The following is a 69,590-nucleotide window of genomic DNA, read 5'->3' as shown; positions in this document are numbered from 1 at the left end:
GTGCAATTAGAGTCTGTTAGTCTGTTTTCCCGCTGTGTGTAAATGCATGTTACCATCAATCATCTGTCACCTACAGTAAGATCATAGCACTGTGAGGAAGACATAACCCTCCCCAAACAAACAATCCTTCAAAATCGTGTCACCTCACACTTTGCTGTCACAGGCATGTCTCCATTTTTAGAACATCCTTGTTATCAGGGATAGCATTTCATCTAAATTTGACAGCGTTCAAGATTAACAAGTGGATTAAAAAGAAAAAAAAATCTAATTACACACCCCATGCACTGCTGGATGATTTGCTATTATAGACATGCTGTAACTCTTAAAGTGTCAAAATGAGACAGATTTTATCTGCTAATTTCAAAACAGAATATTGTGAGGCCACAAAATGTCAAACAATTTGGTGGCCATCCTGGCAGATGATGTTCCAGTTGGCTCTCTGCTGCGGTTCAGCTCACATTACTGAATCTGTTTTACACTATCTGAGCAGTGATTTCAGCAAAAATGCTTTGGTCAAAGAAGTGGAAGTGAGAAGCAAATTAAAAATGAATTATTAAAGTTCGGGACGGATATGAGTTTCAGATCCAGTTCTGGTGCTGCTTAGAAACTTCATGTCTGTGACTCAAACCCAAATCTTTGCTTCACTCTGGGTCACAGCTCATTGTTAGGCTTACAGCATAATGCCACTCCAGCTTGCATAAATCTTGTCAGCACAAGTGGATGAAGGGGGGCAAATAGTAAATGGCAAACTTGGGAATAGAATAAATTACCTGTGGCTGCCTCTCCAGCGAGTCACCTTTCCGAGACCCTGCGTGCAAGGGACTCATCCATAAATCAACAGGGCTGCGCATCAGGAATGTAATTGTGTTCACTCCATATGTAATAACTCAGTAAAAGCACTTTCTCTGTCTGCGTGTGATTTACCGTGTAGCCACGACTTCCTGAAGCACTTAGACTCAGCTAACTTAAATCAGATCCAATAAGACCAAGGTGGCATTTCAAGTATTACAAACTCATGAGCAACTTTACATTTGCTGAGTTGCAGGATCTGTCTGTTCGCTTTCTCCACTGGTTGCTCTCTGTTTCACAGCTGTTAGGAAGCATCTTTTCTCCTCACGCTGTAATGACTTTGGTGGCTGTACAACACTTTAGCTGCACAGTCTGCTGTGCACAGTAATCTATATGGAAATCACTCACTGACTCCATCATGCAACTGCAGTGTACTTATTGTCCACTGGACAACAGAAAATGTCCTACAGGACTGCCGAATAATGCCAAAACATATTGAAACTAAATAGATTTTGGATTGGGACTTCTCTTCAGCATTTGTCAAGTATTTCCATCCCCACATGTCCTCATGAATTTTCTCCACTCAAGACTGTAGATAAGTTTCACTTGCTGCCTTAAATATTCTGAGCACATGCATGCTTTAGCTTAATGCCAAACATTACCAAATGTTCATGTGGCTAAAGAATTTTAATAACAAAATCTATTCATACATTTTCTAGTAGTCTGGAGATTTTGACTTAGAGTGAAACTTAACACATCTTAATGTAAAGCACATGCTGAATAGAAGTCTGTGTACCTGCATGCTGTGTTGTTTGTTTTTCATATATATGTTTTTATTTGTGGCCGTCTGCTATAACTTGATGGCAATATCAAATGCTGAAGGACCTAAAATATATATGAAAAAAATCTTTTGTTAGTTTGTTTTTGCTGTGACCCACAAGCAGAAGTCATTTAGGTTTGAAAAGAAATGATGAAAGTCCAGTCCATTCTTTGCTCATTGAGGATAAGAACTATACTGGATCATCCTTATGAAAGAAGAGGAGACAATGCCATCTCACATTTCTTTGCAGCTAACATTCAAACTAAACAGATTATTTTTGTACAACTTATACTGTTTGCATCAGGATCAAGGTAAAGTGTGAACAAAAGAAAATATGAGACTCCTTTTATTCCATTTCATTTTCCTGGGTCGTTCGTGTGATGAAGCTACATTTATATAAATATAAATGTCCCACCTGGAATTAGCCTTGATCGGAAACTGCGGTGCAGTTATACAAGTCCTTACTCGTCAAGGTAGTGTTGTTGTAAACAACTGCTAACAAGCATTGCTTCTGTATTGATAAACTAACATACAAATACAGCTCAGAAATGACCATGAAGTTTAACCAACATTCATTAATATTACAACCTTGCTGATTGTGGGATTTATGGCAGAGCTGTTCTTTTCTCAGTTATGTACTAAATGACAAATCACTGATTGAGTCCATATATTCACTTTCCAATTTAATTCAAACAAACAAGTTGATTTGTTGAAGAAAAAAAAAATCAGAAAGCTTCTCAACACTTTCACTGTTCTCTGTTGCAATTAAAGCTGTATTGAAGAATTAACTGTCATTAAAAAAAACGTACTTCTTTTCCAATAAATCTATATTAGCAAGTATTTGTTTTTTGTTTCAGTAAAATCAGTGCAACACCTTTGTTTGGTCGGTTTTTAAATTAAAAATTTCAGAAAAACAACAAATGTGTCTGAATTTGACGTTCATCAGAAAATTTGTTTGAGCTTGTTTAAGTCAGAAATGACACTTTTAGCTTAAATTTAATTTATTTAAACAAAAAAAGGTGGTTACATTATTATCAGCTTAAACATAAATAGGAAATTAGGAAATGTTTATGTTTTCAGGCAACAGAGCTTTAACTTAGCAGTAAGTGGTGCTAATGGCTGAGAAATAAATGTAAAAAGCATTTTTTTTTTTTTTTACACATTTTTAGTGTTTTGTTAGAAGAATTACTTAGCTCTAAAATACCTGTGACAAGATAACTCATTTTACTTGCATTTGGTCAGCAATTGTCAAAAAAGACACTTAAAAGGAAAATTCTGTAAATACAGCTCACAGCAGATTCCATGACTTATTCAGCAATCATGTTATTTTTATTACCATCACAGCTGAGAATAAACTACAGGTGGGACACTTCCCATGTCCACTTTCAATGGAAGAAACCAATTAGGGTTCCTTTCAGATGGAAGTACGTGTGTAAAAATCAGACTTTAAACCAAAAAAAAAGCGATAAAACCCCATGTTTTTTAATGCCAAGCAAAATTCTAAACAAGAAACAGTAAATGTGGAGTAAATATTTTCTGCAAGCATCCAAACATCTTGATCACACATGACATTTTTGCCTGTAATCCCGATCCCCCTGAAAGCAGCTGCTTCACTGCCACTAGATGAAGTTAACCGGTGGTTGATATGCAGATCGAGCATTAAGCAGCTGAAGAGTTGGTCACCACCCTGGGGGGGTCGATGGAGGTCAAAACAAAGTGAAAAGGGTTATGGACATTTAGGTTTTTGTCAGGTTGCCAGACATACTGCTATAAATGAATGCTAATGTTGCGCAAAAGCCGCTTCTGTATTTAACATGGTGATCATTGTCAGCGCTACATCACTGGTTCCCACTGAGAGGAGGATAACATTAAAAAAAAGTAGTTTAAATGACAGCTGTATTTACTCTACAGTTCAAAAAGACAAACACGAGATGCATTGTGTGTGTGACAAACAACTTTCCAAAGTTAAATGAATAACTAAAGTGGAAAATAAATTTTAAAAAAAAGCTTATTTAGATACAGAATAAACACAGACATCCAAAACAACCAAGTGCCAACAGACAAATTAATGATGAGTGAAAAATAAATATATAAAACTCTCTTGGTGGTGAAGCAAATTAATTGAATTCTCACAACACACACACACACACACACACAAACACACGCGCACACACAAAAAGCAGAACAGAGAAGTGACTTCCTATTTGATCATTTTCAAAGTTTAACAAAACATAATTTGCCAACAGAGGAGGAAGTATTCCATTATTATTTAATGAATTATGCCTGTGGCTTTTACTGCAAACAGAGCAAGATCCGCGTCAGCTTCACAACAGCAAGTTTAAATTCAATTTGATTTTATGTGTGAATCCTTGGACTCTTTCCAATACTAATGTGTTTTCGCCATGATGGATGTCTGAGAACAAGCCTTACAAAAAGCCCACAACAGAATGATCTATCACACTCTACACATCTTAACTCCGACAAGATCAGATGAGACAGACCTTATCCTCCAAACAGAACTTCACCTTTGAGTTTCTGCCCCTAAATTATAAATAACATATCGTTGATCAAAAAAGCTCAATGCACAACTCGCTAGTCTTGAGATGGTCTTATCACAATTATCACTCTTCATTACACGATGCCTGATTCACCAGGGATGACTATTTAATATTCATACAAACACAGATAAGAAGGTATTGTTTCCTTCATGGACTGTGCACTATGTACGAGTTGGATTAATCACTGATCCACAATGCACGGGGGGAATCAAGCACGGTAGCTGTCATAAACAGATAAGAATAAATGAAAGCAGAACGAGTGTCATAATAGAAGGTCCTTTGCTTTGTGGCAAGATAAATAAATAAAGGTCTTCAAAGTTTGTAGCATAATTTCAATGTTTCAAAAAGCTAGTGTCTGCAGGGTACAGCACTGATAATGTCACTGTCCTCATTATCATTCATTTAACTTTAATTTTATGTACTTATGAAGTTTGCAGATGATTAAGATACCAGGGAAAGGTTATATGATGGTAATGGAATGCCACAGCAATGCCTAACTTCAGGCTCGGGGATGGGCTTTAAATAGACACAGCCTATTTTAAAGGTTTTGGGTGTTCAAGCAGGAAAACGGGTGAGTCAAGGCTTCTGAAAGAGGAAATGACATTATTCAACTTCTAAAGTATCCCCTGACCACTGGAGGGTTCTTTACACTTTTTCATTTTTGTGATAAGCAGATGACCGAGATCTTGTGTCACCAGCTTGACAAACAGGAGCAGGCTACTGCAACATTAGTGTAAATAACTGTCTTGTCAGTTTTCATGTGGAGATATGTTTATTTTAGCTCAAGTTCACCACCTACATCCCAAGCATTCCCCTAATGTCATGTCTAAAAATGTTCGCTAACCTGTGCACACTTGTTTGTTCTCAATTCGACTCTTACCCTCCCTTTCTTTGTTGTCCTTTTTTCTTCTGTCTCCTCTGAGAGTGGATGGAAGCCCAAAAAAACTTCCCTTTTCATCATTATGACACAAATTGTGCCACGTTCATGCCATCATTTGTGATGTTCTAATACAACATATAAAACTGCTCACAGTGAGGTCTCTCTCTTAGTCAATCTGTTACTGACAAATTATTTTTCAGCAACATATGTTCTTTTATCCCCCCACTCTTTCAAGCTCTAAAAACCTGTATTTTCTTTGATTGTTCTCAATTTAAGGCAGAGATTTCCAAAAGGAAGCCAAAGCTATCTGCATGGCTACTAAATAGCACAGAACTAGCATAACTTATAAGGAAATTTTGGGTCAATAAGCTCTTTAAAATAAAATCTGCAAAACCAGAACTGCACAGAAGAATCCATAGTAGCTGAAAACTGGTGGGCGACTCGCAACACTTCATGCTCAGGGACTGCAGCAAGCAGTAGCAACCCAGTTTGCTCACCATCCATCACTGCAGCACAGCAATTTACCCAAACAGCCAAGTGTTGTCAAAAATACTGGCAAGGCACAAACAAGGAAAGAAAATGTCCCCAAACTATCTAACTGTGGAGGCGTTGGGTGAACAGATGAACAACTTTTCAAAGCAGGATTATGCTACTGTATACGTCAAGGCCAGGATGCGTGGGCCTAGTCTTCTTAACGTGGCACAACAAATAGTGGAGCTAAGCCTACGTTCACAGGAGAGACACTCAGCAGCCACCCAAACGGGCTTGTTAGGGGGCAGAAAGGGAACTCATCAGTGCACGAGATCACTGCTGAGAGAGAAGCTTGTTATCTGCAGGACGGTAGCCAAAAGGGTGGCTCATTAGGGAGAAGCACCAGCACCCTTCATGAGCTGTGCTGGTCTTACCAGATGGCTGCCTTTCTGCTCACTGAAGGATAGAAATATCCATTATTTACCAATTATGTGCTGCATATTTTTTTGCAGTTGAAATCATTTGGAAAGTGTTCATTCTTATAACAGTGACTTTGTCGCATTTTTGTATTTTATCGCAGAGTGGCATAGTTTTGTCTTTTGGGTAAAGGAGCTCCATTCCCAGTTCATTTGAAGCTGGAACAAAACTTGTTGGCAACACTGACAATTATTCCTGTTGCAACATTGCCCCCTACTGGTCGCCTAGGCATGTAACCCCCCCCCCCCCCCCCACACACACACACACACACACACACCGATTGAGTCCAGTCAAAGCAAGAATTTCCTCATCACTCACTCCTCAATCGACTCTCCATGTGCGACCAGCCATCACCGCAAATGGAAAAATGTTTGCAATCACACTCTTTAAAAGCGCAGCGTCTTTTCAGCTTGATTATCACACAAGACAAGTTCCCAGTGAGTACCAATAAATCATTACTCATTAGCTCAAGGAGAAATGCACGCTGCTCCAACAGAATCTAGATTGTAAGCGGGACTCGTTCATTTATATATTCAGTGCAGGGATGCTTCACCCAAAGAGCAGATGATTTATTCACTATCTTACACATTTTCCAAAATGAAAAAGTATTGTTGCATGGGATAACTTCAGACACGGCCTAAATGTGAATCTATACAACACTGATGTGATTGGAAGGCACTGGAACTTAATTAAAAATTTGCAGTGAGGAAAAGCATGGCCAGCAGAATGAAAAAAAACAAAAAACAGAATGCAATCAAGCCGGAGAGAAATAGCCAGAATACATTAAAAAGGGATTTTTATTCTTTTTAGGGCAGATCAACTTTTTTCCCTGTGAAAACAACTTTAGTCACTGCTGATGCAACATTGTAGCCGTAAGGAATACATAAGACTCATTAAAAGCACCTTGAAGGTACGAGGTGGGGGGTATTTCACTAATAAAGATTCATTACATATCTTTGACTTCTTATATCTAAACTCTGAATCATCTTGCTTTTAGGTAAAAGGAAAATACTTTGTCAGCAAGTGTAAAGCTGTCCTCCAGTGTTTGCATAATTAAGTCTTACATTAAGAATTGAAGTAGATTACAGAAATAAATCTGTATAGGTGGAGATTTACAACATTGGAAATCATTTCTGAAGTGATTTGCCTTCTTGAGACTCAACTCGATAGAAAAAAAAGCTTAGACAAATCGATTGATCCTGCTGATGTTGATACAATTATCCCTGACAGTTTCATTCTGGTTCAGATCTACATTGGTGTCCCCCCTTAGCAACATCACCTAGCTGCTTTTTCATCACCTTTAAACCACCTTTAGTTATCAACATTCCCATTCTGAATAAGCAGCATTTTATTGAACAGAGTAAAATTGTTACTCACAAGTGGGAGTTCACCGTACATGTGAACTTGTGCATATGTGCCGAGCCATTTCTGAAGGACCTCACTAATGTGCTGATGAAAACCTAAAACATCACAACTTTTTGTAAGAATCTTTTGTACTGGATTGCAACAACATGTTACTTGCTGTAAGAAAAAACAAGTCCACACAACAGAGGTTTTAGTCTTAGCAATCCCCAACTGAAACCCACATACTGCATTTTGTTTTTTCACCCCTTTTCTTGAATTATTAAAAAAAAAATAATAAATTTAATCATGCAAAACTTACATTTTGCTCTGCAGATCATAATTTTTTTTTGTAGGATTTTGGGCTTCTATAGCCTTGTGCCCAAGTCCGGTCCTCAAGAGCTGCAATCCTGCAACTATCCCTTCTCCAAAACACCTGAATCAAATTTGTTTCTCATTAGAAGACCTTACCAGACCTCATTGAGATGCAGAGGAGGGAACTTGGGAACCTCTTTCCCATAGAAACATAGCCATGCCATAATTTTTGACAACAGCCGAGAATAAAGTTTTTTTTAAAAAGTTAAAAAAAAAAAAAAAAAGTCAATACTTCCTGACATGACTTCTACTGCTTTAATGGGGATGAAAACCATATAACTGCTCTGTCTTTTTCACGTTTGAATTGACACTTTACGAAGCAAACAGTGCAAACAATCCAATCAGTCCACACAATAAATATTATTCAATGTAAGAATTTGAGTCAAATGTACAGGAGTCATTTTCGCCATTTTATTTATTTTTTTTCTTCACATTATTGCTTTACAGTAAAATGCATTGGTTGGATATGTCCAGTATAGCAAGACAATACATTCATATAAGTTATACAGATGTCCTCAGTAATGTTTTATAATAACTTTACATTAAATATATTTTTAATCATTTATTATTCTTGACAAACAACTCCAACATCACATTGAGCTCACAGTGCATCAGGTCGCATTCAGTCAAAACATACCGGTCCTCTTGTGTTTACGTTCCATTTCTAATGTGTGTACGCTTGCTTACTGGATGTCCGTAGAGTGTGGACTTATGCAGAGCTACAACAAGATCATCTCAGTTCAACCATTCCTCTTCCAAAATTTAATTTAAAAAAAAAAGAAAAAAAAAAACAAAAAAAAAAAAAACTGACAATAGGCGACAACCGGCGAGGAAGTACCTGTGCATCAAAACAAGTATGAAGAGAAGGGCAGTGTTTAAACCTCTGCTGTGCGCAAACTGGGACATGACCACATAAAAAGCAACAAGAAAAAAAAAATCTTAATACTGCACATTCTGAATCAACTAAAGTACAGTACTGACATGCCTTCTTCCCAGAAAGAAAAATGACCCAAAACACAAAGAACTTAAGCTCTCTGAACAGTTTGTGGAGAATTGTCCACTCATTCATCCAGTTCTCCCTCTGCTCTTTTAGTCAGGGTTGGTGAGAAGTTAATGCCCTTGTGCAAGAGTGGAGATAGACCAAACAACTAAAAATAAATTAAATTTGTGGAAAAAAAAAAGAAAAAAAAAAAAAAAGGAATATGTGTTGAGGGAAGACAGCTTTCCCAAAGAGCTACTGCTCCAGTCATGTCCATGTTTTACGCCCAGTTTGTCGGCTGTCACACAGCTGTGAGCTCACACATTAAGTACTACTAGACAAACTGACGTCACGTCTCCACGGGATGCCCCGTCTTATATGGCAACCTTGCAGGGGCCTTTTGTTACTTAAATTCTTTACATTTAGATTGCATATACAAGGACCCTCTACCAATGAACTGGCAGGGGAATATTTTCAACACTTAACACTCCCCACACACATACACACACGCACGCACAAACACTCGCGCTGTAGTTTTAGTCTCTGCACCTCTCGTTGACTTCTCACAGGGGTTTTTGCATGATGTCAAAGTCTGGATCGCAGTGCTCTTAGCTGCCGATTTTTGTAAAGTGAGCCAGGCAGTTTCCATGGAGACACCCGGAAGCCCTCAGTGTTTTCACTGTGCTGTGGAGGGGCTGTGTTTTAAGTCCCAGCATGCACTGCAGACAGAGACGGGTGTGCTCACGTTGTCAATGAGGTTCCAGTCCGTTTTGAGAATCGAGAGGCCTGTGTAAGAAACATACTTGGGCCCAAACTGAGCACACACACACACGCACGCAGTGTTCTCTTGCACACACACACACGCACGCACGCAGTGTTCTCTTGTGCGCGCACACACACACACACACACACACACACACACACACACACACACACACACACACACACACACACACACACACACACACACACACACACACACACACACACACACACACACACACACACACACACACACACACACACACACACACACACACACACAGAAGGAAGCACTAGTTGATTCAGAATGACAGGACGGCTGTTAAAGTGCAATATCTACATGTAAATCAAAAATCAATACACCATCACCACCTCCTGGAGTTGTTCATCTCCAAGAATCCCTGATAACCGACAGTTGTGATTGCCACCTCTGCACTGGTAGAGGGGCTGCAGTAGCCCCTACTGGCCAGAGAGCGTTACAACAGACAGTGTCAAGAACCATCTAGTTTCTTTGCATTTGCTCAACTACCTTCATACTGCTGCCATCTTTAAATGAGAATACGTCATCTGATGATGGTAACTTGCATCCGACAGATGTGGAGCCAGTTTTCCTTTTCTTTTTTTTTTTTTTTCTGTCTGAACTTGTGCAGAGGAAAAAGAGGAACAACCCAATGCTGAATGAAAAATCATGCCAGAGAGGAGTCGTTACCATCTCCAGCCACAGACCTCCGAGAGGCTAAAATCTCACAATGAAGCAAGAAAAGCATTTCCATGTGCAATTTGTTTCAGTGAAAAACAAGCAATGTCCGATATTTGCAACAAGCTCTCCATTTTTCAAACTAGACAAAACTTTGTTTTGAAAAAAAATAAATACAAAAGAAAAAAAAAAAAAAAAAAGTGTTTACAAATTTACATTGTGCACTGGTGCAGATGCATAACACCCTCGCAGTCAGCTGACCTGGACTGCGATACATCTTGACACAAAGTGTCCCAGCAAAAAGGTCTAAGAAAATAAAGCAGGTTCGATCAAGCGGTTGAGGGTCGCACGGGATGATTGAAGCACGAACAGTATCTGCTCCCTGATGCCAAAGGCCATGCCAGGGGATGCAGGTCTAAGCTGGAGAAGGCGAGCTGCCAAGGACAAGACCCCCACCTACAAGGGCTTTCTTAGGACACTGTGGTAACTCAGTAAATCTTTTAGGAATGACTTTCAGGAGAGTTCTCACTACAATATGAAAGGGCTTTGATTGGAATCAGGAATTGTAGTTAGATGATTTTTTTTCCTTGATATACTGATTTGGTTTGTGGAAAGGCTTTAGAAATGGTGTGAGAATCTACAATGTGAACATTGAAAAACACACCGACAATCAACAGGGGCACTTATGATTCTGAAGGTCCCCAACATCTAAAAGGCATGCTGGATGGGTAGAAAGTTAGCAGGCGCAGAGAGAAAGAAAAAAAAATACTGCAGAAACACGCAACGCCTGCATTAATGGGCATTTTAAAAAAAACAAAAAAAAAAAAAAACAGAACTGGCACCATGTGATGTGGAGACAATTCTTTATGTGAGTCCACTCTTATAGTGCGCTGCCTCATATGGAAATTAGATTCATATTTCAAACTAGAAGATTTCAAAGAAAGAGTGCAAGCAAGGAGAAAAACAATCATCACATAGGTCCAGTATTAATGAAGGAAAATGTGAAAAAGAAGAAAAAAAAAAAAGAAAAAAAAACACTGGGCGCTACGGGAGCATTGAGGTTTTGGTATTGAAGCATGCTGCTGTGCTTTACTCCTCCATGCACATGGGCAGGTTGACAAAAGTGAAGACGTTGTATTCTATCATGATGGAGAAGCAGAGGAAAACGGCGTACAAGATGATGACGTACATGCCCAGCTTGAAATCCAGCCGCCACTTGTTCAGGTGAATCCCCAACACCTGCAAATGGGAATAAAGCCAAACATCACAAAAGGATTCTGCTGTGTATGAGATTAGACAGTGTGAGCAAAGGAAAATGACTAAATGAATACCCTACTGAACACAAGGCATATACCTCATCTGCAGATCAGCAGAAATATTAATGGGAGCAATACGTTAAAATAAAAGGTTGTGCCTTTTTCCCCCATTCAGGGCAACAACATCACAATGGAAACTTAAAACCCTCAGATATAGTCTTTTCCCATTTACTTCTTTGAGTCTAAACTTTTTTTTAAAATACAAAGCTGGAAAATTTGTTGCTCTGCACAGCTGAGGTTTCAGAGCTATTGCTATGAGTAATATGTAGCTAAGCATGACATCTAATTGATAATTCAGCAATAAACTTATTTGTTAAGATAATGTTTAAGCAGTGTTCGGTCATAATTGGTTAAATGGGGAAATTATGATTTGAAGCCTAAAAAATACAAGATACTTTTTACTTGAAACTTCCGATTGCAACAAAATACCATACAAGTTTACTGAGCAAAGGTATTATTGATCATTTTTTGGTCAAAACATGTATGGTGTTGCTCCAGCCAATCAGATCTTTGAGAGTGGTCGCGACGATACCCTCCCCATGCTTAGCTTCGTAGTGTATGCTCACCGTTAGCGCCACAGATCCCAGCAGAAGCACCACTGAGTACACCAACCCCCGACTGTTAATCATCACCTGAAACAAAATCATGAAATCAGCAACTCATTTGCAGCCCTTACCGCTTATTCTGAACAGGCAAACAAACTTACCTCTGATCCGTAGCTGACGCACATGGTCTGTATCGCCCAGGGAACTCCAAGTCCCACTAGAATATCAAATACATTGCTACCAATAGTGTTGGACACCGCCATGTCACCCAAACCTGAAACCAAAACAAACAGTGGAAAGAAAAAAAGAACATTTTGTTTTATATACACATTTCCTCTCCATATTCAGGTTAAAGTTTTTTGGGGTTTTTTTTTTCCCTCAACTAGTTTATCTTCTGAATCTTCAGAAACTCTGGAGGAACTTATTCAGCTGGGAAAGCAGCTGAATACACTGTGCACTGTAATATCTATAAACAGCTCTGCAACAGTTTCTCTTTCCTCTGTTCTCCTTTGGAATACTTTGTAAAAGTACGTTCAAACTCAGTTTGTGTCTGTGCACAGAGGAGACAGATATTTTATTCATATCGTGTGTATATATATGTATATATAAACACAAGAACTTGAACCTAAATCACAACATTGTGCATTTACTATAAGACTGAACATTAAAAGTTTTCAAACTAGCTAGAAGTGTGAATGTTCTGGTTCATTTTAAAAGTGAACCCCATCACCCTCACATATGCATTTGCTATTCTGCTCATAAATCGACACAAGTAGAATCTGAAAATGTTGAGAAAAATCAATGACAATCAAATGAAGTAAAGAATCTCAAAAGGACCTAAAGATTTTTTAATGACAAAAAAGCAGTAACAGATACTGCAGGTGGGGGGTGGTATCAGAAAATATACTAACACACCACAGAGTTGTTCCTATAGTTCCATTCAGTCTGAAATTGGGAATGCTGTACCTTGCCGAGCCACGATGAGACTAGCTATGCAGTCTGGAACGCTTGTGCCTGCTGCCAGAAATGTGATACCCATGATGACATCTGGGATTCCCAAAGTGTAGCCAATTATAGTTACCTGTAGATGTACGAGAAGAGTCAGCACAATTTCTCATAACATGCATTTAAAATGGCCCCATACTGACAGTGATGCAGATAAGCAGCTCAATTCTGCAGAGACCATTTATTCATGTGATTTACTGACATTTATGGCCCTGGTTTACATATTTTGTTGCACATGGCTCCATTTAGTTTCCCCATTAATATAAACTAAAAAGTTTGCTTCATTTATCCTTTAAGATAGTAAATGTGTTATCTTAAAGTGCCAGGATTAAGGATGTGTACATTTTCAACAATGACATTAATATATTGTTTGAAATGTGATGTTTTTGTCAAGTTCCTGTATATCACAACAATCCTTTCCTGACAAACACCACTTCTATGGCTGTTTAATATTAGCATGAGAGGGTGTGCCTGCAAGAAGGGTACAATGTCCTGCCCTCCATTTTTAAAAGTAGTCTTCATGTCTGCACAACAGTTAAGTGAAATTAAATGCAAGCATCGGAGTTGAAATAGCACTGCTCAGTAGAATTGGAGCAAAATCTAAATTAAAAAATGAAGAGAAAAAAAAAAACCATACCATCCAGACCATGAAATAGGAGAAGACAGCAATCCAAACGGTAGACAGGACAAAAGATAGCATGAAGTATTTCTCCCAACGAGGCTTGGCACAGTTTGGGATGGTCAAGTAGAGCAGCAGAAGCAGAGGCCATGAGAGCAGCCACTTAAACTTGCTGCCGATTCCCCCTGAAGGAAAAACATTAATACAGTCAGCAGTGTCAGATGTGTGTGATAGGAAAGACTGCTACCAAAGGCCATTTTCTTTGTTTGCTTTACCAACCATTAATTTACACACATTTAAGTCCTTGTACTAATTTACATTTCACAATATATATGTCCATGCAGTATGATAAAACCCCTGTAAAATATATGATTTCAGACTCAAAGTCCATAACAACACAGACAGAATACTATAAACGTAGTCCATATACGCACGATCTTCAGTGCCTCCAGAGCACAGGACTGTACTTAATGTTACTCTGCTCAGGTCTTACAGAGACCAAAATAATTTCAATTTGCGAGTTCATGAGTCTCATCAATTTATTAAAGTTTCTCATCAAAGTATTTAATGTGGGCACGTTATTCTGCACAAACATCAAGCTGGCACTGGTCTAGCGCAGGACTTTCAATAAGATTCTAAAAGCATCGTTGTGTGCAGTCTGGAGCTTACTAAATTTGGCTTGTGTTTATCTGCACCACAGGTGTCTACATGTGTGAGTGATGTACAGTAGGCTTTATACAAGGTAAACACATTCCAAATTTTCATGTGAGCATATTCACTTGCGCATTTAATTTACAATACTGCCTCTGTATGTCAGTATCAGGGTGATCACCCCTGATCATGTGACTCAGGTATTTGACTTTTTCCAAAACAGTCTCTGTTTTGTCAGGGAAGAAGCTGACTTCCACAGTTCTTAAGTTCGCACCACCATCACAGCATTCTTCCTAGGGTTAAACATGATGTCATACTGCTCCCCATGTTCTGAACAAACTCAGCAGTTGTTACAGGTCTGCAGAGTACAGGCTGATATAATGACCAGATCATCAGTGTGAAGAAGATAGTTTAATCGTCTTTTCCCCACCATGCAACCATCTTACAGTTTTTCAGTCTTTCAGTCTGAGGGGTCATCCATAAGAGCACCCGTCTCACCCACTAGAAAATAACCAGATGTTGCAGTTCCGCAACAAACCTGCAATGTTTGGCACGTATACTAAAAATGCAGGGCCCTGCATTTTACTTTTCAACCCAAACTGCTCGTCAGTGGTGACAACGTATCGCTGAGGTCTATTCAGGAGAATGATTTCATTACTCAGAAGGATATGCAAAACGTTTCGAGAGTTAATATGTTCATTTAACTATTCTTTTAAACATGGTGTAGTTTTATCTTAGCAGAAAACTGTTTCCGATTACTGCAAAAAGAAATGTTTTCCCTTTTTAAGTTATAAGGATGGTATTTGCACAGGGCTTCAGGACTCAACATCCATGATGGAGATAGTTACATTGACCAGGACTCCATGGGAGAAGAGATCTCATCTCTTAGCGGGATATATAAAAATAAAAATCTCTGAAGGTTCTCACAAGCGTTCCAACATTAATGTAGTTTTTGTTGCCATAGAAATTTGATCATCTTTAATGCCCCCCTTCCTCAGCGCCCTCTGATCACTTCCGTTCATTATTTGTTGCCTCCTAGTCTGAGTTACAGACTTCAGGATTCTTTCATTTGTTAGATGGTTTGTAGACAGAATTATCTTTTTACAGAGGTCATCCTTTTACAATCTTTACTTGTGAAAGGAACTGGCCCTTTGAGAAGCCACAAACTGCAGCTTTCTCCTTTATAATGGAGCTCGACTTCATTTGTAGCCTGATCACTACCAAACACTTAGATGAATTGCTCCATTCCATAAGAAATCAGCGCCTTTTCACATCAGCAGCCGCTGACTGATAAAAAAGACAGCCTCACTTTGAGCTGTCAAAGATGGTGATCATTAGCTGTAGATTGAGATGTCACTAATTTGAGTATGGATATCAAAAAACTGCTGAAGCAAAAACATAACTACTAAAACAATTGAAACCCTCAATCAGTCCTCTACAAGTCCTTCAAATGAGTACCTATGGGAGCATAAATAGTTTTGAAACATGACCAGTATGCCCGGTTCAGATCTTTTATTTGACTAAAATATTTCTCAATTACAAACAACACAAAAATACTTACTTGGAAGACGAAACGGTGAGATGGTGTCATTTTCCTCCGCCTCAGTGGGTTTGTCTTCTGGTACGTTTCCATTCTCAATTTCAACTTTCCCATCAATAACTTGTGTCTCCACACCATTGGCCGCTTGCACCAACTTCTGGCGCTTTCAGAAAAAAGAAACTAAGTCAAAGAGCACACAAGCCACCACTTTGCCACTACATAAGAAAATCCCTCTTGGTTTTTCAACGCTTTACAGAAACCAAATAACTAGATAATTTCTGCTAACAAACTAATGACTGCAGCAACAGCCTGCTGTACCTCTGTAATGATGAGGCGACTAGCCATGCGCAGACGGGTTTTGGGTCCAAAGTGGCTGGTAACCATCACACGGAGGCCTGCCTCTGGAAACCTGAACTTTGACGGGCTTTCGTTCATCATCTCATCCACCATCACCACTGAGCCGCGGCTGTAAGGTTTGCTTGGCTTGACTGAAGAAAGTTGAGGGTCATATTTAAGATACAAAATTCAAACAAGCTGAACATTAGACCCTCCACAGAGTTATTCATTGATCTTTGTAGATTGGTCTGTGGTAACAAAGACTACTGGGCTGTATTAAAAACCAATCTACACCATTTTGTGGTCTTTGGCGTTACAGTTTACACCAGAAGGAGGGATATCTGTGCAACATTACTGGTGCATGTACAACCAAGGGACAGAAAGTAGCACTCATTTCAGCTGATGACAAAGCAATAAGTTAATGTCAATCGTTTACAAAGATGGATAGAAAAACATTAAAAATTCCAAGAAGGATCAAAGCCCTTTAGTAAGAGCAGAAGATTGTGGATCCAGACCACTAAAGACTAAAGTTGAGGACTAACTGGTCCCGTGAGTCAAAGACAAAGTCTCTGTAGTTCCGTTTAAACGCACAACTCTGATCCCGTGTCATAAGTCTTATCTCTTAAAACTTCATAAAAAACCTAAATGCATGCATCGAACAGTCGCCTGTATGTATATGTCACGTAAAAACACAGATGTGCATCAGGCTGTGCAGTTACTCAGAAATGTGACAGCAGCTTAGCGTGGGCCATTAGCTGGAAATTCTGGATTTCCTTATTTTGAACTATGAATGAAAATCTGTCACAGACTGTGAAACAGTTTCTACAACGTTTCTCTGCTTGCTACATTACAAAAACTAACCTTTAAAATGTACTCAGGAATCACAAGATCCTGGCACGCCTGACTATTTTCCAGCTTCTGTTGTAGTGGTTGTCGTCTGTTAAATGGTGCAGGTTTACATTGGATTGCATTTTGAACCCAGTAAACTAACTAGAGTCACGCTGGCATTGTCGGGTAAGGAAAGTAGAAGCTAAGCTTTGATAAACCTACATCAAAACTGAGCTATAAAATATTAAGTCAAGAATGTACAAATAAAAAACTCAAAGTACATTTAAGAAATCCTATAAAGTGCCAATTACAGTTTTGTCCCCTGGATGGTAACAAACCCAGTAATGTTACACAGAAGAAACCAGTCTTAAGATCTACTAATGCAAATGATTATCTTTATCTATATGTAATCATTGTCTATATTCCAGCTGTACCAGGCAATAGTTTTGTGTGAACATATCTTTAACGCCATCCATTCATCCAGTTTCTTAACTGCTTAGTCCTATTGAGGGTCAAAAGGACCCTGGAGCCAATCCCAGCAATAATTAGGCAAGTGTCTCAAATTAGTGTTCAGTTAAATTTACTTCATGTGAACACAGAGAGCCATTCATTCATTCATTCATTTTCCGAACCGCTTATTCCAATTCAGGGTCGCGGGGAAGCTGGAGCCTATCCCAGCCGGCTTTGGGGGACAGGCAGGGTACACCCTGGACAGCTCGCCAGTCCATCGCAGACAGAGAGCCGTGAAAACCTTAAAAATCATATCTGATCACTTTAAAAATGTTTAGGCTTTTGAACTACGTTCAGTTTGGAACTTAGCCCGAATAAATGCAGAACACAAAAACACCATCTTGGATCAGTCTCGCTAAGGAAAATTTCTCCAGTACATACATGAAAAGTATTTAATATTAAAATTATTGCATGCTAAGTAGTTATGATTTAATTATATTGATACATGTGCCTCTGTGTACTTGTTGACAGTCTCTTAGCATCGATCATGTTATTGCTTTATGTGGTGCATTATGAACAGTTAAGCTTTGTGGACTACAGTAACAGGAAAGGATTAGTGCACCTACATCTATAAAAGAAAGCTCTCATTTTTGCCAACACATTAATCACAATATCATAGCATGGTTAAAATACCCCACTTGTTCTATCATATAGACTCTACATTCAAGTGGGAGCAGAGTCCAGATGGAAATGAGTAAAAACATTTGACTTCTGATGTATTCCTCCCATCGTCCCTTCAGTGAGGAGGACACTGCATGCAGTACCAGCTAGGTTTCTTAAGCATGTGTTTTGCAAAGTTCATTTGATTTCTGGGAACTGAAATTCAAATGGCTTTCTCAAATTGCCTGGTGCAGCTTTGAAGTTTACTTACCAGTTGTGAATATTTATGCGCTGGCTAAGATTGATTTCAAAATCTATGACTAAAGATTTACCTTCAGCCAGTTCAAAAAGTGCCCGACAATAACAAATGGTCAGTCTTTAGTCAGATAAAAAAATGCTTTATCGGCAGCCTGTAATGCCACCTTTGCCTTTTCTGGGAATTAGCTTTGAGATGTAGTGTATAGGGAATAAAACAAGTTCTACAGTACACTTATTAGTTTAACTCGGCCTTAATTTGGCTTATTATGCATGCACCAATGCACATAAATTAGCTGTGTAAACAGAGCCAACACAAACATTTCCTCTTGTGAAATTCATTACCACTTCAGGAGTGAGAAGGTCTATGCTCCAGAGACTGGCAGAAGAAAAGTAGGATGCAAGCAGCAAATAAACTGGCACACAGCAGCAGAACACAGACTATGAGCAAGAATAAGTTTAGTAAGGCTAAACAGACAGGCATGTTAGCACTAATGCAGCCAAAGTGGAAAGAGTTCAATCTTTCAGAAGGGTTAAATGTCATTGATTAGAAATATTTAAGCAGGATGAAGATGGGAAAAGAAGAAATGGTGGACTGTGGCTCAGAATTCAACTAACAGAACATAAAAGGTATTTTAAAAGACTCCTGCACAGTATAGTTTAAACTTTTAACATCTGAAATATACATTTATAGTAGTTTTCCTATTTCAAGCAATGTACTTTCTAGTGCTAAGAGAACTACAGCTTTTGAAGAAGAAAAAAAACTGCAGCATTAAAAAAAAAAGAAAAAAATAAGTTTGACATTATTGTAAATGTCATTTTGCTTGCAGCCAGTTAGCATAGTTACTTCTGACTAGCTGGGAACTTGTTTACAATTTGCCATACTCAGGCTGCAACAAAAAGCAGCACAAACAGTAAGGAACTTCATGGTTAGTTGGTCATTTCTCTCCTTTAATAATGCATATTTGTTTTGAATTACAGCTACATTGTTGAAAAGCCTGATTACTCACCATTAGAGCAAGATATAACTTGTAAGAATTGTGCTTATGTTGAATGAGTAAACACTACTACATGTGTAGGTAGTGTCTCTACAAAAATGTGCCAAAAGAAACAGGCCTTCTTGAAAAAAAAGCACAGCGGTGCATGTTGATCTGGTTTTCCTGTCGAGGCAGATGGCTGCCCTCCCTGAGACAGGTTCAGCTGGAGGTTTTGCCTTCCTGTTAAAAGAAAGTTTTCCTTCCCACTGTCGCCTCATGCATGCTCAGGATAGGGGATTGGATCAAAGTTAAGTTTCAGTGCAATCAGGTGGTTTCTATTAGCTAGGCTATTATGAATTGGCTTGAACTGATGTGTCTGTAAAGTGCCCCGAGATTATGACGTGAAGTCAGGAGGGAAAAGAAAGAAAAAAAAAAAAAAAAAAGATCACCTGCAATATTCTACTGTTTGTATTTACTTTTGTCTTGAGATTTAGATTTGCCGTGAGTGTGTGTGTGCGATTCTGGTCTATGACTGGCAGCTAACAGAGTTTCTGGAGCCAGTGTCAATCTTATGCTCCAGGATTAAGGATCTAACTCCCTCTTTAAAGGATGAACATACTTCTCACAAAGCCAGGGTCAAATCAAAGGATGTCCAGAATCTTGGAAAATAATAGAATGACCCCCCCCCCACCCACATAGGTACAGACCTCAACCCAACAGAATCATTCAGCTTGAGGATGCAGTTTGTGCCATTGTGAGCAATTCAACCACAGTGGCTGACTTATCAGGCTTTCCAACTATGTCTAATAGAATATTATTTGGAATTATTAAAGGGGGAAAAATAATCAGCCACACAGAATTCACCTACATGGTGTGTCAACTTCATTTTGTCTGGAGACAAATGACAGTAGCACTGATCTCCATCAACAAGGAAGTATGATTAACTGTTAAAACACTGAACTCTCTTAGCCAACTTTCCAGAAGAATACAGTATTAGCTGAAGCAGTTCAAGTTAGGTCGGCAGAGAGGAGCAGAGATTGAAGCCACAGACCCTGCAACAGAGGTAATGTCCTCAATCGTCCAGAGATTCAGACTCAAATCAGCCATTTCATGGATGCCCAGCCTGTCTGATTAACCTTACCTGCTGTGAGTAAAGGCAATGACGGGTCGTCATCCCAAACATAGTCATAACAAGTATTACCGTCCTCCATCTCACTGCTGCCTGCCGCATTACCGTTGGCCACATTTTTGTTAGCCTTCCCTGTGAAAAACTTCTGCATGCTGGAGTTGAATCTAAGAAACAAACAACATTATCACCAAATTAGAGATAATGGAACAGCTCCTGAAGGGAACAATTTTAAAACATGATTACTAAATCACCATTTTGAGTTGAATTTTCAAGTGGTCCACCTAATAGAAATAGCATCAGTGTTACACAATACACAATAGACATGTTCAGCACTGAAGTAGAGGAAAGTGTTCCTACTGTGCAAGTGCAAGATTTTCATAAGCAACAACTTCAGTGAGACCATTCAGGTACCGTTTAGCTGGATAAAAGCAGAAAGAACAGTGCTCCCTCTGAACAATGAGCAGAATAGACAAAAGAAATTACCCTCACAGGAGCTGTTCCTGTCCCAAAAATGCTCAGATTATATGTGAACTTTGATCAATAATAGGATTCAGCACTGTTAGTTTGTTATATACACTAAATTATGGAGCCGAAATCAATGCCATTTTTTTTTTCCAAACCCTGAAAGAGAATTTCATTGCATTGTTTTTCTGACTACTGCTGGTTTACAAATATCCTTTATTTCTTTCAACACATGAGCACATGTCCACTTCAGTTATATGCTGCTGGTAAGAGAAATGCAGGCTAGTGGCTCTTTAATTTTTGGACTCTAGTTGTCGTTGGTATAATAGACATACTACTGTACCATGGAACCTGCAGGGCTTTGCTAATGGATGTGTTGCTGTAATGGCAACTTCAGTGTAATGCACAGCCAGCAAAACTGCTGCACGCATGCAAAACTGCTACATATCTGCCTTATAAGCATTAAAAACTGTTTCAGGACAACTGGCGCATAACCATTTCCACATCTTCAGTGACAGTTATGTCATTCCTCAGCTGCAATAACAAATCAGAAACATTAGTGGAGTGGTCAGTGGAAACTGGTCATGGAAGTTTCTTATTTTTATAAAAGCTCTGGGGCACTGAGTCAGCACAGCTACAGCTGTACAGGCAATGTGGTCTCCACTGTAACACACGTCAGGTTTTCTCCTTTGGTGAGGGGAAAGAAAAACAACATTGTTGGGCAATATGAAAGTAGTCATTGAAAATGCTTTACTGACATTTTGAGGGGAATCCATGTTTGAGTTGGCAACTTATAACAAAAAAAGTGTACAAGCTACAAGGTTGTGCACATAATTTTCCACCCAGCTGGTGCCAGTCTAGTCTAAAACATGCTTACGATGGTTAAAACTACCCATCAAAACAATTTTTACATGCAGTTTTTGCATTTTCAGGTGTGGCCACACACATATCTAGAACCTGCAGACTCCTGTAGAGCCTCCGCCCTGCAGGTTTCAGATCAAAGTGTGAGGTGAGATCCAAGGTGAAACTAAATAGTTTGCACAAGAGAAGCTTACTGAATGGAGGTATGAAAATACTGGAGATTTTATTTTGCTTCATAATGATGTCAAAAAGTTCAAGTATTAGTTCTGGGGCGGATATCACTAAACAACAATGTTGTTTAGTGATATCTGGATCAGTTATTTTGTCTCATTTGTTGGGCTGTTCAGAACTGCAGGTACATTTTATGTCTCAGACAAAAAGCTTTAGTGTTGCATAAAAAGAAAGTTTAAGCCCCCACCACAACCATGGGGCTGCACTGCAGGACCCCCAGAGTCATCCGGACAGGGCAACCCTGCAGACCCAGCGTGGTGGGTCCCCATGAGGAAAACACTGGAGTTTAAAATACAAAAAAGTTCAATTCAAAATAGATTAAACTACATATCAGTTGAAAAACAACTATGTAAAACTAAATAAAATAACAAATGACTACAATTAAGATTCAGTTCAAAGCTAAATAGTCCACAGTCTTTTAGAAAAGAATCAACAGTCTCTGCAGTCTTGAGCTTTTCTGGCAGGCTGTTCCACAGATGAGGGCCTCGCTGTAGGTTTTAAACCTGACTTTAGGAACAATTAAGAGGACAGAGGACCTCAATATCTACAACAGCTCATAGTTTAAGAGAAGGTCAGTAAAATAAGAAGGCCCAAGACCATTAACAGATTTTCTAATAATTAAAAGAATCTTAGAAATCAATCCTGAAACATACGGCGAGCCTATTTTAAAGTTTGCAATTATCCTGCTTGATTGTTAGACAAGAAACATAAAAAAAAGATCAGTTTTAGAAGACAAAAACCATCTTATTTGCAATACAAACAAGTTACATGCTCATGATGTTCACAGCATGAATAATTTTTTCAACAACTTTATCCAGCAGCACAGGGAGGAGATATGTAACTTTAGCATCTGAGTCCTGAGGGGGGCGGGGGGGTCACTTTGGAGCTGTACATCGTGCACTCTTCTCCATTTTGACTAGAACAGCTCAAAATGGCCAGTAGATATTTTTGGAGAACAGAGACATGACAGCATATCCTAAAGTAAGCACTTATTCCTCCAAATGAGAAAGAAGAGGAGTGATCTGGTTAAGCCTGTGCTCTTAGCCGCTGCGGAGGGAGAAAGATTAAACTCTCACGGCAGGGAGAGAGCAGGCTGCTGCTGAGTGTAACACAGATTACCAGCTGGACAGAGACTGCAGCACACGACAGCTTGGTTGTATTATTCTTTAAAGACACAAATGTAGCCTAATGGAGTGTGCTTGCACTGCAAAATGGTATGATTTAAAAGATAAATAGAAGAGGAATGGAGGGATAGCAATCCAGGTTTTCTGTTGTCAAGCAATAATGTGTGAACAAAAGGGCTGAAATTGAGTTTGGTAAAAGCAAAGCTGACCTAAAATCACAAATAAAAGACATTGTGAAAAGCACACATATTTGCAGTTTAAGTGCGTGATCAGCAGTGTGCAAGGCTTCAAGTAGAAAAGTAATTTTCCTCGATCTGGGGAGGGGACATGAATGGGACACTCCCCTCCAGTTGGAAACCTGCCATCCTCTTGTGGCAAAACAGTTTACACTCATCAACTCAGATGTGTGTGTGTATGGGGAAGAGTGTGAAGCAGAAAATGTAAGTGAGCATGCCTGATTAAATAAGAATCATTAAAGATAAGTAGAACTCACTTCATAACAAGGATGTATCCTGCATACATGACAACCAGCACCAAACTCTCCCACCTGATGGGAAGAGAGAAGAAAAAAAAGTAAAACAAGTTTAGGTCTAATTCAGATCCGCCTCATTTTACAGTGAAAGTGAGGAGATTTCAGCTCATGTTTGTTGCAGAGCGAATTTTTTGGAGTAATGACTGAAAATAATTTGTAAACTTAAACAAAACCTGACTAAAAGAAAAAAAAAATGTTGAAATTAGTGACTCCAGCTTACAGATTTGTTTTATTTTGAGAGGAGGACTAACTCATGACAAATTATGAATAGCCAGGTTAAAATTTAGTTACATTCTAAAGCATAGCTTATCTAGTTAGTCATACTGGGATTTTCCTCCATCTCCTCTTAATTGACAATACTACTGAAAGTAATATTCTTCACTGGAAGAATTTGTCATTTGTTTTGGATGGATATGACCTGAAACTCCCAGACAGGTGTTTGGCATGATATGTCATGTTAAAATTTACACTTTTCTTATTTAAAAATCAGTGTTCAAATTTTTACAGACATTGGTACTGGGTTGAATAATCATCCTGAACTTATTAACTATATTATAGAGTAGATGTCAAAATAAATTGTTTAGATAAAAACCAGTCGAAAACATTTGCATTGAATTGCCACCCAGCAACAGAAGTTTGTCATCTTTACATGATCTGTGGATTTATATTGTGCGCCTTACACATTTACAGTCGTTTCTGTTACCCACAAATTACATAAGGAGTTAAACTGCTTGAGCTAAACGTGGGTTATATTTAGCCGGAGATTTCCAGTGCTATGTGAGCTCTACGACTCAGTCGCAACACTCAAATTCTACAGCTGAGTGGAAAAGCAGAGCGTAACAGAGTCAAGTCGGTTACAACAACATCCATTTTAAACTGGTTTTAAAGCCCTCAAATAAAAGCATTAAACAAAGCAACCGAGGAATTTTACAAAAGTTTGTTTTTTTATTTATGAACATATTTTGTCATCATCATAAGACAAAGATTAAAATAAAAAAGCCACTTACCAGACTATTTTTTCATCATAGATGAACTGAAAAAAGTGGGAGGAAAAAAGAAAAAAAAAAAAAAAAGACTTTTTAGATTTGAAGGAAAAAAATATCTACACACACTAAAATAAATTATATATATATATATATATATATATATATATATATATATATATATATATATATATATATATATATATATAAATAAATATAAAATGCCACTTACTGCAATCAAAGCCACGACAGACAGGATATAGTAGAAGGAGTCCCTGAAAACAGCCCACCAGGTCAGCATCACCACCTGAAATCAGCACACGACAATTATTTAATGTATTCTATATGCACGCCATTAGGTTCCAGAGAATTTAAGGGCCACAAAACTATTCAAAAGCATTTATTTTTTCAAAATAAGCTTGTGGGTGGAGTTATTAAGATAAGCAATTGCTTTAAAATGGTCATAATTTAAAATAGCGTAGAGGAGGTTTAAGGCAACATTGCAGCAACTAACTGAGAAACACCCCTTACACACAACACTGCCAGTGGAGCCATGACAGAGTCAATCAAGTCAAACACCTCATCACCTCAAGAATCAACAAAGCCCTGATATATTTGGGGTTTTATACCAACCGCGAGACTCAGGCCCCCCTATTAACAGGAGCTTCTCATTTCATGGTTTTGCCCCAAATTGGTTGATGTTTTCCAGAATACTCCTTTGCATTCCCGATTACTGTGAATGCCCACAGAGATCCTGTTTTTTAAAATCATATATTATTCTGTCAAAGTTTGGCACGCTACTCCTCCTGCACCGTTCATGTCACTTCAATCATTCAAATCTTAAACCCTGTAGCTCCTTCAGAGATGTGTGCTATAACTTTTGTCATTTCAAATCTTTGTAGTTTGAGATATTTAGTATTTTGTAAAGACTAAATTCAGCCTTGTGATTGGATGAAAGTCCTTCAAACCATGTTGAAAAAAATTCAGCTTGGTCGGTTTTTGCATAATAAGCTGAAAACTGCTTCAACAGGGGTTCGGAGCTCTGCACCGGTTTCATCTCCATGGTCTTTCCTGCGAAATGTTTGAAATGCTATTTCTCCTACACCTTTTGTCTCAGTTCAACCATTCAAGTATCAAACTCTTCAGCCCATTCAGGAGATATGTGCTATGACCTTTGGTCTTTGTAACATTTAAAACTTTTCAAGTTTTTGTCAATTTTTCAAATGCGTTCCTGTGTTTGGACAAAACGGAAAATGCAGCTCAGCAATTGGTCCATTTTGGGCAACGGTACACATTAGTATACAAGACAAGGGTTCAAATCCAGATTTGAACATTGTGTACCATCATGTGTCAGGTGTTGCACGCAGAGTGCTGCATACTGTTCCATCAAAGTGCTTGGCTGCAAGTTGCATGGTTGAAATGTGGGTGGTCTCCACAAACAAGATAAAATATGTGATGTCTGTCTTCAAAAGTTGCACAAATAATTTGAAGTGATTGTTTCAAGTTCAACTATAAAGTCTTTAACTGATTACACAGGCAATTTTAAATGGTGTTCTGCAATGATTAATGCAGTTTAACTACTGACTTCAGAATTTTAGTTGTTTTTACAAACTATATGAAACTATCTTTAGCTACTTACAGCAGTTCAACCTTACACATCTTTTTGCAATTCTGCTGATTACACACATACAGGTTGCAAAGGCATTCCCATCCCAATGGTCCTGCTCCTGCCCAGGTACAAGCAAGAGTTATGGTGGCATAGTGGTAAAATGAATTGCCTTTTGTTCAGAAGGTTAAGGGTTTAAACCCAACTGCTGAGTCTTGATAAATCATGTCCATAGACTGCATACGAAAGATGGACGGAGCCTCCGGCGGTAAAAAGTGAAGCCTATGTGCGGAAGTTCATAAAACTGCAGTTCCCCTAACCCGAGGAGCTGGCTCCAAAAAAAGAGCAATCCCCATAGACTCCCATGTTAAAAAGGCCAACTTCACAGCAGAAATAAACATGTTTACAGCCTGGTTCAAAAATTCATTTTTGGTTTAATAGGTCAGGTTTACCTTCATGACAACTGTGGGGAGAGTGAATTTTTTTCCTAATTCGTCCATTTAAAAGTAATTTAATCTCGAAGGTGGGCATATTTAGGGGCGTGTCCTTTTGATTGACAGGTACCAATCTCCTGCTTCAAGTCAGAAGAACGCAGAACCACCGCGATTTTTAGCAGGTTTACGTGACTTAGCTTTAGTCCACTTACCTCCGTTAGCTGGTTAGCTATGGTTATCTCTGGATTTGCTCGGTTAGTTCTGAGCTACAGAAAGCTCGAAGTTCACTTGATGTCAATCATCCACCATGACGCTCACAGCCTCCCTCTCAGCTCCATCTCTTTGCCCATATATGTATTTTCCGGGCGAGACGATGCGCATGCCCCTGCCAAGATGGCGATGGTAGGAACCGCCCACCGAGCTTCAATTCAGCTCTTCAGAAACCTATCGGTGACGTCATGGAGGCTACGTCCATCTTTTATATACAGTGCATGATCATGTCAGATACTTGTACTTCTGCTTGTGTTGAGAAAAGCAAACTAAAAAATCATTTGTGCTACTTTACCCATTTAAATTTTAAATTCTTCCGCTGATTACACACTGCTGGAAGTTTCAAAAAAAGCATTCCTATCACAATGGTAAAATAAAAAATTTTTAAATTCTGCCAGAATGCAGCTCAGAGCTGTGCTGGTGTAGTGGTTAAAGAAACAGGCTCTTATTCATATGTTCGTGGGTTCTGATGCGGTACCTTGATATTTGGAAAGTTGTACAGCTTCTCTAAATGGTTATGCAATTGCATATCAAGCATTCAGCATAAAAGGGCATTCACAGTTGTGCAAAATTTCTAGTTTTATCCTTTCAAAATCTGGTCTTTTCAACCAGCATTTGAGAAATGTTTAAAACGCTGAAGCTAAAGTTTATCTCTTGAATCAGGCTCAATTCAATTTGAATCAATTTAATATAAATAAGCTCTCCGATCAATAACAGAAAATTGGATTTTTCCTTTAGCTTTTTTTTTTTCTCCAGTCAAGATCTGGTGAAGATTTTCAGACTACATATGAGAGACATCTTATTAAAAAACAGTATGTAACCTTTAGTTGTTATATGTAGGAAGCACAGACAGATCAAGTTTTTTTTAATCAATTTACTGTGGCTAGCACATTTCTTCCTTTTACAAAAAATACTTTATAACTTTGCCTTATAATCATTGTAATTATTCATAATTAATTATATAATCAATCATTATTTTGAAGAGCCATACGCTTGCATCAGCCCAAACATTGATGTTCAAACAGAAATCCAAACTGATCTTTTGCTGAAGCTGCCAGACAGTCTGCTCCAATTGGCTGGAGTTGGTAAGCCATGCATCCCTGCAGACTAACAGGTTCAGAGAACTGTCTCCTTGTTCTGTGCTTTTTCATTATTTGTTTTCAAGGAGTTTTACCTTAATCATTCATGTTTGTTATTTTGCAACAATTTTAAGTTGCACACCTGCTCTACATTAGAAAGTACAGTAACTACTCCACACAAGTGATTCATAATTAACTATTTTCATCCTAATCACAACTCAAGTGTTGATATTTTTTCCAGCTCTTGCATCTGAAGCCATTTTGAGGTTTTTTTGTTTGTTTGAAATGTCTCTTGTTTGTGTTTATCAGCAGCTTTTATTTCCACCACCTTGGTCAAATAAAACAGATTTTGTCCTGAAGTTGCATCTCTGGGAGATAAAACTAGAGGACAAACCACAGCATCCTGAGCTGAACCAGAAAAAAGTGAACAGATGAACTTCCAGGAGATTGGACAGCATTGTAGGGATTCATTTACCAAACATCACTTCGTTTGGATACAAAAACAGTCCAACAGCACTGGACATGAATGTCACCTCAGTCAAAACAGAATCCTTTGTCGAGGACAAATCCCCTCTCCTCTGTCGCTATGGACGTTATTGGGGTCACAAAGATATTAAATCAGTCTTCATTTATTAGCTTGGGCCTACCTCTTAATACAGCCCAGAAAATCTAAACGGACTAAAGGAAAACCTGTCTTGATTCTCTTGAAAATTAAATCCCAGTGTAATTTGTGCTTCCTTTTCCTCTTTCTTATACACGTCTTCACGATACAAACTTTATTCTATTAAAATGCTTATGCTCTATATAAACTAATGGCACAAAAATTCTGTTGATGGCAACTAAACACATGTAAACATGGATAAGATCACATGGATTACTTTCAATTGTAAAATCCGTCTTATATGTTTGGTAATTTCCACTTGAAGAGGCATCTGAATGACAATATTTAGAGTTGACATTAAAACCAAAATTGTGTTTGTAGTCATTCTGGCAGACAACTAATCTAGGAAAGTGAACCAAAAGATAAATAAAATTCATGAGAAAAGGTAGACAATAGATATTAATTCAAATGTATTATTAGTCCAACTTTAAAATGTCAACTGAGTCATTTTCAACCTTGTTAGGAAATTTGTGAGACCAATCACATCAAAACTCATGTGAAGGGGATGGTTTTTTCATTTAATACACGTGTGAAATGTCCAATTCTGTCCCTCAAGGGCCACTAAGCTGCAACTTTTGGAGTTTTCTTTGCTCTGACACATCTGATACAAATAATATGATTCTCCAACATTGTTCAGGTTCTGTGCAAGCCTGTTTAGAACCCATAAATCTGAGTCAGAACCTGCAGGACACTGACCAAGAATCGACTCAGACTTTAACACAAGTTGGTCAAGCTTTTGAAGCAGCTTATATCAAGTAATATTTTACTGTCACCAAATTACTTAAATGTCACTTAAATTGTTGATACAGTAATAGTCTTTTCTGCTAATGTTCAACTGAGACTTCAGTTCTACAGAAAAAAGGAAATTCACTCAATTCCCCCCCCCCCCCCCTCTTACTTTCAGGAGCCGAATATGGTTAAAACTTTGATTTAAAAAAAAAAAAAAAAAAAAAAAAAAAAAAGTTTTACAAACTGATTTCTTGTGCAGTCAGTCCCAATAATACACTTTTTGCATTTTGCTTCCATCAGCATGTCTAGAATTTCATATCTACTGTATCTTTGTGCTATGTTCACATCTCCAGAGCTTACTTATTCATTTCATTTGACTGTTTTTTCTCACCAAAAACAGAAAAAAACACTTGTGCCACACATGTGCTGCTCTGAAGTCTATAAATAAACAAAACGATGCAGACACAGCAGTAAGTCACTCCCTCTGACTCTCACACACACGCACCTGTCCTGCAAAGATGCCACAGACACCAATGATGCATAGGATGTTGAAGACTGCTGAGCCAACAATGGTACCCACCCCCACATCACCATGGGTGATGAAGACACCTGCACACAAGGAGGCAGCCTGTGGTGACACCAACCATCTGGGAATGTTTGCATGTGCATACTGGATGTGTGCGTTATGTATGGGTGTGTTACCAATGACAGAAGCAAAAAGCTCTGGTGCAGAACTGCCAGCTGCCATGAAGGTGGCTCCCGCAACATCTTCGCTCAGATCTAATTTCTGCGGAAAAAACAAAAAAAAAGGTTTATTATAAAAGTATCAGTCACAACTCAAAAGCTGAAAGACTCAAGACTCTGCAGTACCTCACAGATTTTCTCCAGTGATGTCACAAAGTATTCATCGCATGTAATGGCAAGGGCCAGGAACATGTACAGAGCCTAAACAGAAACACAAGAGATTGTTCATAATAATTTTTTTTAAAAAAAAAGATGTTTATAGTCGCAGAGTGCTGTGCTACTAAAAAGGATGGCTGAGGGAGAAATCTTAGAAACTACCAAACCAATTAAAACTGAAGCTGCATTTAATTCAAAGGTCAATTCAGTGATGAACAGTTTTCCCTTACAAAGAGGAAAAAAACTAACAAGATCTGCGTACTGCTGCCGCTAGGAGAGGGGAGAGTGAGAGGCAGCCTATTTCAGCAGCTGAGTAGAGATCTATAAATTATAGATCAGGCGTGACATCAGTGCCAAGCAGCTCCATCAGGCATGCTCTGCTCTATGCTATCCACAGGGGGCAGTGCAGGACCGCAATTCCAGAAGTCAGCCCCCCCCCCCAAAACAACTCATACATTTTGTCCTCAACAGTGAAGCTAGAACAAATTTAAGCCATATTTCACATGGAACAAAGCTGATCAGTGAAGGACTTAGGTGGATCACAGCTCAAGTATAAACTTTGGGCAAAATTGATCAAATATTTGTTCAATCATATATTTTATTATATAATAAAACAGAATAAAATATACATCATATATAAAATGAGGTCATCATTCATATGAACATATGTATATATATATATTTTAATATACTGTTCTACACAAGATACAATATGAAAACTGTAAAAAGTTTTATCAGCCTTCAAGTGAAGGGCAAGTAGAGCACATATTAGAACATATGAGCAAATCTGGCTTAAAGTGTCCTTTTCCTCCCAGCAGGATGCAGGGAAAAAATTCTGTTTTTGTGACAAAGAATGAACTGCAGTTCTTGCATTGCTTCTAGGTGTTTTATAAGCTTATTGCATTTATGTCCCACATATTTAAGTTCAATGCTATTGCAGGACGGACCACAGCCCTGTATGTGTTAAATCCAGCGTGAAGAGTTCAGTCCCTTAACGAATAATTTCTCGTCTGTCACACCTCACTTGTGTCTTTTGAGTCAAGTCAGTGGAGCCCAGCATGTAGGGAGTTCTAATATAGAGGGAAAAAAAGCTCAAAGCCATTAAAAATTAGGTCTTCGTCATTCATATGAATCACACATTTAAACGGAGGCTAAAAATACTGTTTGACAGTGTTTATAAATCTTTAGGCTAATGGAAGATTAACAGCAAATCAGAAGGTCAACTATGATTTGTTAAGAGTACAGCAACTACACTAAAATAAATGGTTATTCTAAATACATGATTTAATTTAAGGGATTGCACATGATGATAAAACTAGAACATTACAAGTTCCAGTAAGTGTTAAACATATTGTTTATCTTTGCGCTGCGCAAGTTACAGTCATGATTTGGGGAACTGTGTGTCATAATGCCACTGGATGGATTCCGATCATTTGGAGAAGTAACTACCCAAAAGGCAAGACCAAATATCAGGTTTAATTGCCCCTAATCTTTATTTGCTAAACTGGCACTACATTAAAAGGAGATTGAAAGGAGAAAAGGTTCTATGGTGGGAATCCCTCATCCACAAAGAACAGTTTGCTGCTGACCACAAAAAAAGGAAAATTAAACCCTTATATTATAAGTAGGGAACTTTTTTTTTTTTTTTTTTTTTAAACTGACCTGAAAATGTTCACTATTATCAATCACTGTTTCAACGTCATGTTTAGAAAAGGTGAAATGGCTACAAATAGTCTTTACTGTTAGGCTGCATCTACCCTAACACTCCAGCCAAATAAGCTAACAAATGTGACAAAGTATCAGTTATGTTTCAATGCCATAATGTCACATACAAGCTTTCTAAAAATAAAAAAGGAAAACCAAATCACTGTTCACATCTTTGTTATTTTGCAACTTCAGTATTTTGTGCTACTGACCGATGTGGCCTTTCCACAATCTGGTGCAAGACTGAAACATCCCTGGGCATGTTCTCATTAGAGATGGGCTGAGATTGAATGAAAATCTATTTTGCAGATCAGATGATCATAGACATGGTCATGTCATTCATGGGAATAGACAAGAAAAAATAAAACTCTTGTGAAGAGCCAGCGTGTGAAATGATGTGAGCAGCATTGCTGTGCACAACCTGGCAAACTTGCACATTTCAGCAACACCAAACCACAGTATGCATGTGTGGCATCAGAACATTTCAGACTAAAAAACCAACTTGCCTGCAGGCCAAATCTTTAACCAAATCAAACCACAATTTAAAATGGAGCAACTAATCCTTTATATTGAGTAGCAGACATTTCAATATTAGAGCAAAATATCTCCCCAATTCCCCCCCCAAACAGGGCATTAAAAATAATTTGACAGAATACGTAATGAACTAAACTGGAAATCATACTGGCCCAAAAAATAAAAGCAATTTAAGTCATTTTTCAAGTGTAATACACTTCCCTTTTATTTAACGCATCTTTAAGGAGTGTATAACAACTTTAAATGGCCATGCATCAGCATTTGAACAAGTTCTTACCGCCACAATGTGCAGCATAATGGCTCCACTCTTCCTTTCATCACTGGTGAAAAGGTCATCGGGGAACTCGTGTATTGCTGAGAAGAGAGGAAATGTCTTAGTTAACATACAGCAGCATGACTACGAGGTATACATGTACCCTTCCCCAGCCCAAGTGTACTTCATGATGGGTATGAGTCTTAGAGGAACAGGCCTGAGGTGTCCTGGTTCAGTGAGCCTCTAATGAATAATTATGGTTGCGTTTCTTCACCTCCTCCATCTCTGCTACGTCATCTAATACAGTAAAAATGCCTGATGCACTTAAACACTGTCCACTACCGCTAGAAAGGGTCTCATGAAAACAGCTTGTGATCATTCTTCAACAATATTATCCTGGAGGCAAAGTTAAAAAAAAATAAATACAAATATTTACTTGGCACCAAATTGGTTCAAATTAAATGGTCTCATTATTTAAAAATACCCCTGAAGCTGTATATGTCACATTGCTTGGGAAAAAATACCTGTTCCAGGATATATAAAGTCATATCAGCACTCAATCACATCTCACTGATGTAAAAAGCTTCAGCTATATTAAAAGTCTTAAGTCGTACAGAATTAAAGCAAGCAGGTAGAAAATTCTCGTGCCGAGGACTCATCCATCATCTTGAGCTCCAGCTGGAACGCGGTGTGATCACGGTACGACCATACGGCTCATCTCTAAAAGCAAGGCCACTCTACGGTGCACCTGGCTGGAGACAGAAGCTGGCTGCCTCCTTGATGAGAGCTAGCATCTGTGGGGAGCGGCCTCTGTCTGACCTGTACCTGTTGGGCTCAGCTTCCCTCCTTTTGAGGCAACAATAACACCATACTCACATATGCAAAACAGTACATGAAGGCTGATACTTTCCAAATTTCCAAGTTCATTTGATGTTCTCGGGAAATGCATATTTAAAGATAATCAACTTTGCAAAAATCTACTTTTTTTCTTTTTTTTTTTTTAGAAGCAAAAATCACAGAAGACCCAAGTACACCCATATGTATATCACATTCATATCATTCAACTGGAAAATAAAGCTGGTTGGTTAATGGTGCCAATGATTAGCACCTCCACAGAAAGACGGAGAACTTGTTGCTCTATGATATAAAAATACTTTACTACTAATGGTAAAGGCAATTCACAGGAAGCGACTGCATGCTGGTACCTGCCATTTCAAACCAAATTGCCTGCGTCTCCTCTCCATGTATTCACCATATGCTATGCAAATGTGTAGCAGATAACTGCTATTCCCATTTTTGTGTCATGTTCTGCTTTTATGCACTCTTCCCAAGCATCACTTAAGTATCTCCAGATGCCAAGGGTGTGTATGAACAGGAAACTGTTGATCCAATTCGCCGTATGATTTTTGACGTTCAGATGTAAAGTATTTCAGTTGTGCAACCAGCTCAACAATAGATATGATGCATGCCAAAACATTTTCATCAACTTTGAAGACACTGCTTTCAGCAACGAGTCATATTATTCAATTAAGCATTTCTGCATTAGATCAGAGCATCTATCCCAAAGCCGAAGATCCGTAAATGGACCCTTCAACATGATAATCCTAGCACTACAAATCCAGCAAGGAATGGCACGAAAACTCAAATAAGATTTGAGGGTAAAGTCAATGTCCATAATTTATTCTCAGGTTTTTTTTTTTTTATAAAGTCATCTGAAATCCAACTCTTAAGAAAAACACCTTAAATGTAATGCTTTGCTGTTTACACACCTCTGCCATCTTTATCTGCCAGCATCATGAGGAAGACAAAAACAACGCACACACCCAAGTAAGATATAACGAAGCCAATAAAAAGAGATGTAGTCTTTTAAACTAAACATTTAGCTTGAGCTCAGACAAAGTCTACAGGCAGAATAAACTAATCACTCCAAAAATTCAAGCAGCTCTATAAAACAGGCTTAAACAACATGCTAATCAAGCTAAACCGAAAAATTTCTAAAGCTGCAGGTAAATAACCTCACAGTGCACACGATGGCATAAACAAAACAAATGGGCTACCTAGCATGGTAATCTTGTTCCCTACACCCTTAGCTCTAAAATAAAAAAAATAAAAAACAAATGTGAAGCACAGTGCTAATGACGAAGCCTTCTGAACAATGCTGCTTGCAGCATAAAATAAGGTTTGGGTGTTTGTCACATATGGAGACGTAAAATGGGACAGTGCTCACCTGAGACTTCCCACTGCATCTGTCCCCACCTCAGCAAGATTTGTTTTTTGTGATATTTGTGTACTCACGACTGAGTCAGTGCAGCAGTCAAAATCCTGCACAAACTAATCAAATACAGCACAGGATGTAGTCCAAAAATCGCTTGATCAACCCCATGCTTCTTGGATTTTACTCAGTTAGCTGGTAAAACGTGGGAGTAAGTTTTGTATCATCAGATGTCCTAGTAAAAAGCAGCTTCTCTTGTCCTTTTTAAAAGAAAAAGTGACTGCACATGCCAACGCTATAAAAGGTATCCAGTTGGATGCATGGGACAGACCAATAAAAAGTTGAATGAGCATCATTGACCGTGACCTGAATGTGTAATGAAAAAATGGAAAATACCTGACTGACATTGAAATCAGCCGCTTAGTCCGTGCTAGGTGACCTGAACTCATTTTACGTCAGATTTATGTGCCATATTAAATTTTTCATAAAGAAATGGCCTCAAGCAAAAGCAATCAATTACAGAATTTGTCATCTACATCCTTAGAGGGGGTTGAAAACAAGTTGCTCCCAATACAGAAAGCCGAACCCATACTCATTGCTCCCAGAGTCTTTTCCTGTTCGGTTCAGGTAACAGTCCTGTTGGCATTTCATTAAAATCAATGATTAAATGCCATCGTCTTCACAGCTGTCCATCCCTCACCACTGTATAGAAAAATCTGTCCTGAATGAGGGCATTAAAAATAGGTAATCACAGAAAGTGTGAGGAAGGCGCCAGCACTGGGACAGCAGAGTGATGACAGGTAGGTAGGGGTCACTTCAGCCCTGTAAACATTCAACCAGACGGCGTCTGCAGGGCTAGTTGCCGTCTCCTGGCAACAGAGGTCAAACAAGACATGAACATGCTTCCACAGCCAATTCCCACAGAAAGACAGGACAGAACATTACACAGAGTTGAGCAGACTGATTGTTTAAGTGATCCATATCAAATGAGGTGCATGGATAGAATTACAAATACCTCTGAGCAGAGTGTAATTTAGGACCCCCCAAAAAAGAATTGCATGTATCATATGTGATCATCTAAGATATATTTCTTTAATGTACTCTAAGAAAAAAAGATGTGTGATTTATCAGAGAACATAAATCATTAAGAACCTGTCCCTTTCCCAAACTAAAATCTTTCATCTTTAAGAATACACATCCCAGAATTCTGTGCATGAGTGTAGACAACGAAGAAATAATCATTACATGTGACAATATCCAACACTGATTTGTATCTAGAAATGAAAAATGTTCTGGTAAACTTTTTATGAACATTTTAAACATTTTACATGTCACCCCTCCAACTAGAATGAGGTATTTATACATTAGCAGCATACACAGCATTTTTTCACATCATCAACAACTCACTCGTTACTCCTTCCTTCCGTCCCAAACATCTTCCACAGAGATAACGTAGCACATAACGTAGCATGAATACAATGTGTTTTTTGTACATAACATTAAAAACACATTAAGATAATAATGAAGAACTAAATTACTACATGTGGTAATATCCAACACTGGTTTAGAAAATCCATAAGCTTGTTTGATAAACTGGCAAAACTTTAAATTCAAAATATTCTGGTGAACTTTTCAAAATGACTTATGCCATAGATGCAGCTTTTATCTGGACAAATCTGCTGAACCGATGCCACAAATGTAAAAAGGAAAAAAACAACCAGACAGCTCAAACTCATGAGGAAATATTCAACAGGTGCCGTTAATGTAAAACACATCATAATGAATAAATAAACCTTTAGAGTTCAAGTTAGAAATGTACAAAATACTGAACATGCTCTTTAAGACTTTGGTAACACCGTTCATCTGTCTAGATGCACTGAAAGAAAAAAAAAAAAAAAAAAAAGCACAAAAAAAGAAAAAAAGAAAAATCGAGAAGTGAATACTTTTAAAGCTATCATTGCTTAAATTGAAGTAAATCAGCAAAATGCAATAACAAGCCAAACCATCATATTAAGGAAGATTACAAAGCTCTGAGCAGTCATAGAACAGTCAACAGGGAAAAAAGCAAACCCAATTTTAAGAATTAGACTTCTTCCCAGCAGTTTGACTGTAAATGTCAGTACAGATACAGAAAGTACCAAAACCTGCTGGTTTGATAAGCAACAGTGCCATTATGCATTTATGAAAAAGAAACTTAATTTGGTTGTGAGTTGATAATACTAAGAATTCATTTTAAAGTTTAATATTCAAGTCCCCTTAAAAAAAAAAAATAAAAAAAAAAGTTACATCTGTACTGGACCGTACACCTATTTGGAAGACTTCAAACCAGTGACATACCCATCGCTACATTTGCTCGTGTCAGATGGTCCATCTTCTCACTCAGAGCGGCCATTTGTCCACTTTCTCATTTATATGAAAACATTTCCTCTAAGAAATACCACTTGTCTTTTCAGTTCCGTCGTCTGTTCCTAGAGATGCGCTGAACTGTGAAAGACCATTGAAGTATGTCTTTTTCATTTGAAATCATGATGTGACAAGTCCTGGAACATTATGTCCCCTTAATGCCTATGGAATTTCTCTTGAACCCCAACCAGAGTACTTTATTTTCTTTTTTCATATATATATTATATATATATGAAAAGCTCAAAATCACATGCATTTTTGGCCTCTTATTCGTGTCTTAGCTATTACTTGTCTTACTTTATCAACTGATTTAGCCACAACCAGCAGTGTCCATCACATAACTTGACTCCCCCCCTCCAATTACTACTTTGTAGGAAGAAAAGATGTCAGGTGTGCTGCACGTATCCCTCAAACCCCTGGTGCTTATGGAAGAGAGCACTTGAGCGTAAGGAATGGATTTCAGTTTTGTAATTGTGGGATTTTTTTTTTGTTTGTTTTGTTTTTCACTGTTTAAAATTTACAACCACCACCACCTACAATTACCTTTATCAATTATTAAAGCAAGGGTGTGTTCATATCAACATTATGCCATAATCTTGCACTATACCAGATATCATGAAAATGTTAATTGCATTTTCAGTTGCATCCTGTGTTCACAATAAGACACAAATGTTCTATCCAGTTTTAGACCGAACAGAAGATTTCACCTAACACTCTAATGTTGGCCAGGTCAAGAAGCCTGGTTTACACTGTAAAGGGTCTTCTTTCATAATCCAGTTTATAAGTAATAAACCTAAATGCATCATTCTGAATGGCAAATGCAAAATAAGTTAAAATATTTCACAATCACATTAAAACATGATGTGAACAAGATGTTTTGGCAGAACGGCTGGTGCTACCTTCTGCCACAGCCTTTGCTCTGACCCACATCCCAGCCAGGTCATTAACCGAATACAATTGACACTCCAATACAGCAGTCCAGAGACTCTTCAGAGAACGATATCCTCTGGGTCATTATTAGACCATTAGATAATTAGCTTGCTGTAGCAATCATCAGTGAGCAGCATGACTTGAATGCAGCTGACAGCCATTCGTGTAAACATGACATCACGAGTTGACTCATGGGAAGATCTGCGGCTCACACGGAAACAATAAGTTATAAAGAGTCCAGAGCTAAAAACCCTTATCCTCTTGTCAAGTGAGTATTTTCCCATATGCTCAAATGTCACATGTACAACAGCTCTCACATGGTCACATAAGCACCTTAACACATGCAATTTCACCTGCATGAAAACACTCGCGTACATATTAGTCTTAGCTTTAGGCATGAACTCCCATCAAGGTTAGTGAGATCGTGAGAGAGTCAGACTGTTGGACCAGAGGATTCCTCGTCCAATAACCTAACGGGGACACTGCTGTGAAATATGCGTTCAGCTGTGCACAAGATAAATAGGTAAACTTCTCCCTCAGGGTGCAACAAAAAGCACATGACCATCCCTTGAAATGGGGAAAAAATTTTATTTTGAGCTTTACTTTTAATAAAAGTACTACACTGGCTAAAAGCAGAGCAGGATATAAAAAGACAAAGGCAGCGGACCTAAAGTGCAGTATGAATGAATAAATAGCTCTGAACTGCTCGGCACAGAAGAGTGTTTTGTGCAGGTGTTTGTTTTCCCCTCTCCACTGCATTGTCCCGTCATAGGAATCAAAGCGAGAGGGGGAAAAAAAAGCGAGGTCAGTTTCCATTATGCACGGCAACATAATCCCTGCTTGTGCAAACGGTCCTTCTGGTGTTTCCCCTTGAGCTGAAGAACCTGCGTTGTGCTCTGGATTGGGCTGCTTCCCGTTGGCAGCTTTATTCAACGTGTTGCCACAAAATTTCCAGCTTTGGTTCTCTCCCAAACAACTCAAATCCTTCCTTTTGTTTTGCAAACAGCAGACCGTTCCACTAGGCATTAATGCAAACTCTGCAGCTTTTACAGGGCTAGGATGAAGGGGTTCTTGCATATTATTCATCCATGCCACAATTATACACAACTACCAATTAGCACATTATTGCCTTTCTAATAAACTTTGTTTCAAATTTGTTTTTGTTTCGTTTTTTTTTGTGCCCTTTCAAATCAGGATAATAATTCCATTCAAGTGAGAGGTTAATAAACATGCTGCTACAACCATACATTAAGTGTAAATCACTCCTCCAGTGGAACATTAGTTCTGGTACTATGCTGCTCCTGCTCCAGTTTTATGTGATCTACAGCACAACAGGGAAGGGATAAATGTGACAATGAAACCCAATATTTTTTCCTCCCAAGTATGCCATAACTCATTTTTCAGGTAATATGCATCCAGTCGCATTCCTCACACAGCCTGCAAGAAACCATAAAATATTTGAATCCTGAAATAAAGTCATTACTCTTTAGACCTACTGCATGTTGGCTATGAAATAAAAAAAAAGGTGGGAAAATGAGTGCATTTGTTTTAATCATGTGATAGCTGCAGGGGAGCATTTCATGAGATGTGGCACAAGGTCTGCATGTGATGGTTTTACTCAATTCCAAAAGGTTGAGTCAGCCACCTAAGAATTTAGTTCTTTGAAGGGAAAGAACAACAAGGGATACATTTTTTTTCCCCAAGATACAAAGTTATAACTTTAAGTATATATCAGTCCACATGAAGGAAGGAGTTTAGGAAGGTGGGGGGCCTAGATATTTATGAATTAAACACAGTTGTGGTGAAAATGGTTATTGTTGCATGTAAACACACTAAGGCTGCAACGATTTGTCGACAAAGTCGACAATGAAAATTCATCGATGTGAAATTTCATTGTCAACGCGTCGTGTTAAAAACGATGTAACTGCTTTGCTAATAAAACACTGCGCGAGGCAACTTAACGCCATTTACCAACCACAGCTTTTCAGACAGTATAAGAACTCTAAACACCAAGCAAATGACGCAAAGCACCACAGGAAGTGCTGGGGGCAGTATTGTCATTTTCTGCAGCGTCTTTGTTTAAACAACGAAGAACAAACTGACGGCGGCGCAACCCATTTCCAGAGTTTGAGGATATTTCACACTAAACAAAGTGTCAAACAGGTAAAATGTGTCGTCTGCCATGCAGAGTTGGCATACCACGGCAGCACGACAGTCATGCAGGAGCATCTGGAAGGAAAGCACCCCGGAGTCATGGTTTCCAGCATTCCAGATGGCAAAGTTAGCATTAGCGAGTAGCGATGTGCTGTTACCTCTGCCAGAGAGGTGATGTTTTTAACCGGTGTTTATCGTTTGTTTGGGTTCAAGATAACTCAAAAAGTTAAGGATGGATTTTCATGAAATTTTCAGGAGTTGTTGGAAATGTAAAAAGGAAGAATTGATTTTATTTTGGTGGTGATCCAGATTCTGGCCCTTGTTTACCTTACAAAACAGGCTTTTTCAAGATGTAAATCTTTTCAATGCAATTCTATAAAAATTAAGATGTTAAAATATATATTTTTTGTTTTCCTTTTGAGGCAAATTCTGTACAGCTTGGATGTGACACTATAGCTAAGTTTGAATGTTTTCAAAATAAATTAGTAGTAAGCTGTTAAGCTTAAATTTATATATGCAACTGATTCAGGAGTCAGTCTTTTAACTTACCAAAAGACAATATGTTGTGACTGACGGGGAATCAGGGGGACATTCATATGATGCAAATGAACAGAGTGGGGTAAAACATACTGGAGCCTGTAAAAAAGAGCTGCATCAACTGGAAGCACAGATGGTGGGCGTGAAATAATTGTGACTAATTGAAAAAATTATTTACAGATTAGTCTACTATTACAATAATAGTTAGTTGGAGGCCTGAAACACACCTATCTTAATTCAAAATGTTGACAACACGTCACTGAAAATACTTGGCATGCTTCAAATTCTCAACTGAGATGCCAAAGTTGTTCATATTTTCTGTGCTGTATTAACATGTCAGGAGGGGTCTGATGTTTCACTCAGTTTATTTTCCTTCCCAAACCAAGTGAGGCTTTACTACTTTTACTTGATGCTACACAGTTGCATCCACTGATGCCATCAAGTAACAAATCAGTCTATTTCATTCCAATCTTCTCTGAGATCAATGCATTTGCACATATTGACAAATATGTGCAAATGCATTGTTTTCAGATACTTAAATAGTTTTTGCAGTTATTAAGAAAGAAGAAAGATTTCAGGTAACAATCAGGAAATTGTTTATGCAACTACAAACTGAAAGTTTTTGTGGGATTTCTTTTTCAGTAAATTCTAATTTTGCATCTGATAAAACTATAAATGAGATCAGCTTCATAAGACATTTGTTCAAATTACTGCACAAAATGATGTACAGATCTGAAACTCCCAAGCATAAATACTTGTAATATTCGTCATCAAATCAAATCTAATTCAACCCCTTGACACCAATTGGTGCAAATTTGTGGTAAACAACTTTTGGACATTAAATTCTTTGTATCCAAGAATTTGTTGGCCTTTTAATAAAGACACAAAAATTATCTTACATCTTAGCTTTGCAGAACATGCATGCACATAAAAAAGCACGCACTTATAACTGAGCACAAAAAGTAGTTTGCGTAGCACTTTCTGTGTTCCAGGAGTCATTACTAAATAGCCCATAAAAGGGAGGCACTTATGATAAATGGCTACCTTAGCAGTAGTATCAAGGCATGCAAAAAAATCATTAGCACCCCCAGGAACCCAAAAAAGGATCCCTTGCTGATCTCAAATATAACAAAGGGAACGTCTGAGACCAAAGGAGGATGCAAGTAATCTTTGCTACCAACAAACAGATGCCCAATTAAATCAAGCTTCAGATTTTGCAAAGACACAGCATAAAGCAGGAGCAAAAACAAGTCTCATCCAGTTTAACCTGGATCCATTACCAGTTTATTTTCTCCCCTATGGGCTAAGGCTAGCACACAGCCACTGCTGGATCTAAAGCACTGGTCTGCTCAGTCTTTAGAGAGAGGAGATGCAGTGAAATGGTCCTTAGAAGAGTTCTTCACAGTTAAAGTCATGAGGGTCTATAATGACAACTGGCTAAATTCTCTAAACGCTAAAAAGCTTCTCCTTCTGCATGAGAAACACTGGATCGTCCCTCATAAAGAGGAGATAAGCCCATTGTCCAATCCTTACAGCTGCAACACTCAAAGCAATGCTTGATTTGGTTTTAGTACTGACTGACATTCAAATAGATAAATGAGGCCACAAGGGTAAACAATAAACCAGTAACAAATTTACTTTGACTTTTAGAGATGATCAGCCTTGATAACGGACAAGATGCATTAACATATACTGTCTGTCAAGTATGACATGATCACTTTAGGGGATTTTTTTGTAGAACTTTCATTAACTGTAGTTTAGTAACTAACTGTAGTACAGCAAACCCACACAAAACTTAATGACAAATTTGCCCCTCCTTACTTTTTAAGATCTTTTTCTATATTTAAGAAGTGTTAAAATGTCCATTTGTTATTCAACCCAACCAAGGACAATTCTTTACTGGTTGGTTAACTAAAACAGCCAGTAAATCACTGATCCTAAGATTTGGTCATGAATCATTTTTTATTTAAAACAAAGAGGGAGTTCAACTTATAAAAAAATGTTAAAACGTCAGTCCACTCAGATTGCAAGTGATGATTTGGACATGTGACTACTTTCCCAAGCAGTGGGCATTCAGTTAAATGAAAAGACTTTACTAAAGACCTGGAGGTAGCTCTGATGTTCATGAGTCACATGCAGATTGTGGTGCACTGTTGCGTGGCAAGACACCACAGAGCAGCTTGATGCAGCACATCACTTGGGAGAAATGTTTTGTTGACTAAAAGGTTGAATTTTTGAGCAAGAACAAGCAGCATTGTGTAAAATTAGCATTGCATCTCAGTAAACGTCCAACTGGAAATCTTGGATTGTTGATCTGATGTAGCAGCATACTGAACAGCTACTTTGGCACGGCACAATTGTGTGGACCAGCCCATAATCTGCAAAAGTCAGAATGGCCTGTCAATGCAGGTGACCTTAAGTCTGGTCACTATGACAGGATTATTCACATGACCCAAGGGGAAGAGTATGGAAAACAAATACCAGACACCAACAGAGAGCAGTATAAGCGGCCAATAAGAAATGCTTGGAATGTCAAGTCCAAGTGGTGCCTCCATTATTAAGAATATTTCAATAGGGAAGGGGAGCAGGGGGGATTAACAAGAGAAAAACTTCAGGCTTTTCCTTTCTTTGAAAACTTTAGACCTCTGTGTGGCTTGGACAAAAAATAATTAAAAAATGGCCACAGTGCTAATAAGCATCAAATGGTGCAAAAATGTTTATTTTGCTTGTTTACTCAAAACAGCAGGCAAGACTGAGGATTTTATAAATCCCTGAGGGATTCAGCCCAATGTGACCAGTAATGAGATGATAGTCCATTAGCCCTCGCTGAGTCAGTAAACCCAACACTTCAAATTACTTTCCAATTGTCTGTGCCTGGTAAAAAAAAATAAATAAATAAAAGTATGGACATCCTGCAAAATCATTTTCAGAAATTAAGTCAATCTACAATAAAAAAAAACCAAGAAAAAAAGTCAGTGTTTTGGCATGAAAACATGAGGTAATACAGGCACATCTATGTAAAATGCTAATAAAGTGGCCAAATGGGAGTCAACTTGCAGCCCTGGCAGCTCTGTTGCCATTCTCTTCCCACTGAGTCATGCAAGGTCACACAAGGCTCATGTGAGTCAGTGTTTGAGAAAAACAAGACTAGTCAGAATGAAGCTATTCAAATGGCATGGAAATAAATATAAAATCAGTTGGAGAAAGCAACATTTCTTGGCATCAGCAAACTGCTTGTGTGCCGTTTAAAATCAACAAATTTCATAGAAAGTAAAAGCACATTTATTGTAGCCAAACAGATTTCATTATGAAGTTTATCAGAATGCCGCTTCCTTTAGATGTATTAACATATACCCAAATTCTTTTTTCATCCTCATCCTTAAAAATGCTACAAAGTATATTTAAATTACAGCTAATTGTATGTCTTTGCATGCATCTCTAGATGAATTAGATCAATAATTATGTAACAAGTCAGATTTGTAAAAAATCAAATCATTTTCTGCTGAAATTAAAAATTTACTGGTTTGATTTCTTGAAATTTTAGTTCTTGCTGCTGGAGGAAGTTTGAACCACTTTATTGTACAGCGACACCAGATCCGAGTCATTATTGAGAAGAGTTTAAATATTCCAACCAAGTTCAAAGATTTATTTTATTTTTTTATTTTTTTTTTTTACAGGTTTATATTGGGGTCAACTCAACATTTAGTGGAATTAATGGTTCAATTTCTGAGAAATTTCAGAGACATGAACTGTGACGCCCTGACTTTGTAAGAAGGGGAAACTATGAACGATGTTTGATATGAAACATTAACATTTAAAAAGGTAAAGGTGGAAGCATACCTGGCTCTGAGCAGTTCTTTGGCTCCGTTTCATTTTCTGACACTGAAGCCATTAGTCGTCTTCCCCAGTGCTCAAAGTCCGGATGTCCCTCCACAATCATCCCATGCCCTGAAACAGAATAGAAAACAGCTCTGGTTAACAGTGAATACAGCCTCTGCAGTCATCTTGCAGCCAAGCCCCACAAAATGCTGGAGGTTACTGCACCTGCAACAACTCTTTAAAGAAAAATAATATATTTAAAGAAGAAAAAAAAAAAAAAAAAAAAAAAAAAAAAAAGGAAAGCTTGAAACTCCATTTTGCAGTCTAAACTAACATGGCCGCTACTGCACAGAGCATGCTTCATGACCTCAAGCATCCATGATCACACTCAATCCAAACAAGGTTTGCTTTTCTTTAATCCCTTAAAAGTTCTCATTTATGTAGATGTGACATTTTCATCCAGAAGCAGCAATAACGCATCAAAATGCAGCTGTGCCATTATGTTTTGGGGGTGGGAGTTTCATTTTTCATTAAACTCCTCTTAAGCCTCTGTAATGAGGACAGAAAAAAAAAAAAAAAAAAAAGACAGTCTCGAATCTATTATGTAAAATCATAAAAACACATCAGCACTTTAAACTTGCGATTTTCATTTAAAAAAAAAAAAAAAATCCCCATACAAAAAGCAAGACTGGATTGAGGAACAGGATGATGAAACGTTGCTGTATGCACAGTTATGAGTTGCTCACTAAAGAATACCCCGAGGACTAACTGTTTAATTCACATTCACAACTCATTCATCAGTGCCCCCCCCCCCCCCTCCTCCATCTGGCTTAAATTTATAGATTATGCAATTGTGAAAAACTCTGCAGCAGTACACTCATGGTATCTGAAGGTCTCCCCTTGTGCTCAGTTTCTGCAACCAACCTCCCTTGTAAACAGATGAAATGAAGCTTTAAAAAGGTTCCCAACTAAATATAAGCCATTGTCACCCTTTACAGATCCCAGAGCCAGACTGAAAAATTGACTAGTTCACCAGCTCACTGATGGAAACAAACGTCTGTCCTCCCCATGGACCCCATATATGAAAGATGGACGGAGCCTCCAGCGGTTAAAAGTGAAGCCTATGCGGAAGTTCATAAAACTGCAGTTCCCCCGTCATTCACTATGGTCTGGCTGAAAAACAGAGCAAATTCCCATAGACTCCCATGTTAAAAAGGCCATCTTCACAGCAGAAATAAAGATGTTTACAGCCTGGTTCAAAAATCCATTTTTGGTTTATAGGTCAGGTTTACCTTCATCACAACTGTGGGGGGAGTGATTTTTTTTCCTAACTCACCCATTTAAAAGTAATTTAATCTTGAAATTTGGCATATTTAGGGGTGTGTCCTTTTGATTGACAGGTACCAATCTCCTGCTTCAAGTAAGAAGAACGCAGAACCGTGGTTTTTAGCTGGTTAACAACATGACGCTTACCTCTGTTAGCTAGTTAGCTCATGTTATCTCCAGGTTAGCTCTGTAAGCTCTTTGCTACAGGCAGCTTGGAGTTCACTCGATGTCAATCATCCACCATGACGCTCAGAGCCCCCCTTCACAGCTCTACCTCTTTGCCCATATTTGTATTTTCTGGGCGAGACAACACGCATGCCCCTGCCAAGATGGCGATGGTATGAACCGCCCACCGAGCTTCAATTCAGCTCCTCAGAAACCTATGGGTGACGTCACGGAGGCCACGTCCATCTTTCTATATACAGTCTATGGTTCTCCCCAAATGCCTTAAGCTTCGCTGCAAGCTTACATTTGAAAACTTATATGCAAAAATCACTTCATCCAAGATTATATTAAGAAAATGATGTTTTCCCTGCAACTGCCAAATACATTAAAACACCGATGTAAACAAGTTAATTGCTATGGCTAGAAGCAAATGAAAACCATGCTTTGCACTGTTCAGAACAAGCACAGGTCAAAGTTTGGGGGTATTTTGTTGAAAACTTTCACTAAAAGCAATGAGAATCAAGTCCAATCCCTGATTTTCTAAATCTGACCTGAAATGCCCTTACCATAACTAATACCTCCAATTCTACTTTCATGGTATCCAGTCGTTTTCCATCTCTTCCTACAACAGTTTTTATAGGATAACTGTATTAAAGCAAACCACTCTGTTGGGCAGAAATGCAACAACAGCAAGAACAGAGACCAGCATCTGTGCATGCAGATGTGTTCAACAGATGGACAGGGACACAGAGGAGAGGTTGTGTTGAAAGGTGGACCAGTAGCCTACTGAAAGCACAATTTATCAAAGCCGAACAAAAGGGGGGAAAAAAAAGCCATTATCCTCCCAAATCACTCAGAACTGTGACAACTTTAATCCAAAACATATTGGTGAGTTTCTGGAATCTGTTTGTCAGCCAACGCAAGCAAGAGATATGTCCCACATTGACAAGATGATTACAAGCTGAGCAAATGGTAACACTGTTGGCTTCTGATCTGCATGCTTTAAAGTCGTGTACATGGAGGAAGGTGCGTTTGGATGACCAGCAGTGTAAATTCAAATAGGTAAAGTGAATAAACAGACCCTGGTGGATCCTGCATTTAACTGTTGTGACAAAAGAGCAAAAGATGTGATAAAATTGTTACTGTCTAAAAATAATCATTGTCGTCATCTTCCCATTTATATCCATTTTTTATCTTTTGCTTCTGATGATTGCTAAGCACTTGGTCAACTTTAGTTTTCATAGACGTGCTTTCACATAAATTTAATGTAATAACTGGTTCTGTTTCTATTGGTATAAAACAGACTAAGCACCTGCTGCTCATTTAAAACAGTGAGTCAGCAAACAAGCTGGAAACTGCGCGAGTGGGCTTATTTGAGAGCATTTCAACTGGGAAATAGTCTAAAATCTCGTGCTCAAAATGCATAAGACACCTAGTTGAGATTAGGTGGTCTAAAATTTCAATCAAATATGTTTTAAGTTGATGACAGGAAAGGAAAATTTGATGGTGCTACAGGAAACATCAGCAATTTAGGATCTGTGTCCATCAGAGCAATATGGAGCGGTTTTGCAAATAAAATCAGGGTTATTTCAGTCTTGAACCTTGAATTTAATGCACCACACAAGATCTGAAAGCCAGGACCGTCCACTAGTTGCCCCAGAATATTTTCAGCCTACCAACTGAAACGTTTTCATTAAACGCCTTTCAGTACAGAAAAGTTGAACAGCCTGAAGATCAGCAGGCACTGGATAAACAGATTATACACTAGGCGACCTCAGCTGCTTCCCACAGCTCTCCCATCCCAAATACCAAACCCTCCAGCCATTGCTTCAACCTGCTCTCACTAAACAGCTCAGTTTCACTCCTCGACTGCCTCTGGCCTAGCCCTTTACTTTGGGAGCATTGCTGGAATGAGATTAAAAGCCATCTAATGTGATATCCACGTATCATTGGGACCAGTTTTTAAGATCCAAACAGGTGGGCAACACATGTCAACACTGTGTCAAGACATCCAGGAGTATTTTCATGGAGTTATTATATAATCCACATAAATACGATTTGTGCTGCCAGTTACACATGAAGCAACGGCTACAATAGTTCTGCTTTATAGACCCTGATGCTTCCTAGAAGGCTAACCAACAAAGAAAACGCATGAATGAGCGGTTCAGCATGTTGTAGTCCTGCTACCACGCATGACAAGACGCGATTCTGTCAGCACCTCTGGGCAGGCTCGGCGAGTGAAATAAGGGCTGCGACCAGTTGCAAGACTCATGTTGTGGGCTCATGTTAGAGCTGCCTTACTCCTCCAGATCAACTCATTTGTTTTCATTTTGGCACTGCGCCGACCTTAAAAGTCGGCCACTATCCCTGATTAGTTTTCAAGCAAGAACGGCTGATTTCTTAGCCTCTGAAGTTGTTAATGCTCAATTTCAGCAACCATGTAAAAAGCTCTTCTGATTTTTTTTTTAAACTATTTAAAAAACAACTAATTATTACAATAATAATTCATATAGAAAAGAATTTTATATGAGACTTTTTCTGACTTATGTCCAGATTCAGCTGGGACAAGATGATTGGTTAACAGAAATTAGAAATTAAGTCTGCCGAGCCCAAGCATGAGTTAAAGTCAAGTATTCTCCACACAAGTTTAGACACTTAAGCCAATAATTGCATTTTGTAGGGAAAAAACAGTTTACATTTATCTAAAGCAAATATTTATCTTTTATTGAAATCATCATCTAAAGCAAGGTTAACTCAACTGAACTGATCTCAGTCCCCCCCACTTACTGAGATAATGATAAAAGTTGAAACACAGCTGGTTAAACCTGTTTTTTTCTACTATAGTACATTTCTAACTACAGTCTCATCATGGATCTAGAGCAGGGGTCATGAGCTCTGGTCCTCATGAGCAACCATCCTGCAGGTTTTAGTGTTTCTCCCAGTACAACACACTGGATTCAAATGAAAAGGTTCTTCAACATTTTATCTTCTGCACCTAAACAAGCTATTTATTGGCTTAACTTATCAAGCTTTATAGTCCAACAAAAAAAGCAACTTAGTAAGCTCAAATGACATCCATCTTGGGAACCAAGTTCCCACTTGGCCATCACTTTCGTTGTCATGGTTTTTCTAAAAATAAACATTTTCACATCTCAATTTTGGTCTAAAGCCAACGAGCAGCTGAGGACCTTTATCCATTCTGTTGCCCAAGATTTCTTAATAAATGTCCTAAATCAAAATGTCATAAATGATTGAATCGTAAATATGAAGAAAACCAAGGATTACATATTAAAAACACACAAGGTCCATATCAGTCAGGGTAGAATGATGGGTTGATATGATGCTGGACTTCATTGCAGATCTCAATTAAGCCCAGGTCGGATTCTGACCATAATTCTTTCCACTTAAATGCCAGTTTACCATCACTGGGACACAAACTTCCCAGAGTTATACCAGGAATGGATTGTAAAATCCCATTTAATGTACCAAAAGTGGCAGTTTCTATAAACTGATAACTATTGGATATGTTGGAAGACTTGTTGGAGTTTGGACATTTGTCATATCGCTGGGGGGAAAAATCACATAAACCTGAAATTTAATACAAAATATGAAAAACTAATTTTCTTTGAATATAAAAAGATAAAACTGAAATAAAAATGAGGCAATGCTGCTTTCAGCTGACTTTACTGAGCAGCATAGATGAGCAATAATAGCTTAGTAATATCATCCTCCAGCTTTGTTCCACTAGCCGAGGAGGGATAAAGACCAAGGACAAGCATCCATCAATCTCCCCATGCTGTGAACAAGCTCACCTCCTTTTTGTCAAACTGCAGCACCGGGCACATGCCATCAGAGTCCGCCTACTGCAGCGACCCGGCAGAACCCAGTCCTGCCCTGCTTTAAAAAAAAAAAAACACACCTGTTCTAGCCTCCCATGTGGAGATCTGTCACGTGAAACATGCACGCAGCTCGATCAGCATCCGTGACAGCATGTTGCGCCCCACCCCTCTTCATGGAGATGTAACCCAGAGGTAGTACATCACATCCCATCCCATCTGGACTGCTCAGCACATCATTTCCTCCACCCGCCCACCCCACCATGCTACCATCAATCAAAAGAAAAAAAAAAAAAAAAAAAAAGGGTGACAAGCATGAGGGGTTTAGCGTAACATGACAAATGCACACTGTGACACCTGAGAGACGAAGCCCTGGCGATTCAGTTAAAGCTTTGATCATGCTCAGATTTGGGTCTCATGGTTCGGAGGGATTTCAGTCCACCTCTCCCCCAAGCATGTCACCTTGAAATGCCACCATGCAGCAGCTGGTCAAACAGGCTGACATTTATGAACACCTTATGTCACATGACACTGTGTGCCAACTTGATTAAATGCAAGAAAGAAAAAAAGACACGCTTTTTTAGGAAGTGACCAAGGGGGCTAAGGGGGCTTTGCTTCAGCTCCCAGACCCTGCCTTTTGAGTCAAGCGATTTGCAGTCAATTGTACAATATCATTCCTGAATAATCCTTTAAGCCTCTTGTTTTAACGTAATTAATAAAAACTCCCAATAAATCCGTTAGAGATCTGCAGGCAGGTAGTACCCTATGTGGTGGATTTCACCCTTATAGTCTAAATACTTTCAGATACACAAGGTCAGATTTAAGTTTCTGTATGAAAACACAATGTTCCATGTTGGAAACACATCCCAATTTAAAAGTGTCTCCTTTAAAAATGTTTTTAAAAAATTTCTCTCAGCACTGAATACAGTCTCACCATTCTTCATATGAACACTTGGGGGTGTGTTTTGACGAGTTAACCTTTGATCCCAGGACTGTCAGATATTCTTCACCAGCAAAATGTCAAGGTTGCCCATTACGTTACGTAACTGCGTGGGATGCTCAGTGTGTCCGTGTTTGCACGAGCCCGCCATAAGAGTTCTGACATTTGTGCACGGGAGGGCAAGATGTTTGGATTGTGCGTGTGCACACAAGCCAGTGTCAACTAAAGGAATCGTTTGCTCAGCGAACACAACTCGGACATTATAGCTTCCAAATGAATATTGCAAATGAATATGCGGTGCCCCCCCCCCAAAAAAAAATAAAAAATAAATAAATAAATAAATAAAACCCCTCCCTCCCCTCCAAGTGATCATTGGTGGCCTCTGCGTGAAAATCGGCATCCCTCGATCACCAAGCGGAAGCAGGGAGCGTGATCATCTTCGTGAAGCAGTGTGTGCTGTTTGTCAGCGCGCGCGCGTGTGTGTGTGTAGCCCCGGGCCACACACACACACGATGATGCCAGCATTAAGCATGATCTTGAGGATCTAGTGGGTCTTTATCTCTGACGTGACTCGTGCCAAAACAGCCCTTTTTAAAAGACTAAAACAACCAAAATGGCACGAAGAAATAACGCAAACAGACATTCCGCTGCTTTGGTTACCTGATGTTCCCACGCGTGGCAAGAACTCTGCATGTGCTGTAATTACAAGCCTGGCTCTCAGTTTAAAAAACGTGCCACTGCCACGACGCGCATACTGCGGCACGAGCTTCCACGCGGACTATTTCATTTTATTATTTTTATTTTTATTTTATTTTTTTCTTTTATGACCCGATATTGTACGTCTCTGACTAAGTATAATGGCGCCAGAAATTGCGGATTTATTTAAACGCAAACTCCACTTTATTTACCAGAGAGAGAAAAAAAATAAACAGATGAATGACATGAACATGTCTGGGATGATGGGGGGGGGGGGGGGGGGGGGGGAAACCCGATCTTGTCTGAAATATTCAGTGTTTTTATCTTTTGCACTTGACATCAACGCCTGCATGATGTTCCGTTTGTGTGATGGAGGTGAGGCGGCTCAGTGATGACAACGTGTGTACTATGCATGATCACACTGCAGATGTCTGAGCCGCTTTTGCTCCGTCCTCAGCTCCCTGTACCCTCACTGGATCTCCTTCCCCTCCCGCACACACACACACACGCACACATACTCACTCACCTGTCTTGGTTAACAGCGCCGACATGCTCCATGCCACGAAGAGAACACTGCAGATAAAACACACCTGGACGAAAAGCATCTCTCTCCTTTTGCGAACTTTGAATATCTTTGCGATTATTGTCTTTTTGGACGGGCTCGGCGCGTGCTTGTCGTCCCGCTCCATGCTTCGCAGCTTGCTCGGCCGGCGGCCACTTTTTTTTAAGCGTCCTTGAGAGCCGTAGAAACTGCCGCCCCGCTTGCCTCTTTACACGGAGCACAGCCTGGATGTGGTCCTCATTTCAAGCCGTCCAGTGCGCAGATGGAGAGTAGTGAAGTGGACAGTCTAAAACCCCCCCAACCCACCCACCCCCTCTTTCTCGTCTCCGCCGCTGAGAGGATGCCTTGCAGCTGCTGGGACTGGGTGACAGCGGGCAATGACACGGCGGTCAAAATTCCGATGTAGGTGTCCAGATTAATTCAGCGACGCTCCTGAATTCGGATTCTGCCAAAGGATGAGTGCCAGACGGGATCTCATTGCAACATGCATCCTGTCCCAACATGCATCCCTTATTATAGCCTATCAGCTTCACTGTTCTTCATCCGTGGTGGAGTTTCTGTTTAGCATAAGATGCGTCAGTGTCCAGTCGCAAACGCAGAACCGCTCAGCTGCGCCGTATCACAAATCCTGCGCACCTGCGTCCGATAAGTGAAGCCAATCTGCGCTCGTCGAGGTTAATTGTTGAATTCTGGCCAGTAGTTTGTGGCGTTTGCCTCGCTCCGGCGCCTCTCTCTCCACATGAATTCCTCCCCAGTGCAGAGCAGCCGAGCTGATGATGAGAGTGTACTTTCACTCAATGTACTAGCCCCCCCTCCCCTCCATATAAGACCGGGCTCCTTTAACTTTCCTGACAACTGCGTGCGCAAATAACCTGTGAGAAATCTTCGTTTTTTATCTCCGTTCTGAAAGCACCTTGCAGCCCCAACATCTATCATCCAGGACCTGGTATCGAACCTATATCGTTGACATTATTTGCGCGTCTCTTTGAGATTAATGGGATTTTCTTACAAAGAGGTAACCTCTTTAGTACTTCTCACGACCCAAAATTTAAAAAAAAAATTTTTTTTTAAATACATATCCATCTACTGCTGTGTTATGAAACCAAATTCAATATCTTTCTGGGTCCTGAGCACATCCCCTTTTATTAACTGGTCACCTGCCATCCTGATATTGATATCATGCTGAATAATTGAGGTTACAGATTCCCCAGCTCAAAGGCATTAATGCTATAGTTTCCCCTCAAATCTAAAACCATGAAATCATTTTTCATGACTTGAAGGGTTTTTTTTTTTGTGTGTGTGTGTGTGCCAAGATTATAATGGCCACACAGAAATGCTTCACAATAAACAGAGCTGTAGGACCCAAAAAGTAATCATGTAATGGGGACTTTTATGTCGTGTAGGCAATTAAATGTGAGTAAAACATGTCCTGCAGTGAGTGACAGATCATTATAAAGCTATGAATTGTGTATTCAATAAATATTAAAGAAGGGAGGTAGTTTAATGATTCATCTGTGGAATATTTGGGGTAATGCTGAGTCAAACCGAGTTTGGCTTCAGCACACAACTAACTAGTGTTTGATGGTTGGCAGCGTTGCAAGTGTGTCACCAATACACAGGCCAGCTAAACACAAGTAGCAGAGTCTACTTGGCTCCATATAAATGGTGTCCTTACCTGGAGCTGTCGCAGCGATATGACAGGAAATAACACAGGCGGCTATTCTCAGAAAGTGAAGGCAAAGATCAATATGTGATCTAATGTTGGGTTTAAGATGGAGCAGCACATCGGGCTCAGGTATTATTCTTTAATGCCCATCCATTTTTGCCTCCCTCAACTCATCAGCCAATGAGATTTAAAGTTATATCTGCTTCAAAGCCTTACACTTTCACAAATGCATTTGTTATTGGTGGGAGAAGCTCTCAGGACCCCCCTGTGTTATCAGCGATACACTTCTGCTTTAATGATTGAGTCACCTCAGACTAGAAACGTTTTTAGATTTGAATAAAATGGTGATTACGTTTCTAAACTGATAGGACAGTAATCCTCTCTAAACTGCAAGAAAATGTCAAACTATTCCGCTAACACTTGAGCTAACTCCATCTTGCAATTTAAAAAAAAAAACAGTGCTGGAAGACATGTGAGGCTGCAGAGCACAGGCTGCTCCTGCTGCCTCCAGGCCTGCTGTAGGTCACCTTTTCTGCCAAGATAACGGACAGGAAAGCTGCCGCACCCTCACAGGTTGACGAAGCTGAAACAGTATGTGAACATGGTAGCATCGCTGCTGCTCTCCACTTAGGCAAAAAAAAAGTTTAAAAAAAAAAAAAAAAAAAAAAACAGCATGTAAGGGTCAAAACCCCTCACAATCTCCTGCAGACCAATGTTATGTAAGATCAGGACTGTCCCTGTCATTACAGATTGAGGCAGCCCTCCAAAATCATTAGCCGTCTTTTCCAAGAAGTATGCAAGACACTGTGTGAGGAGTGTACATGGAAGGCGTTGCAGGTCATTAGTCTGGGCTTTTATGAGTCTGAAGCCAGAGATTGGGTCTTCTGCATGCACACATACACATTAACATGTGTGAGTCATGGTCATGCCAAGGGATTAGTCCCTTCCAGGCCCCAGCCTACACAGCAGGCAGGCAATCGGGGAGCAGAGCCAGGGCCTGCTTACAGAGATTTAGCCGCTGCTTTACACTCCCCGGCTTGTTCGAACTTACATGGCCTTCTTTGCCTTCTCCTGCGCTCATGCAGTTTTGCTACAAAGATAATAAGGAGTGTATTAATGAAGGCAGATGTTACAGAGAGCAGTCGGACTGATGGTAACGCACTGTTTGATACAAATGCCAAATGTGTCATATCCTTGCAGTGAAGATCACAAATGACTTGATGTCAAGTGCTTTGAAAATGACTGTTACTCAACAATTGCCATTTGACTCAGCTCCGCTCACTTCAGCTTCCAACTACATTATTGCTGTGATGATTCATCTTGTTTATTCAATAATTTAACACACTGATTAGAATCCTGTCTTAATAGGCGATGCAGCAAAACCAAGGTACAGTTTACATAATGTTTCTGTAATCATAAAGAAAATTATTCAATGGGAAATTGACTTTGCAAGTTTATGAATTGATCTTTTAAATCTGTCCATTTCAATTAGTCAATGAGAAGAAAGAAACATCAACAATTAATCCTAATATTAAAATCTAGAGTTTAAAATTCAAGGTGAAACAGTTTTGGTATTTAGGTTCAAAATGATCTCATGACCACATGGACTGTTTTGTTGCTTTTTGGATCTTTTGATCACATGATACTGGCTCTAATGAGCAAATAGTTGTTCCACTTTATATGTATAATAACACGTATTTTATCAATATTTCAAAGCCATAATTGTATAATCTTAATGTTGAAAGAAGTTATAGTAAAGTTGTTTTCTTCTGTTCATCTGCACATTTCTGTGGGTGTTTACAGAAGAAATTCAAGACATTCTGAAAACAGAAGCATGAAATACTTGCAGAATAATGACGTTTGCGTCAAATAATTCAAAGCAAATGGAGTGCATAACTGGCTATTTTAGACCCCACAAACTTCACGTGTTGAAGAAGACGTGATCACAAAGTAATAGTTGTAACCTTCAGTTCAGTTCAGCTTTATTTGTAAAGCGCCACTTTACAACAGTGTCATCTTCGGGCCCTTTACAGACAGATCAGTATAAGCCGGTTCACAGTATATAGCCTAGTTAAGGAAAACCAACAGATTGCATCTGCTGAGCATGCACAAAACAGCAGTGATGGATAGATGGATGGATGGATGGATGGATGGATGGATGGATGATGAACACTTGCTTTTGTCATTATAGAGATTAAATCCACAGGTGACTGTTTGTTTAACACTATCTTATCACACAAGTGTCAGAATCCATTTATCTATAAATCCATACACCCTCTCCCCACATACCTGTGGTCGTCAAAGAGAGCAGGGGAAGTCACATGATTCCATATTCAACACACTCATCATTATTCTTTCCAAACTTTATAAGTCATTAGCATATTCACCACTATGCAAGATTTAAGCCACTTCTTTTTCTTACATATTATCAGGAAAATTTCAGATAAGTAGCAGTATATAGAAACATATGCAAAGATACACAATAGGAAACATTTATAGGGCTTGTTTGGATGTCGCTGTCTTTGTCCTGTTCTCAGTCAATATGATTCCATACTACTTCAATAATGTTGAGTTCTGGGCACAGGGAGGATTCATCAGTCTACAATACCTGTTGCCACTGATTTTCAGACCAGTTCTTGAAATCATTTGGCATTCAATTTCCCTTCCTCCCTGTTTCCCCTTCCTTAAGAATGGATTATTGAAAACCACCCTTCAACTGAAACCATTTCTGGTGAGGCTTCAGTGAAGGTTTGAAGGATCAACTACAAGTTTTCAACCAACCCAAATGAGCTCAAGTCACTCCGCTGCTAATCGCTCTTCACTGGCTTCCAGTTGCAGCACGCATCAAACTTAAATCTTTGCTTCTGGCTTACAAAACAATAACTCAAACAGCTCCCGTCTACCTCCACTCCCTAATCCCGACCTACACTCCCTTTAAACAGCAACGTTTCACCAGTGAAAGATGCCTCGTGTTACCACCAATACTTGGGACTAAATCTCTAACCAGACTATTTTCCTCTGTTGTGCCACAATGATGGAATGATCTCCTAAACTGTCCACTCTGCAGAGTCCCTGTCTACTTTTAAGAGCAAGCTGAAGACTCAGCTCTTCAAGGAGCACTTCAACACCTAGTATAGCTATATTTGTTGGAAAGTTGGAGAACTTAGCCCAGTTCTTTGCAACAAACATCTGGTATTAATTCTTTGTATTATAACACAGGTAGGATTATTAAAAAAACAAAAGAAAAGGCCTGTAGCACTTATGAAAGGACCTGTGTCCAACTGGACAGTCCACTAGCACCTTCCTACGATGTCCTCTACTATTTGATTTTGTGCTTGCGTTGTTCTCACTTATATGTAAGTCGCTTTGGATAAAAGCGTCTGATAAATGACTGCAGAATAGAATAGAATAGAATAGAATAGAATAGAATAGAATAGAATAGAATAGAATAGAAAGTCCAGATTAATCTCTCAGGTCCTAAGTCAAGTATTTTCTGGATGTTTTCCTAATTTTTGAGGAAATCACTGTTAGAAATGGTTTATCTCCAGTGGACAGCCCGTTGTTACTTCTCATCTTTCCAATGTCCTCAAATGTTGTCATGACATTGTGCTGAATCTAGTCATTATGCAACTTAGCTTGTTTGGAATTACCTATCTGATTGTATTTGTTTGTTATTTTTCACAGCTAGAACAAATGCAATATGAAATGTCTAAACATACAGATGAAATAGGTTATTTGTTGTCTGGGATTTAGTCTACAGTGGTTCAGTCCTTAAGTGGTTTTTTTCATTCACAGGATTATTCATACACCAGTATTAAGTTACTTAAAAATTGTAAAAAAAAAAAAAAAAAAAAAAAAAAAACAAACAAAACAAAAAAAAAACAGTGTACCTAATTACAAATAATCAGGTGTGGAGATAAAACCAAAGAGTATATAAAGCAGCCAAGATCTAAACAAAAACTTTGAAACACCTTTGGAAAGTGTAGAGCGGTTCTTCAAGACTACTTTAACCCACAAAGACTCAACCCATGAAGCGGGATAAGTCCAATCTTTTTAATACAAGGTCTGTATTTGTCCCTTTAACCAAATGTGAAATAAAAAAGTATCAACATTTCAAGGATATTTGTCATTTATCACCATGTGATATGTAAAAAAAAATTTTTACAGTGTAATCTTCTGCTTTCTGGTGTCCATTAAAGCGCAAAGGACAAAAATCCCATTATGTTCCACAGAATTTTAAACAAAGTTTGTACCATAAAGTGATGCTTATCACATGCCAATACATTTATTATGATCACACTAGAGACTATGGGCCAGGACTTAGACGGATTCTCTGTGATGATGGATGGATAGATTTGTAAAACTCTAAAGGAATGATATTAAGAGATAAAAACTTCTCCTTTTATCTTGACCTAAACTAATTCAGATTTTTTACATCCAGACGTTTAAGAATCCAAAAGGTTCAGCCTAAATTCCTACTTCAAAAAGTGCGGATGCCCCCCCCCCCTCTTTTTCATACAATACAAAGGGAGTTAAGGGCACCTGTCTTACTGAAGTGCTCATGTGGTGGATAGAGATCATGAGCCACCGACACATGCAATAATGCACTGTTGGAAGTAAAGCTACTGCAATGTTTTACTCATGTTTTATTGGAGCAAGCAGACAGATGCCAGATGCCTGCCAACCACTGCCAAGCAGTGGCTGACAGAGAGTAAGAGTGCAGTATAAGGTTGGTATGCTTGCACACAAACAAGATATGTCTCTGGAAACATGCTGATTTTTCTCCATGAAAAAAGCGCCTCAGCCCACTGCAGGAAAAATGAAATATTCATCGTGAGTGTTGAGCATTAGATGGGACCACCACAGGTTTATTTGTATGCTTGTTCAGGTATGAAGAGTAAACAGGGCAGAATCAAGCAACAGAGAGTTTTATCTGTGTATTCTGGAGGCAGCAGTCATCTCTCCTGCTCTCTTCATCTACCGGAACATGAAAACTCACCCGTACAGCTCTTGACAACATAAGGCAGCTGTGTTGATCTTTGACACACACTGCTTTTTAGTGTAGGCAATCATGTAAATGTAGGTTTGTGCTCCAGAAAGCAGTAAATTGATGTGTTGATGGGCTTTAGTTCGTGAAAAATCTTTTGCAGAACACATAATAAATGGCAAATTGGAACAGTAGGTGACTTCTGACTTATTTTTAATGAAGAAAAATCTGTATAAATCCTGTAAAGGCGTTGGATGAACCTGTTCCTATCTGTTCTCTCTCAGTCCAACTAATACGTTGATTCTGCTTTAGCTGAGTTTACAGAGTTTTGGTGCAGATGGGGGCTGAAGATAGTTGTTCACCGGTGTATTGATGTCAAAGCCTTCATCTTCTGAGGAAGATCATGAGATGCTACAAACGACTCCAGAAAACCTTGCGAGGTCACTCTGGGTTTAAACTAAGTTCAAGAGCAGAGTGTCATTACCGCAGGGTGTTCATGTTCCTTTGGCCACTCCGTTTGCATGACCAGTGTTATGTAACTTTAAACATGCTTTCATTAGAGAAAAAATATCAGTTGATATTATTAAAACATTTTACTTGGTATTTTTATGTTTCTTGCACCACAAGTTGCATATTTTAAATTTTTACCAACAAAATCTTGTCTTTTTTTCTGCTTTTTGTATGATCAGCCATTTACTTAGCAAAACAGCAGCCTTATTCCTTTATCCATCAATTCAACTTTTTTGAGTGCTGTTATTCATGTCAGCATGAGCATCAAAGTTGTGTAAAACTGGGGGGAAATATGTGACAATTCAGCAGACAGTGGCTATAGAATAGGAATAAGGCTAGTTATATCTGAGAGACTTAACCTTTTGTAATGAGCTGCACATAAATAACTTCATTATTCTTTTGTCTGCAGGGCAGAAAAGGATGTGTAGGCAGGCAAAGAGCAACCTTTTCCCCTTGCAAAGTAGAGTGCAGAGTCCCATTCAGACCGACCACAGCGGTAATGCCAGCAGAAACATGCAGCCCATTCATTGTGAGAAGATAGCATCAGAGCTGCAGAGACAGGCTGCTAAGTCTATATTAATGCAGGAACCAGCGCTTTGAAACAGAGGACAAGTGAGGGTGAGTTCTTTGAGAGCATTCACTTGAAATAGGGTTGGATGGGGGAGATGCAATAAAATCAGCGAGCCAGTAGATTTCCCTGCTGTGCAATTTCATCGCACTGCACACCTCCATTCTGGACACAAAAGTTATAAGCACTATGTGGGAGGACAGTGAGTAGGAGTTGCTAATGTCATAATCTAATTATTCATGAGTAGGCACGAGGAGTGGCATGTGCTTTATCCTCTATTCTCAAGGTGTTGTCCATCTATCAGTTTTGTGGTAATTCTAGGTGCTCAGCTGGTTTATTAGTAAATAACACCAGTAATGTCATTTCTGTCTATTTCAGATAAGTGCAGAGACATTAAACTTTTAACAAAAAACATGGATTAAAAGTATTTACATGGAATTTGACAAAAGACTCGTGTTTTGTCTCAAACTGGGCAATTCTGTACAACTTCCTGCTTTGAAAGTAAATCTATGTTGACCCTGTGAGGTACACTTTTAGTAGCCAAGTTCTCTTTATGGCCGCCATGTTGGCAGTAATACAGTGGTTATGACCTCCAACTAATTTCTTCAAGTAAATGGAAATTAGGTAATGCTGACATCAGCCAGAAGGCTGTTGGCAAGCCTATGAATTAGAACGTTGTTTTAAGTGTTGTGTGGCATTCTAAGTGTCACCAGAGGATTGACAAGTTACTAAAAGAAATTAACAGGTGTGTTAACTGCGAAGACGACTGTACATCTCCCAAATCTAATGCCCTGTGACAATTTACATGAAAGTTAACCAAACCAATGCGAACATTTGCTTTGTTCCTCCTTCCCAAGTGCTCCAAATCTTCACAATCTAAACAAAGTTTAGCTCGGCAGGTTTTGCATAATCTTGTTTGTGAAATCAGTTAGTGTTGATTCTGACCAAATATAATGGTGTTCAGTATTAGCAATACGGTAAAAAAGACAGGATATTTTTGTTTCTGTTGCATCAATTTTTATTTACTTATTTAAATTTGACCTGTTAGTCAAGTTAGACTACTGAAGAGCCACAAACCCTTTTACTTTCTGTTCAACTACTTATTAGATAAAATATTTACACTGACTTTAATTAATATTGTCAAAAATTGTGGAAGTAAAATGCCTAAGTTATCTTTATCTCTTGGTTTTGATATGTAGGTCTAATACCGAAAGTAAGTATTTGATCATTTTAATCATTTGAATAATTAATTACTGTTATTTCAGTTGTTCCATCTATCCATTCTCTTAACCACTTAATCCAATTCAGGGTCATGGGAAGCTGGGGCCTATCCCAGTAATCATTGGGCGAGAGGCAGGGGGTACACCCTGGACAGGTCACTAGTCCTTCACAAGAGACAAACAACTATTCACACACACACTCACTCCTAGGGACACTTTAGAGTCCCCAGTTGACCAAACATGCATGTCTTTAGATCGTGCACGGTGCACCATCCCATGGGAGGAAGCCGGAGAACCCGGAGACAACCCCACGGGACAACATGCAAACTCCACACAGTAAGGCCACTGTTCGATCCCCAACAAGCGACCTTCTTGCTGCGAGGCTACAGTGGTAACCACCCACACTGCAAAAACTAAAATCTAAGTAAGATTAAAAAATCTTAAATTGAGAACACATGCTTTTTTTAAAGGTGAGATAATTCTTAATTTTTATGCCAGAGAATTCCTCTTGTTTTAAGAGTATTTTTTACTTGTTTTGGGAAGTCTTGACAAGCCAAATTTTCGTGTTCTGTTGGCAGATAATTTATCTTATTTTAAGCAACATTTACTAAATTTTTGTATATTTTTTCTTGTTTTTTAAGTCTGAGTTTTTGCAGTGCACCATATTGTCTCAAGGAACAGAAAAAGAAATACTAATAAAACTTACCATTGTTTTTTCTTCTTGGTGAGCTTGTTAAAGTGTTAAAGTACTTTAAGACTTGAAAAAAATCCAGTCAAGCTTGCGTGAATTCTTCAGTTCCGCAGTCAAGATTTGTGAGATTCTTATTTGTTCATTTGTCCATTTTCTCATTTGACAAAATCAAATGAACAAATGGAGGACATACATGGCCAAGAGGACATCAAATAGAGACTTTGACTGAATTTTTATGGCTTTAGCATTACTCTATGCACAACTATAATCTTATAACCAGGACTCGTGCAACATTGTATAATATAGACAAAAGTAAAGTAATTGTAGGACCAAAAAACAGTCCCACTTTTTTTTCTTTTTGTATGATTATGTTCTAAGTTTTATTTTAAATTTGACTGTAACCTTCATAACTTAACATCATGTTTGCTAACAAAGGTTTGGGCTCAATTCAGGATTAAAAACTACATGACATTTAGTCTGAATGACTAAATTATCTTTTAATTTATATTTATAACGTTCCTCTGAAATGCATATAATGCAGTTTTGATATTCATTTACCAAATCAGAAATTAATGTTATTGTTTTGATCTTTTCTAGCGTTAAAAATTGAAAAGATAGTACTGCGGGGCAAAATTAAAATATTAAGATATATTTACAATGCATTACTGTTTTTTTTCTTATGTAAAACTTAGCTGATATGGATTAGATGCAAGGAGCATGCTGCCAACAAGAGGCTTTCAGGACATCCTAATGTGAGTAGTTGTATATATAAATGTAAAATACATGCCTCTGCTTACTGCTCTAATGTGCACGCACAAGTACTTAGGGATTACAGCCTCAACTACTCCAATTGTCCCCCTACCTTTCTATTATAAGAAATATGAGCCTGGGATGTGGTAAGAACGCAGATATTTTTTAAAAAAGAAAATTGGGTGAGAATGTAATGTATGTTCAGATGATTATTTTTCTTCCTGCAAATCCTAGCATTTACTGTTTGTATTCTTAGCATCTTCTGATCCGTAACCATTGCTGTGTTTAAAATCTCTTTTCAACAACAGTCAAAAAAAAAATAAAAAGGCTCACAAATATCAAAGATCTTTAAGCCTAAAGTCTTTCTCACACCAGACCATTTTTGTGACCTAAATCTGGCTCAAGTTTCACGTCCTCAGCAAAAGAGAATGTGGGTGAAAAAAGCTTTAGGCTATTTAAAAGCGAATTTAGTGTTCTTTTCCATGATAGGGCAATATCTGAATTCGTCTGATGCTGCGAAACCTTCTTATGCTGGGCTACAAGTTAAAGCAAGCAGACAAAAATGGGACTTTTTGTTTGATCAAGGTCTGCCGGGCACCACTCGCAGTGTTGGCATCTAAACTGAACTGCTTTTAATGATAAACGCTATAGTGCTGAGTCACTTCTCTGGATTCACACTCTTAAGTCCGGCCACTACTTGTTTTCATGTCAACATTGTTCAGTGCAGATGATTCACAGCGCTATAACATGGCCCCGTGGCATGCCGGAGTTGTCCTGAGTTTAGCAGAGACGTCTGCAGGGGTAAACACAGGGAGCTAATCTTCATGCTGTGGTCTGAGCTTGAATTAATCATCGGCAGGGTCTCCTCACATGTGTCAGCCATGTCACATCAGATAAGGTTGGGTTCTTCTGATGCGCTGAGTGCAAAGAGCAGGCCAGCCAGGTTGCATTGTGCTGACTGGCTGCAACCACATGTCAGTCTGCATGCAGGTTGCTAAGAGGCTGATACTGCCCGAATCCAAGTACTTCTTTCCTGATCCTATTGCTTGCATTGCCTCAAGTTACGGGCAACCAACTGGTCAGTTTTGTTTTGCTCTAAATGGTGAAGAATGTGCTATTTGGACTCAAGCCAAGCAATACAATCTCATGTGATCTGTCCTAAATATCCAGTCGCATACACATGATCATTAAGACATTCACATATCTTAGCAAGGGACTCAGCCAGGATCAGTCCTAGCTATGAATGCACCAAACAAAAAGCATTGTTTCATCAAAAAGGCAACATGGCAGCTGCTGTTTTGTGGACTGTGGATAATCTGGCAGCAAGTGCCTTCATGGATTTGTGCTCGTGAGCATTCCTGCTTTGTAGATGAGTGTGAAGAGCAAGTTGCATAAGAGGATCACCACCGTAATGGTGTAATTCAGGATTCCTGCTCGACAGGGTCTTTCGATGTGCATCTTAAGAGTGGGTGGATATAAGTGGTTACTTTAGTAAAGGAATATTGCAACAGAAAATGCAAATGGATTTTTTTTTTTTTAAATTGTGACGTACAAAACCGTAGGAAATAAGGGGAAATTGAGAAGTGAGGTGTTTGAAAGAAAGTGAGGGGAGGGAATCAAACTTATAATAAATATTAAATTTTAACTTCCTTTCTGGGAGGCGCACAAACCTAAGACCACTATCTTTTTTAAAAATGAACACATATTTATTTTAGATTAATGTTTGACATTTTGGGACTGTATTTTTTTTTTTTTTTTTTACTGTATTTATAACCTTACTATAACTCTATGTACTAAGTGTGTCGTCTAAACAAACACAAAGGACAGTGATTACAATATTTCCCCTTTCATGTTCTCTGAATTTTCTTACACTGTGCCAGTAAAACATGAAATACGCTTGGTTAAAAAAAAAACCTGGTCAAACATTCGAATGTTACATTTTCTATTTGGGCTAATTATCTGCAACAGCCTTGGTCATAAAGCAGCAGAGTTTAGAAAAAAAAAGGCAATATTTTTAATACTTTAAGCTTGTCTTTTGGCAGTATTGCAGGCAGTGACTTTTCATGCAAACATGAAAGACTGTTGCCTGTTGCTGCATAGGAAGTATCACCCCTTCTCCTGCCAGTGAGAAGATGAAGAGTGAACCCTATCTCAGCAGCTATTGGCGAGAGGCAGAGACATGGTACACTCTGGACAGGTTCTCAGTCCATCACAAGGCCGACAGAGAGACATAGAACCACTCACATTTACTCAGAGTAATTTAAAGTTACTAATTAACCAAACATGCATGTCTTTAGACTGTGGAAGGAAGCCAGAATGACTCAAAAAAAAAAAAAAAAAAAAAAAAAACACACACAGGGAGAACATGCAAATTCCACACAGCGAGGCTTGAACCCATCTCCCCCAGCCAAGGTTCAAACACCTTATTGGTGTGAGGCAACAGTGTTAACCACCACAACATTGTGTAGCCCTTATTTCTCTTATGTTGCTAATAAGATATGACAGAATCCCCATTTCAGCAATACGTGTTGTAATCTCCCACAAAAAAAAGTTAGAAGTGGCATTTTCTCACAGTACACAAATGTCAAACATTGCTTCATAAGTTTGGTCCCTTCATGTAAATATGTACTGAGATAAGATGGTCTCTAAGGTGGAGATTTCAAACTCGAAACAATAGCTCGACTAATGATCCAGCCTTGCGTGTGACTACACGGATGGCAACAATTTGCTGTGGCTATAATGTCTGACTCTGATTGAGTCAAATCAGCCTGATTGGATTAAGTTTCTTTTAGTTCTGACACGGGTAGCTTTTAATACTTCTGTTGTTTTAGCAACTGGGACCATTACTGCTAGTCATCACTTAGCTGAGGTCACTATCTTCTGAAAAAAGGTCACTGTTCATCAGAGCTGAAGAAGCTCTTCTGGGTGAGAGCAAAACATCTTCAACACAGTGAACCCAGTCCGGTAAACTTGACTTGACCTATGTTGGACATCATTACCTGGATGAAAGGGAACCTCAGATAAAGATAAAGGTCTGTCAGAAATGAGAAGAATTACTGCAAAGTAATGCTCATGGTTCATTTAGCCTTTCTTGCAATGGTGAACGTCTACCTTTGGCGGCACAAGTATTCATCAAAACACACCATGGTGGAAATTCACAAGCTGGCTTTGCTGCACTTGATGCAGTGACGACCTTCTTTGTTTGGCCATTGAAAATGATAAGTAAACATGTGGTAAACACGTGTGCATACTATGGAAGAATAATCTCAAAGTGTCAAGAACTTGAACCAAATCTACTCTGGTCAAATGTGTCTGTGTGCCTATAGCTCTATATGATGTGTCTTAAAGATTTTCGTTTCGGAAGTGGCAGCTTATCCATGTTAAACATGCTCACTTCAAATCTCTGACCAATCATACCGTGGTTGTTGGACACCCTATGAGAAAAATGTTCTCTACATATTATGTGTCAAGAAGAAACTGTGGGACTCCCAAATCAGGGCTGCAAGAAAACGTAGTTCTTTTCTCGCAGCACCCCAACAACAGAGTTCTCAGTACTTGCGTGCTTTGTACTGGAGTATGTACACTCCCTTAGAGAGCCGCCTTGCACAGATTGTGTCTCTGGTGCATTTCTGCAGTAAAGATGGGAAGAAACTTTCATTTCTTTTCAGTAGTCCGGAATATTCTGAAATTAAAAGGATTTTTGCTTTTCGCCATTCATGAAAACTTTAGAGCCCCCCAGACAGCAGTGCCTGCAGAGCCTGTGTAGGAGAGTGTCTGAATGACAGTTCAACCCTGCTTGATTTTATTTCTCTTGGATATTTCTTGTCACTGCCTATCTTCAGTCACCTCCTTATATTTGCATTCAAATGTTTTCCTCATTAGTCTAGGCATCCTCCCTGCAAAGCAAGCTTCTCATGTTCCCTGACACAAATTTTAATACAAATAAATCAGAAAAAGTATTATAAATTAGCATCTCAAGATGAAAAAAAAAAAGAAAAAGAAAAGAAATTGTCATGGTTTTCTGGAAAGGTGATTAAATTCCCAGAAAATAGCTAACTTTCCAGTCCATCTATAAATAGTTTGCTTGCTAGAAGTAGCATTGAGCTCCAGCATACCTCATCTAAGTGGTTGATATGCTTCTGTATTCCAACCAGTGACCCACAAAACACACTGGCCTGAATGTTATTTATTTGATGAAGCTTTAGTTTTTATTGAAACAGAAGGAACGCACAATTTTGTACTTCTTATGTGCTATGGCTAACAAGTGTTGGTACGAGACCAAAGCTATAAATATTAATTCATAGAAGTTAAACTGGTTAATCATCCTTATAATCCAACCAGCCGTCACAATATTGAACATTTCCTATCATTACTGGAGCTGGTGCAGTTTTTCTTTTGGCAGAATGATTTGTCTTTTCTGCATGGCTTTCTTGCCTCTGGACACCACAGTGATGACATTAGTTAAAAAAAAAAAAACCTTTCTGTAAATGGATGGGTGAAGCCACTGCAGTTATCCACTGCATGGTTGCACTCGTGTTTTCAAGATTCAAGCCTGGCATTTTGGTCTTCACCATCTTGGCCTTCTCAAAGATGAAATAACCAGTTTGGGATAGATCTGGTCTGGATCTGTGGGAAATCTTTAAACTTTAAATGTACTTAAATGTTTATATCACAGTAATATAACTGTTATGATAATATATTTATTACAATACAATTGTTGACTAATATAATGTCTACTTTTGAGCACAGATAGAGGCATTTTTGCGTGTAGTTAACTCAGTTGAAGCATATCAACTCAAGTCATCATACTGTTGGTAATATTAGGAAAAGATCACAACACTGAGTATTAGGAATAAGTGCTTACTTGTTCCTCTGTGTTGGCGCCGTGATGGACTGGCAACCTGTCCAGTGCCACCAGTTCATCACAGAAGCTGCAAGAAGAGTAAATATAGGATAATATGATCAATGTCTTGATAGAAAGTTTACAAGGCCTAATTAACAAAGAATGATAACCGGTTATCACAAGAAAACGAGTCTTGTTTTCTTGTGAGATTGACTTGATGATATAATCATTCCAAAAAAGAAAAGCTCTGTTATCTCAAAATAATGAGATAATTAACTTGTGATCTCAAAATAATGACATTAGGAAAAAAAGGAAAGCATTAAGTATGGCCTTTCTCAGTTTTATCTTTTACACATTTAAATTGCCTTTTATTTATACAGCAAGGCCCTGTTAAGAAATAATGGATGCAGTTCAACAGTCCATTTAGCTTTTTTTATAAACTGAATGAAATTACCCCAAATTATCTGAACAGCAGGACTAACAAGGATTCTCCAAATGCAAAGAAAACTCCAAAGCTACCTTTATTGTCTCTTTTAGCATTTGTTTTAACATTTTCTACACCAGACTATCCTTTATGAAGAAAAAAAAACCCCAGACAATTTTGTGCCACAAAACACCTCCCCAACCTCTGTGCAAGATTAACGATCTCTTCATTTTAGGCGTTTGAAATAGGGAAACATCTAACCTGTAGAACAGTGACCCTCAGAGGTCAGATCTGAACATTCCTGGCATGAATGTGCTTTAATTTTCATTGCAGCAAAGCGTTATTTTTCCAAATCATTCCAAATTTCTCCAACCGCCTTCCCTTAACCCATTCATGATTTCCTGCGATTTCAAGAAGCAGACCGTAGGTAGCGATAACAGATGAGCATGTAGTAGGCGTACTTGTCGATGTTTTTAGTGAATATGCAATTCTTGGAAAACTTAGGTTTATTAAATGTTTTCTCTCTGTATTTAAATTTTCATTTAACATGTTAATTTTATTCATTTTACAAAATGTCATATGAATTTACAACCTGCGTTTAATCTCAGAAACAGTTAAAAACAAGAAAGGAAAAAAAAGAGAAACAGAGGGAAAAAAATCAACATGATGTCCATCTGGGCAAAGTGACAGTTCCATTTTTAGAGCAGGACATCATGGGATTTTTGAGCCTTATTCTATGTTTGAGTATTGTGCAGTTTCATAGAAATTTTTCCCCTTTTCACATTATTACACTGATGTCACTGGCATTAAGTGGTCTGCTTAGTGAAGAGACCAGGAATTCAAAAGGGATTAAATTCATTCATCCTCCAATCCACACAGATGAATGGACATGCACAACCAAGATGCTCTCTTTTCAGTGCAGCTTTGTGCCAGTGAGTACAGTGTGAAAGACGCAACGGTGGTCACCCTGGAGCCAGGTTATGAAAATATGATTTGACATAGACTTGACAGATTGACAGTGCACTTGTTGAGTTGAAAGCAGGTCTCTTGGTGGCCTCCAGGGGGCAGAGTGACCGGCGTGCCCCCAAGGCGAGTCTGCCCTGTGCTGTAGGCTTAGCTGCTCGTTACATTAAAACAGGGGCTTCTGTGACAGAGTCAGCATTATGAAAGCTAAGAGGATTAGCTGATGGACATTTCTGGCGTTGCCGGTCAATTATCAAAATGAAAAGCAGCGACTGGGCAGAGCTGGCATGCTCTGTGGCACAGAAGAGCTCCTCCTCATCTGCACTTACTCTCTGTCTCTCAGCTTCTATCTGTCACAGGTTACTTAAGTTCAGTAGGAGGGATGGGGTGGGGGGGGGGGGTAAATAAATAAAGGCATCACTAGAGTGTTCCTTAACACGAGCGTTTGTGTGTGAGAGCCACGGATTAAAAAAGAGCATTTAAATTTTAATGTTTCTAAAGTGCAAAACTGTATGTTATGCAACTGCATAAAAACAGGCCTGCACGTCATCCAGCCAACCAACTC

General features: G+C 38.8%; 1 protein-coding gene across 1 annotated transcript; it reads right to left on the bottom strand.

The window, feature by feature from the left end:
• Positions 1-11,238: 11,238 nt before the first annotated feature.
• On the bottom strand, positions 11,239-52,530 carry slc24a4b (solute carrier family 24 member 4b; the record flags this gene model as incomplete). Its single annotated transcript, XM_079256044.1, has 17 exons — positions 11,239-11,388; positions 12,032-12,097; positions 12,172-12,284; positions 12,977-13,091; positions 13,653-13,819; positions 15,847-15,988; positions 16,144-16,313; positions 20,473-20,624; positions 23,632-23,685; positions 24,678-24,703; positions 24,886-24,960; positions 29,938-30,041; positions 30,135-30,219; positions 30,303-30,377; positions 32,848-32,924; positions 44,900-45,007; positions 52,368-52,530. The coding sequence occupies 17 exons, from the start codon at positions 52,528-52,530 to the stop codon at positions 11,239-11,241; spliced, it is 1,842 nt and encodes a 613-aa protein (XP_079112170.1).
• Positions 52,531-69,590: the final 17,060 nt, after the last annotated feature.

Source organism: Telmatherina bonti (assembly GCF_933228915.1).
Source record: "Telmatherina bonti genome assembly, chromosome: 16".
In the NCBI taxonomy this organism is placed as follows: Eukaryota; Metazoa; Chordata; class Actinopteri; order Atheriniformes; family Telmatherinidae; genus Telmatherina; species Telmatherina bonti.
This window is presented reverse-complemented; position numbering and strand designations above follow the sequence as displayed.